This window comes from Rhinolophus hipposideros (genome assembly GCF_964194185.1).
Source record: "Rhinolophus hipposideros genome assembly, chromosome: 3".
NCBI classification, from domain to species: domain Eukaryota; kingdom Metazoa; phylum Chordata; class Mammalia; order Chiroptera; family Rhinolophidae; genus Rhinolophus; species Rhinolophus hipposideros.
This window is the reverse complement of record NC_138049.1, coordinates 36,721,449-36,774,753: the sequence shown is the minus strand read 5'-3', so window position 1 is coordinate 36,774,753 and position 53,305 is coordinate 36,721,449. Positions and strand designations below refer to the sequence as shown.

The window sequence follows — 53,305 nt, the reverse complement described above, 5'->3', positions numbered from 1 at the left end:
TACTATATCCTAGTGAAGGAATGGAACATCTTGCCCAGTAAATGGGGATTCTTTCAGAGTTGTCACAGGGCAGTAATAAAGGTGTAACACTGGCCAAAGATTGACAAATCAGACATAGGACATCAAGACAGAAAATTAATTGAAACATTTAAGGTCTTTTAAAAATTGATGTTGAAGATAATCAAAATTAAACACTTTTGTTTTGCAAAAGATCTTGTTAAGAGAATGGAAAGACAAAGATAGACTGGAAGAAAATACTTGCAAACTATACACTTGATAAAGGACAAGTATCTAAAATATATGAATAACTCAAAAGTCAACAGTAATAAACCAATTGGAAAATGCCCAAAAGACATGAAGAGACATTTCTCTGAAGACATCCAGATCGCAAATATGTACATGAAAAGATAGTCATCATCATTAGCCACTTGCAAAAGGCAAATTAAAAACCACAATGAACGTTGAGGCAGGCTCCACACAGGGACAATGGCTGCTGTCTCTCTAGCCCTCGCCCCATAGCCACACAACTGTCTTTCCCCGTATCTCTGGTGCCTCTTGAGTTGCCACCCCTTCACTGGAGACCAGATTACAACTTCTTGAGCATGGTGTAATGGAGAGAAACCTGACTTTGAATTTCAGAAGTATACAAAAAAGGGAAAGGAGACAGTGTCATGTTGAAAGACAATTGGCATCTGAGATGGGAGAAAAAAATCCGCTGTAATTCCAGTGACCTACTCCAGAAGCTGAAGTGATATTTAATCCCTGTGATTCAAAGCAAATGTCCAAAATAAGTGAAACACAGATATTTGCCACTCCTACTAAAGTTTTCAGGCCATTATCTCCTTGTTAAGGGAAGGCAACCTTTATGTTTGAATCCCATGCCCGAAGTGAGCTGCATCCATAAAATACTTAGTCACCTGTGATTCTGTGTGTCATGATTTGTTACGTGTTGTTTATAAATGGAGCTAATAATCTTTGCTTTCTAGTGCTTTTAGTGAATTGTGATACATGTCATTATCAGTAACATTTATCAAGTGTCCTGAATATCAGCATGATTGCTTGTATCAAAATATACGAATGTTGAAAGAAAAACAACTCGTGACGATGTCCACCAGTGAACATCGTGACAGTGCTCAACTGCTTGAAGTCTATGCTGAGTAGAAACAACAAAGGTTGAGAAATCCCCATTTTGTGTTCTGACAAGACTCACTTCAAAGAACAACCTTCCCATAGGACTTCAGTAAACTCATGTTTACTTTCAACAAGGCCAAACACTCCAGATTTTTTGCCTGGTAAATAGTTGAACTGTTAGTACTCACTGACCAACCTTTACAAAATACTTGTGAATTTGACCAAAGTTTATTTCGGTCAGCAGTGGACTGTGGAGCAACACTTTCTAAACAGCTACTCGAGAAGAGGCTGACCCCAAGGAAAGAAATTTCCTGCTCAACTGCCGATCATCCCACTGGCTCACCCCACTCCCTCACACCAGGTTCTTTTTAGCCTCATTTATACCTCCCTTTAAAATAAAATTCCTTTCTGCCTGACCCTTGAGATTCACAGATCTTATGGTCAGAGCACTCTCCCAATATTGCAAATCTCCCTCCCTGATATTGCTAATTCTTTTGAATAAAGCCTCCCCTTACCTAAAACACACACACACACACAACACAGATACCACATTTCTATCAAAATGACTAAAATAAAAAGGGACATCAAACGCAGGTAAAGATGTAAAGAACTCATACATTGATTGTGTGAATGAAATGCTAGTCACTCTGGAAAAGTTGCAGTTTGTTATAAAACTTATTCAACTCCACAAGGATCCTGTCCATCCATGTCCCTTCCGATTCCAAGGAACCATTAATCTGTTCTCCATTTCGACAATTTTGTCATTACAAGCATATTACATAAATGGAATGATACTCGATGTGACCTTTTGGAATTAGCTTTTTTAACCTAGCAAACTTCCCCTGGAGATTCATTCCAGTTGTGGGTTCCAATATTTTGCTTTTTATTAAGTAGTATTCCATGAAATGATGTACCATTGTGTGTTGAAACCTTCACCCCTTGAAGGGCATCTGACTTGTTCCAGTTTGGGTTGTTACAAATAATGCTGCTATGAACATTCATGTACAGGTTTTTGTGTGAACATTCAATTTCTCTGAGTAAATGCCCAAGAGTTTTATGGACATTGTCTTCTGTATAATATTGGAGAAACTCAGACCATTTTGAATAAGTTATTGAATAAAATGACTAAAACTTGATACTTACATGGGATAGAGCATTTTATTATGTTCTTTTTTATAAGGGATTTTCCCCCCACATACTATCCTAAGTTTCAGAGAAAGAAGCATCAATTGGCAACTTAGGAAAAAAAATGCCTGGAGGACACAGCAGGTGGAAAATATCAAGTGAATTAAAAATACTCTCCAAATTAATTTGTCCACCTAAAGGTTCTGTAGGAGGGGAACGCCACTTTAATTACCTTTGAGATCTAACTTCAGGGGTTCCTTACAAAAGACCCAAAAGATAAAGAATCACCTTTAAAACAATTTTTCAGGACAGAATATGGTCAGTTAACACTCTAGTGCCAGGTTCTTTTATACACAGGACAAAAGTAGTTTGTGTATTACGGCTACCTAAATTTGAGTTGATAAAGAATTATTAGACCATACACTTTCTGAATTCATTTATTGAGAGAAACAACACAGTCATTCATTCAAATCATGGAACACAATTAACACACAAAATAAAGTTGGGGAATTAAGTTGAATTGTTACATTTCATTTACATTAATAAATATTTTAAAAGCAAATGTAGATTTTAAGATTAAGACACTAATGACACAACTAAGAGTTTCTATCTAAGTTAACTGTTGTAGTGCTTGATTTTTAGGTTCAAAGATTTTAACAACCTACATATTTTAGATGGCAGCAAATACAAAAGCATTTTAAACATCTTTTCAACTGTATAATGTACTATAAGCAGGAGTTCACTCTATAGCATTCTATCCTTCTCCTGGCCTGTTTATAGGTAGAAGGCATGCCGGACACCAGCAATCCACATCACATAAATTATCTACTGATACTGGGGTATAAAACCTTATGCATGTATTTTGAATAGAAATTATTTTTGAACATCAGAAAGAATGTCAGCTATTTTTGGCAGACTTGGGACTTCCCAGTTTTGCCACTAATTAGCTATCTGAGCTGTTTAAGTCTGTGCTTAAACAGCTTGTGATAGTTGTTTCATTTTTAAAAAGGGATTAGACTAGTTTTTGTCTAAGTATTTTGCAGTTTCTTCCTGTCCTATAAAGTTTACCACCTTTGATTTTCAACACAAACTTTCAGAGTGATTTTCAACAACTTCCTTCTACTTCATGATTATCCTTTTTAAAACCTTTGTCTAAATTCTTCCAAGTTCCTAACAGCACCACTGAACCCATGCTTCTGCACATGTTAATAGTGACCAAAGCTCACTGCTGGTATGGAAGGCCATCCCTACCCAGGAGAAGATTACCACCTAACTGAGTATTATTCAATTTAGTACCCATCACCACCAATCTGAGTTTTTTTGAAGGCGCTGTCTCAATCTTCATCATAAGCTACACTGTTGTCCATCAAATATTCCCTATCTGTATAAGCTTCCTATCTTCTTATCAAGGGAAAATCCTGACAATATTTTTTAACAACTGGCATTTAAGTGATTTGTTTACACAATTTGAAAATAGCCATGTTCTTTACAGTCTCCTGTAGAGCAAGGCATTAAGTATTTCAAAAGGCAGACATATGCTTCCTTTCATACTTCCTAAGACAGCTTAGGTTCTAACACAATTTAAAAAACTAATAGACAAAGTTTTGTTTTTCACTATTGTTTTCACAGGTACAGAGCAGTGGATATACCTAACAATGTCCACTTTTCCTAACTCACCACCATACTCATAAAGCCTCTGTGATTCACTCTAACACACATTATCAATGCGCAAGAATATAATGAATAAAATGGCAAGCGGTAAAATCTAATTCATGCTAGAACACTGAGAAGTTTCATGGGAAGCACACGCATACACAACTTTACAAAAGTTGGAAATACTGCTAATTTCAAATAAGCAATGATCAAAGTAGGACTTTCATGCCAGAAGTCCCGTTCAGTCAAAATCACGATTTGTAAGAACAAGTGGTGCCACCAGCGTCCAAACATAGAGGACAATGCCAATCCAACTAGAGGAGATTTTCACCCAGACAGCTGTCCACTGACTTTTCATCTCACGAGAAGGCTCATACCTAAAATTTAAGGAAAACAAAAAGGGCAGGATTTGGATTATCAGCCATCAAGCTACTAAACTTCATCACTTCAGCAGTGTTCTTTGTATATAATTTGATAACAGATATACAGCTGCTAACTAGTCTGTTGCCTTGCTTTCTGTATTGCTTTAATAGCTAATGTGAAGATAAAAATCAATTTAAAAGAGTAAAGGACAGAGGCCTCTGAAGTAGCTCTTTTATATAATACTCAGAGGCTCTTTATATATTTCTGGCTTAGTAATTAGGAGCTAGCAGACAAATGGAATGCGACCTCTGGATAAGTAACATGTCAGTCCTATATAAAGAATATAATCTGTTCAAAGCAGATTATATAACCCCACCTCAAATTTAAGAAACTGGGAAGTAAATACATTCCAAATTTAGCTGATTTTTATGTTAATGAAACATACCAAAAATATTTTTTGATCTAAAGTATTAACATTTACTATTACTTGAGAGCCAAAACTGTGGATTATTGAGAACTACCATGTTTCCCCGAAAATAAGACCTAACAGGACCATCAGCTCTAATGAGTTCTTTGGAGAAAAAATTAATACAAGACCCGGTCTTATTTTAATGTAAGACCGGGTCTGATATATGATATAATACCAGGTATTATATATGTAATAAATACAATATATTAAATATAATATCATATAATACCGGGTCTTATATGAATTTTTGCTCCAAAAGATGCATTAGAGCTGATGGTCCAGCTAGGTCTTATTTTGGGGGGAACATGGTATGTGGATTCTTATAGCTTTATATGTTGCAGTGTAGGAATTTTTTTAAATGTGTATTTTTCAATAATAAATATTCAATAAAGGCTGCTCTCGAATGAGGCAAAAGATCTTTTGCAGGTATTCAAAGTCTTCTTACGTATTCAAAGTTGTTAAGGATATTATGCACTAAAACTTATTAATAACAGAACTGCCCAAACCTTGAATCTCAAATCTTTCAGTCATCATTTGGACAAAATTAGAATTTTCAAAAATAAATTATAAATTGCTATCTACCTCCTATCAGAAAAAGATTTATGGATTAGTTTTGAAGAGTTCTAAGGATCCACCTTTATTTATGTATTCATACCTCAATTTTGAAATCTTCAGAACTTTAATGACAAAATTGGAATAAAACAGAAGAGGTATCTTTTACTGTATTTTGTCAGGAATTGGTTGCAGAATTTTAAAAAATGGAAAAATAAACTGTTGGATCAACTATCAACATGTAGTTCTGTAAGAAATGTGAGTTTCATGAAAATTTCTATTTTTAATTTCTTCAAGATTTGGAGATATTTCAATGTTTGTTACTGCAAAAGCAAGGAAGTGAAGTCTGCATTTCTCACACTGATCTCACTATTAATTTAGCTGTAAATTTTGAAATACACTGGAGGATAAAAAGTCACACCATGTTTTATAATGGAATTACGAGAAAGCCATCAGAATTTCCACATGCAAAGTTTTCATAAAATGTAAGTACCTGTACCAGTTGGTAAGGGTCATCATGATATAAAGGGAAGCCAAGAAAAGCATGAAGTGAAAGAAGGAGTAACTGTAAGTGACACCATCTCTTTCATTATCTACAGCTCGGTGGGCATCGTCTCCATCCTCCAGTGATCCATCACTTCTGGCTCCACCATCTTCTATTAATGTTGATTCATCACTTGTTAGAGTCAGTTTATTAACCTGACTGTTGTTCGAAGTACGGATACTGCATGAAGGACAGTTTAAGATGAGAGAAGAAAACAGCATTAAAAAAAAAACAACGATTCATAAATGAATACATGGACTTGTCAAAAAAAAAAAAGGGGGTCATTTTCTTACCTTGAATAAAACACACACAACAAAAAGAGGATTAGTCCTATAATTCCTTGAGCATGCCACCACTGGACGGACTCTCCCTCCTTTGGGACAGTGCTTGTTGTATTGTACCCAATTATGCTTAGCAGACTTGGGTTGCAATTTGTTTCTGTAGTGTAAATTAAAGTCAAATTCAAATGTTAGAACAGTATAAAAACAATTTATTTTTCAGAATGCAACTGTAGTTCTTTTTAACTCTTTATACCCTTAAAATTCAAAAAGTTTTTGCTGGAAAAAAGCACAAGGATAACAAAAACATACTTTAAGACAACTTGTATTTATATTAATAATGAGACCTTTTAAATTTTATAGTGCTAATTTTACAGAAGTGTTTGAAAAAGTTAAATAATATCACTTTCAACCTCGTACAGGAGCTGAGATATTATTAATGACATAATGCTTATTCAGTCTCTTAACTCTTGTAAGAAAGAATTAAAGGGTTGGTAAAGTATTCACTGAAGTGTCCAAAATATGTTTTCTCTTTCCAAACAGCTGGATGTCAGTCACCATCTTATAGTGAAAGTGATTCTTATCTTAAAGCCATTTAGATAAGGATAATCTCTAAATCAAATCGCTAATAATTTTTTTCAAACCACTTACTTGGACAAAATTAATAATCTTTCCCTAACATACTAAAAATAAAAACAAACAAAAAAACCCTTTATATAAAGAACATGGAATTGTAACTCTAAAAAATGAAATTCAGATAACATATTTTGTATTTTGTTTTTAAGGAAAAAATGCCATTTTCTTCCTTTTTTTAAAAAATAGTAATTCCTCAACTAATTTATTTCACCTCAAATGACATACACTGGCTTCTATTTCCATGAAATGCAACATAACTGGCCTATAAAAAGATTTGTTACAAAGCCCAATTACATTCAAGGTAGTTGGGCAAAAATAACAAGTGGAAAAAAATACTGTTTATAACTGAAACACGCATTTGAACAGCTTTTCTTTCTATGTATCATATGCATTATGCAAATTAGGTATATTTCTTATCATTTTCATATAATTTCTTGTAATTTTGTTAGTGAAAAAGCTAAAAAAATATAGCAATACATCAAAGATGACAAAGGTATTTACATACGCCTAATTTTTTTCCTTTTTTAAACTGAGGTAACATTAGTTGTTATAACAAGTTTCAGGTGTACAACATTGTAATCAACACCTCCACATACATGGTGCTCACACCAAAAGCGTAGTGTCCATCTGGCACCACATAATTGACCCCTTTTACCATTTTGACCTTCCTCTACCACCCCTTGCTCTCTGGTAGCCATCAATCTGTTGTCTGCCTTTATGAGTTTGTTGTCTTTTGTTTGATTTTTATATTCCACATGAGTGAAATCATACGGTATTTGTGTTTCTTAATAAATCTGTCTTTTTAAAATAGCTTAATTTCAGAAAATTACCATCTTTGGGGAAAAAAATGAATTGCAGCCCGATTAAAAGGGGAAAAAAACACCTCAAGCAAACAAAACATACCTGGTTCGTTGGTCATAGCAGACCATGTCAAATACATTGTGTAGACTGTAATTACTGAAGATTGTAACAAACCAGATCTTGGTTGTGATTCCTACAAAAAATAATTAAGCAATGGGGATAAATATTCTAATGTCATTCAAGATTTAGGAAAACAAGAAAAATAGAGGCTTCATAAAAACTAATGATTTAAAGAGCATACTTGGATTTTTGGCAGTATAGACATTACAGAAGCACCAAGGCAGAGGAGCAGGTTGACACTGATGAATGCTTTATTTTCTGAACAACTGGCTGGATGAGTATAGTAAACAAAGAATAAGACGATAGCAACTAAAGACAGCAGATAATTCAGAGCTGTAGCTGATAACAAAGCTGTGAAAGAAATATAATTGGACAATTAGATTTTATCACAAATATTAGGAATTAGGCATAGGCCTTGTTTTAAAAATAATCTTATTTTATTAAAAAATATATTCAAGCAACATTGTCAGCATTATGCAGGCTATAAAAGCAGGGAAGAATATTAATTCTGAACTTTACACGTAAGAATTTTACAGTCTTTACACACAGCTCACTATTGTATATTTTCAAGTCAGTGACATACTAGTGTGGTTTTTATCAATAGTAATACCTATATTAAGAGTTTACAAAACACATTCACATGTTACCCACTTTTCAAAATACAGAAAAATAATTACAAGGGGACTATTACTCAAGGTTTTTAAATAACTATAATCATTCAGTTGTAAACAAAGGCATTTGAAAGAAATTTATTTTCATTGTTAATGCTAAATCCATAAAAACTGATGCTTTTCCTCCACTTAAATCTTTAAAACATTTTTGTTATGCAAGAGTTAAGTCATTATTATTTAGTAAGACAACCTAAGTTTCTTTTATGTAAATTTCAATAAACAATGTGTTTTAGTTTTTATACTAATGTGTACTCAATATACATGTATTTATATACATGTGCCTCATTGATGGAATCCATCCAATAAATATTTACTGAGCCTGTAACATTCCTGGCCCAGGGGATATAGCAGTGGACAAAACAGAAACTCTTCCATTAAAGACAGAGGTATTCCACACAAGTGAATTTTCTAAATGGCTACAGCTTCTCTCTTAATACCAAACTCTCCTTATTTTAACCACTGCAATCAAATACCACAAACCAGTTGTGTGAGAGAAGTATCAGGCTAGCAGACATGTTGGATTTAGCTTTCACTGTGATTTATCCTTTTCTTTTTAGCTAAAACGCAGATCATTTCGCATAAAAATCTAGATTTATGGCTTCTTTTGGAAAAAAATCAGAAAAATCAAGCAACACTGGGTTCATATCTGCACAAAGCAACTACTGGATGGAAATGAACAGTAGCTATGCACTTCATAGGGCCTTCATGCTAATTCACCACAGTCCATACAAGGATTAAATATGAACTTAAACCTAGTTCTCTGCCCTCACATTTGTTACCTACTGTAAGCATATGAATTTCCATCTGTTTTACAGTATAACCATAGGACTCAAGCTCATCATTAACAAACATTAATGACATTATAAGAACTCCCTTAGTGTTATATAAACTTATATAAAATGTTCCAGAATTGCTTTCTATACTTTTTCTACTTGCTTATGTTTATGAATTATACCACTGTATATCTATTCCTAGCAGTCTTAGTCCTTTTAGTATTTTACCTTTAACTTGCTTTAGACTAGGAAATTAGTATAAAATGTATATACTTTGAACAATAGGCTTTAGAATATCTATTTTAGCAATGCAGGGTCTTTTGGATTATTTCCTGGTACTTGGGTATGTTCCTCATTTAATCCGCCAAAAGCTCAATCAACAAGTTGCTGATACAATGTGAGACGAAACCACTCAAACTCTTTCAAGTAAAAACATCCTCGAAAATTAACTCCATAAAAATCATTTTCCAATAGACTACATATCCACTTTTATCTTCAAAATTCCACTATCTTGAAGATGTTCTGTAAGACAAAAACTTACCTGCATACCAACATTTTGAGTTCCCCTCTTCCATTTTTTCAACCCATGATTCATTCCATGAATGGGCAAAATCAATAAGTAAGACTAGTTGTATGAGGATGAAGCAAAAGGCACCTGCCATGCCTACATAAAACCACACTGAAAGAAAAAAAAAACGCACAAAACTGAGTGGCTGGTGCAGTGTTTATCATTTCATTTTCAGAATTCTCATACACAAAAGGGAAAATAAAATTTTACATGAATGCTTTGATTTTGCCACCCAGAAGGAATAAATGAAACAATAAGTAAAGTTACAATTCCAGGCAATTCTTTCATTTTCTTTATAAAATATCAACTTCATACAATTAAAAAAAAGATTCTTACCAGTTGTAAAAGTTCCTTCTGGAATGAAGAAAGCCCCAATAATAATTGCAACTGCTACAGCAAATTTAAAGAACCAGAATCTAAAAAAAAAAACCACAAAAAAACCCAAGGTTATGATTTTTTAAATAAACATCCATTCAACAAATAGTTTCATGAATAAAATATTTTAAAAGCATTTAAAGAATAGGTACACTTCATGTGACTTCTATTGTTTCTGATGATAATGAAAATGAGAAGACTACTATGTAAACTGCTTTAGGACAGTATTAAGGAAGATATGTAGGTCACTAATTCATCATAATGAGAATATCAGTTCCATTTCAGAGGTTTATTTTATATAATGAATGCGATAACGTGAAAATGTAAGGTGCACTGTACAACTAAATAGGTTTTAAGAACACATGGTAAATGCTCTATGCAAAACTCTCATAATAATTTACAACAACCAGCTTTTATTTAGGACATCGGCATCAAGGTGGTGTAAGATGTCCCTACTTTTTGTCCCCCTATTTTTAACAACCAGTTAGGCATCCATCCACAAAAGTGTCTCTATGGAACTTGTGGGATCCAACAGCAACAGATGGCATACGACCTGGGAAGAGTCTTGCCCACTGGTGCATTTGGGAACAGAAAAACAGACCTCGGTATGGACGGTAGAACCACAGACCTGTCGGCTGTGGTCGGGGAAAACCTGGAGAGTTGATGCTGAGGGCAAATACCCACAGACAAGAGAGTAATTGTGAAAGTCCAGGCTTCCTGAGGGGAGATTCCAGCACACCATGTGAGAAAAAAAGAACACCAACAAAAACACGAGTTTCAATGGAACAGAGAGGGGAAGAGAAACTCTGCCAGTGCCGCCCCAGCACAAAAGTAACAGTGTAAAGACACTCCGGCAGCACCCTCTCCTGGGGGGAAAGGAGAGCTGGGAGTGACTGGCTCCCCTCTCCTAGCTCAGTAGGGCAATTCTGAAGAAACCCACTTCTCTCCAGCAGCACTCAGAGCACATAGCACCTCCATGACTACGGAGAGAGGAGGTGGGGAAAGAGGCAGATAAGGCTATCAAAGAGTATTAAAGGAACACAGTTCCTGCTGACTGCCCTCAGGACTTAAGCAGGAAGTCTGACCATAAGCCTCTGAGAGAACTGCAGCCGAGTACCTCTCCTTGCTGCCTGCTGTGTGGGACTCCCAACACTCTGAGTACTAAATCCAAACCTCCCCCATCTCTGCGGCAAGTTTCTTGTGTGCACAGATCCGGTAATGGGAGTGCTCTGAGAAAAAAGGGCCACGATTTGTGGGCAAACTAGAAACCACAAACTTGAGCTGTAGTGCCACCTTCTGGAAAATGAAAGAGATTTTCAGTAATCAGCCAGGTGAGTTTTAAGAACCAGAGAAGATATAAAAGCTTAAAAATTCTGCCACAAAAGACAGCAAGAAGCATGGAGCAGGTATATAAATACAAGGTCAGAGAGAACCCCAGATATAACAGGATCAATGAACAGCATACCTCATTTAAAGGCAACTAGTAAAGATTTAAGGTGTCTGCTACTTCAAATGAAAAAAACAGCAATGCAAAACTACAAGGTACATGAAGAATCATGAAAACATTTCATCACCAAAAGATAATAATGTTTTAATAACTGAGCTCAAAGGCATGGAATCTTGCAATCTAGTGGATAAAGAATTCAAAATAGCTGTTTTGAGAAAACTCAACAAGCTACAAGAAAACACAGAAAGATAATTCGTGAAAATCAGAGGAAAAAATCATGGACAAAAATAGAAACCTAGCAAAGAGTCAGAAGTCATAAAAAATAATCAAACAAATTCTGGAGCTGAAGTAATCAATGGAATAAACGAAAATGCAAAAGAAAGCCTCTGCCACAGGGCAGATCATATGGAAGATGAAATAAGCAACCTAGAGGGCAACAAGTTTGAAATAACACAATCAGGATGAACAGAGAAAAAGAGTGAAGAAAGCCTATACAATCAATGGAATTCAAATATTAGAATAATTGGGGTACCAGAGGAGAGGAGAGGAAGAAGAGGGCAGAACGTTTATTTAAAGAAATAATAGCTGAGAACTTCCCAAACCTGACAGAGTCTTAGACACCCAACTTCACAAAGCTAATACATCACATTATTATCTCAAAGCAAAGACTCTTCCCAAGACACATTATATAATAAAACTGTCAAAAATGAAAGATAAAGAGAGAATACCAAAAGCAGCCAGAGGAAAGAAGACTGTAATATACAAAGGAACTCCCAATTAGGTAATCAGAGGATTTCTCAGCAGTCATTTTAACAAAGCTGCTAAAAATTAACATTATCAAGGTTGAGGTATGAGGAAAGACTCCATTCTTGTTCTAACTTACCTAGGAACTTAAACTTTTTTGAACTTTCCAGTCCTGTGTCAATGCCTGGACATACATCTGGACCTCTAAATATCCCTATAATTACATTCTGAAGGACTCACACACATGTCCACCTGGCATCCATTATCCAGATGACCCGAGCATGACCAGACATCCTAGCACCCATCTTCCCCAAAACCTGGCATCCATCATCCTGACTGCCTGACATTTGATTGGAAACCACCCTGGACTCCAGTTTAGTTAATTTTTGTGAGAAGTGTTTAATCATGTTGCAATATAAAAATGTATAAAATCAGCACTCTGTACCCCTTAAACCTATACAATACTATGTATCAATTATATCTCAATTTTTTTAAAAACAGTACATGTAACAAAGATGGCTGTAAGAGTGCTATGTACATGCTACTTTGAGAAGAGTCAGAATGATTGTGATTGCCATTCTGTAATGCATTTTGAAAAATGTTAAAAAATATATTTAATAAAGATGGTTATAAGACGCTAAAAACTAAAACCAATGACTAAGGGGACAAAATAAAGTAGAATCAACCTGTCAGAGCACACCTTTCCATTACTATTCATATTTCATTTGTTCACGCTTCCTGTCTTTGGTAGCATTTATTAATAAATGACCAATAACAAATACCAAATTTGTTTTTTAAATTTATGGGGGAAAAAACCAGAGATAAAATTCAACACATTCAAATAGAGTACCAAAAATGGTGCTCTATATTAAGGGACATTAATAAAAGAGACCCTGATGTTTCTTTTCAGGTTGTCCAGTACAACCAACCATTTAGAAAAGCAATCACCCTGCTTAGGGATAAAGTTTATCATTCTGTGTGCATTGGAGGTTTAAGGAACCAAGTTCTGTTTCTTGTAGTTAGACTGCGCTACCGAGAGCTAAAGATGAGAAAGAGGAAATCAGCTCACATTACTGATGTGGTAGATCCCCTTTTTAGGATGAAAATATAAATTATGCATCAGAGGTTTTATCAATAAACAACCCAAGGTTATTTAACATTTATATTTCAGAAGTCTGACATTCTCATGTAAACACAAGAATTGTTTTTTACTCTGTCATTCAAGAATAACAGAATTCTAAAAATTATGTAAGTTTATTTTGCTTTAATGTTTCTTTAGACAGACTCAAAATTACTGAGAAGAGCCTACCCTGCTTTTATACTGAAGTTTAGTTAGGCCTCACATAACAAAATTCTGGTCAATGACGTGAATGACACTGGTCCCTTAAAATTATAATGGAGCTGAAAAATTCTTATCACCTAGTAGTAGTGACATTGTAGCTGTGGTAATGTCGTAGTGCAATGCATTACTCATGTTTGTGGCGATGCTGGTGTAAACAAACCTGTGCTGTCAATCGTATAAAAGTGGAGCACATACGATATGTATAGTACACATATGGTAATGCTAATAAATGACTGTTAATGATTAATGCATTTACTATACTATACTTTGAAAACAAAGTTTCAATTACAGTTGATATACAGTTATTAATTAGTTTCAGGGTATTCTATACTTTTTATTATTTTAGAGTGTACTGTTTTCTACTTATAAAAAAGTTTCTTTGCTATAAAAAAGTTATGTTGGCAGTAGCCTCATACGGTTCGTTTTTACCATGTTTCTTGATTGCATCATTTTCTTATTGTGTGATTGAATCTTGTGTTGTTTTATGAATTCAGTGTAGCCTAAGTGAACAGCAGTCTGTGAATTCTATACTACACAGTAGTGTACAGTAACGACCTAGGCCTTCATATGCACTCGCTACTCACTCACTGGCTCATCCAGAGCAATCTCCAGTCCTGCACGCTCCGTTAATGGTAACTGCCCTCTAGAGGTGCATCATTTTGCCACCTTTTAGACCATATCTTACTGTACCTTTTCTATGTTTAGATACACAAATACTTAACACTGTGCTAAACAGCCGACAGTGCTCAGAACAGTAACATGCTATACAGGTTTGTAGCCTAAGAGCAACAGGCTATTCCTCCTAGATTTGTGTAAGTGCACTCTATGATGTTGGCACAATGACGACATCATCTAAGGATGCATTTCTCAGAATGTATCCCCATCATTAAGTGGTACATGACTGTACTCAAAAACTTACCCATTGTGCACGGCAGCTCTAGGATCACTGCTGCTCTTCACTTTGATCATCAATAGAGAAAGGAGAAGATAGAACATGGCCAAGCCAAAGCACAAACGGTACACAGCTTTGTAGCCAACCAGAATACTACAAGGGACAACACCTTTCTCATTCTCACAAAACCCAGGAATCTAGAATTAAAAAAAGAGTTTGTGACCTAGAATTTTTTTCAAGTAAAAATGAAAATGCGGTGTAATCAAATAGTTTAAGTAAAGGTTCAGAAAACTAAAGTTTATGCTGAATATATTAGTCAACGTAAGTCTGGAACATTTTTATCAGACAGCAGTTTAATTATTTTTTCACTTTATGTGAGCACATGATAAACTAAAAAATGCCAATCCTAAACTGGATGCTTATTTTTACTTGCAGACTTATGCTAAATTTTTTAAAACTTGAATTCTATTGTGATATACTAAGAGAAAAATACAATCAATAAAAGTTTCAAGAACGATACAGTAACTAAGTCAGTTTTTAAATCCTAAAGAGAACAATAATGGATTTTCAAAACCAATGCTGCTTAAATTAATTTTGAGTTTTGGTCCCTTATTCTACAAGTGTTATCTGTGATAATGAATGGACTTGAATTCAACAGAATAATTGATGGCAGTGATTTTATTTTTTAACTTAGAACCTTGAAAAACACTGATGACCATTTCAGAAAATCATACTAGAATCAGAATACAAAAATATACTTTTAAGTCATGAATGGGAGTGGTCCTCAGAGCTACATACACTATTTGTATGTATGAGAATGAATTATTTCCTCTAGAAAACATTAAAGCAAACCAATATGCCAAAATATGACTGTTAATTTGTGCCTTCAAAACCAAGAACTTAAAATTGTATTTAAGCTAATGAAACACTACTTCCTTTTGCTAGTTCTTACACAGTCAAAAGCCCTTTCTTGGTCTCACTTAAATCCTACCTTCACGACCCAGTTTAAACCTTATGGCAATATGTACTTACCCATAATCACTTGCAACATGTACTGGCTAGCACCCTTAATTATCCAATTCCCTTAGAGCAGCACACCACCTGGCCAATTAACCATAATTAAGTAAATTCAGTCATCTATATTAGGTTAAGCTGGTACAGTAACAACCCCAATATATCAGTGGCTTAAAACAGCACAGGAACTTTTTTTTTTTTTTTTAAATTGGTGAATACTGGGGAACAGTGTGTTTCTCCAGGGCCCATCACCTCCAAGTCGTTGTCCTTCAATCTAATTGTGGAGGGCACAGCTCAGCACCAAGTCCAGTTGCTGTTTTCAATCTAGTTGCAAGGGCGCAGCCCACCATCCCATGCAGGAATTGAACCAGCAACCTCATTACTGAAAGCTCGCGCTCTAAGCAACTGAGCCATCCGGCCGCCCCTCCGGGAGCTCAGAGGCTGCTCATCATCTTCAATCTAGTTGTGGAGGGCGCAGCTCACTGGCCCATGTGGGAATCGAACCAGCAATCCTGTTGCTCAGAGCTTGCGCTCTAACCAACTGAGCCATCCGCCAACCCAAAGGTACATTTCTTGATCATACACTTTTACATAATTGGTCCTGAGTAGTTGACTCAAGAATATAGGTTGCTGGAGAAGCCACCACTTCCAATGATGTACAGGCTGTGACAGAAAAGAAAGGAGGTCTTGCACCAAATAGAGGCTGATGTGGATCACGTCCCCTCACAACTCATTGACCAATACTAGGGACACGGCCCTACATTATCACAAGCACTCTAGGAAATTCAAACCTTTGATGACCTTCAGAAAGCAGAGAAACATAAATACTTGGTGATTAAGAACTAACATTCACCAACTAAACTATTCATAACCATGGTCAACTGGATCCATGACAAAACCGTATGAACATCTCCTGGCATGTCTTTTGCTTATACCCAGGGCTTGAATAACATCAATTGAGCATCCAAGTATGCCACATACAATGCTCGGTACTTTCAAAACCATAATAACCTCATTTCCCAAACTTTCACCATTTTTCCTTAACCCTAAGCCAACTCCAAGCAGACAACTGTGGAGGTTCTCTAGCATAAATACTCTCTCTCAACCTCAATTCTATTATCATTCATCTTGCCTTGGAGGACAGCTATCTTCTATATCCCTTCTCTTGATTACCTTCTTTTCCCACCCCCCACAGATTAGATTTCTTATCTTTGACTGCTCTCAAAATACAAATGAAATATCCCCATTCTAAAAATTCCTTTCCCTAACTCAACTTCCAACTAAGACCACCATCTTCATTACAAAACTCCTGGAAGTGGCCGTTTATACCCATTGGATACATTTCCTCATGTTCATCTGATTCCTGTTCCACTCCCTCTAGCCCCAGCACTTGAAAGAAACTGCTTTTTCAAGACACTAGTGATCTACTGGTTGTCAAATGCTCTTCCTAAGGTCTGCACAATAGTACATTCTCTTGGTTCTCCTTTTTTCATTGCTTCTTCAAAGGTTTTCTTTACCAACCCCCTTCAGTAAGAGCTTTTTGTCTAAGTTCTTGCTCTGCACACTTTTAATGGAGCAGCACATTGCTTCAGCACATGCTGCCATGGTTTCAACTTTAATCTCTATCCCCAAAACATCTCTAGCTCTGATTTCTTTTTGAGTTACACACCCATGTTTTCTACTTCCTGCTGGAGACATAGACACACATTGCAGTCCTAAGTCAATATGTTACAAACTAAATAAATTGTATTTTCCACATTTCCTTTTACAACCTGACTCCCTGAAAAATAATTTTTTTAACTAAAACACATTTTCTTATTTTTTTTTCTGGGTTAGCAAGTTTCCTTCCAGTTGTCTAAGATCAGAACCTTGTTATTACGTATAATTCTATCACTGCCAATATTTAAATCCAGATTCAGTCAATTGTACGTTCAGAAAACCTATTTCAGGCCCTCTATATACTCCTTGATTATACCATTCCAACAGCCTCCACACTTAACTGCTTGACTTCTATCCTAATTATCTTCTTAAAGATGCATAACTGCTCACAAAACTCTTTATCCTCATTCCGCTTTCTATTTTTAAATATCTGAACACAAAATTTCTACTCATCCTTAGAATGTCCCTTTTTCCATGAGACCCACTGAGATTCTGACATTTACTTTTTTAGAATTACTTATTTCTTCTTATTACCGTAGCACATTTTCTGTACCATCACTGAATTTAATAAACTGTCTTATACTGTCTGTCTTTCCTAAAAGATTATGCACCACTAAAACTGGGATTACATATTATCTTCCTTTGTACAATTATTCTGTTTCCAATACACAAAAAACAGTTTCAGGCATATACACACTGTAGGTTCAGTTAATCAATTAAAAAGAAAAGAAAGACTAACCTTGTTCAGTTGTTCTTCCATTCCTGGTATTAACATTACACAAGCTACGCACACTCCAACAAGCAAGAAAAGTGCATAGATCAACCTGGTCACAGTGGAGTTGTTTCCACTAGGACAGCATCGGCACACCAAACACGGGGCACTGCCACACAAACACGGTATCTGCGAAAAGTATTAAAATCAGTATAGTTTAAAACGGTACAGTGAGAATTTACATTCAATTCACTCACAAAAGGAAAGAACTGAAGTTAAAATAATTACCAAGGGATAAAAGGTATTTGGTTCACATACATTATCTATAAATTATAAAACAGATAACTTCTGGGTAAAGATGGGGCAAAGTCAAACATAAAAGTGCTTGCTTCTGTATCAAGCAAAACCAATAAAATCAGTTAAAACAACGAAGGGGGAAAAAAATCACCAGCATCACCCAAAGTTTAGCTGAAATAAAGAAGTGGAATATTCATGATCATAAGCTCATCTCTAGCTTCTGCCTTTTAGCACCCAGAAATCACACTGGTGAATTCACAAAATTCTAAGAATTCTCAAATATTCCAGAAGAAGAAGTGAACTGGTATCCTTATCTTTTTCCTCTTCTGACTTGGTGGTAACGATAACAGTAAAAACTACTACTAGAATTAGGCAAAACAGGATAAGTGAACTGGGGCCAGGTAACTTTCTCCAATGGAACCCCATATAAATTCAGGCCAAAATGGAGTAAGCTACTAGACCCACCCTACTGCCTTAATCAATGGGAAAAAAAATTAATGAAACAATGGTTTTCAGACAATTAACAATAGGCAATATTCGATAGTAATTTCTAAGAGAGGAAACAATGTGAGCTCTATGACTGGCCCATCTTTCTGCCTAGGGAGTTTCTAGCACAGGGAGTGGGATCCAAGTAGAGGCCAGCAGTCTATCTGAGTTGAGACAGAGTTGGGAGTTCAGGGAAGCAAAGATAACTTCACTGGGCAGCATCGTAGAGGAGAAAGCTACACAGAGTGAGCTCTGGAGATCTGCAGAGGCTTCCACTTCAGTCTGCAGGAGACCACTGATCGGTGCATATATTTGAATACATTACCCAGGATGGGGGACGAGCTGGTATTCCGACCAGCCAGAGGGAAAAATCCTTGTAATCCACAAGGCACTGAGCAAAGTTATAAAGCTATTATTCAGTACTAGGGGAAAAAAAAAAATCAGCCATAAGACTAAAGGCCACTCCAGTCTCACTTTATTAAAGCTTAAAAGCAAACACCAAGTAACTCACCTATGTCCAAGAACAAAGTCAAAGAATATTTTTTAAAAATACGAGTATATCCAGCACCCATCAAGGTAAAATTTTCACCTTTGTTAAATGTCAGTTGACTATATTTCTGGGTTCTCTATTCTGTCCACCGATTTATTTGCCTATTCTTCCGCCAATACTACACTGTCTTGATTACTACTGTAGCTTTATGCTAAGTCTTATAGTTGAATAGTGTTAATCCACCAACTTTGTGTTTTTTTTCAATATTGTGTTAGCCATTCTGGGTCTTTCATCTCTCCATATAAACTTTAGAATCAGTTTGTCAATATCCACACAATAACTTGCTGAGATTTTGATTGAGATTGTACTGAACCTATAGATAACATGTTTGAGATCCTGACATCATGACAATATTGAGTTTTAACCCATGAACATAGAATGTGTCCATTTGTTCAAGTCTCTGACTTTGCTCATCAGTTTTGTAATTTTCCTTGTATCGATCTTATACATACTTTGTTAGATTTATACCTAAGTATTTCATTTTTGGGGGATGCTAATGTAAATGGTATTGTATTTTTCATTTCAAATTCCACTTTTTAATTGCTGATATATAGAAAAGTGATTTACTTTTGTATATTAATCTTGTATACTGCAGCCTTCCTATAATTGCTTACTAGCTCTAGTTTTTTTCTCAGATAATATCACCAGTGAATCAAAAACCATTTCATTTCTTCCTTCCCAATTTGTACCTTTTATTTCCTTTTCCTGTCTTATTGCATTAGCTATAATTTCCAGGACAATGTTGAAAAGGAATGGTAAGATGGAACATTCTTGCTTTGTACCTGATTCAAGTGAGAAAGCTTTTGAATTTCTCATCATTAAATATGATGTTATTATAGCTGTAGGTGTTTTGGTGATATTCCTTATCAAGTTCAGGAAGTTCCTTCTATTCCTAGTTTATTACATTTTTATCATGAATGAGTGTTGGTGTCAAATGCATTTTCTGCATCTACTGATGATCTCCTGTGCTTTTTTCAAAAGCCTGCTGATGTAAAGGCTTATATTAATTGATTTTCGATTGTTGAACCAGCCTCGCATACCTATGAATGTTCAGTTTTCTTCATAATTGAAACTTGAAAGCAATCTAGATTTCCTCCAGTAGGTGAATGGACAAATGCTTAAAAAAAACAACACACAAACAAAAAACAGGCACCATCAAGCTATGAAGACATGGAGGAAGCTTAAAAAGATATTACTAAATGAAAGAAGCTGTTCTGAAAAGGCTACATACTATATGATTCCAACTTTATGACATTCTGGAAAAGGCAAAACCATGGAGACATTAAAAAGATCAGGAATTGGGAGTGGGTGGAAGGATGAACGAGCAAGGCAAGGAGAATTTTAGGGCAGTTAACACTATTTTGTATACTACTATAGTTGTGGACACATGCCATTATACATTTGTCCAAACCCATAGAATGTCCAATTCCAAAAGTTAACCCTAATGTAAACCATGGACATTGGATGATAATGATATGTCAATGCAGGTTCATCAATTGTAACAAATGTAGCACCCTGATGGAAAATGCTGATAATCAGGGAGGCTATGCATTGGGGGGAGGAGAAGGGGTAATAAATGGGAAACCTCTGTATCTCTCTCTCAATATATCTGTGAACCTAAAACTACTCTTTAAAAAAGTCCTTAAAAAAAGTATACAAAAAGTGAAAAACAAAGTATATAGAAACACACTGTGATCAGATGGGGCTCAGTAGGGAAAGCAAGGCTGTTAAGTTTTTGAACATCAACTGATGCAATTCACCATATTTACAGACTGAAAAAAATAATGGTCATCTCAATGGAGAAAAATCACTTGACAAAATTCAATTCCCATAATAAAATAAACATGGGGCAGCTGGGTGGCTCAGGTGGTTTGAGAGTGAGCTCTGAACGACAGGGTTGCCTGTTCAATTCCCACGTGGGCCAGTGAGCTGCGCCCTCCACAACAAGATTGAAGGACAAAGACTTGGAGCTGATGGGCCCTGGAGAAACACCTTGTTCCCCAATATAATAAAATCAAAATAAAACAAACAAAAGAAAGGTTTCTACAAACAAGGAACAGAATATACAATGTCCTGATAAAAGGCATTTATAAAAAATCTATAGCTGCCATCAATACTTCATGGTGAAAATCTGAATGATTTACCCTAAGATTCAAAACAAGGCAAGGATATCTGCTCTCACCACTTGTGTTCTATTTCACACTGGAGGTCATAGTCAATATAACAAGGCACGAAAAAGGAAAAAGCAAAAAACAAAACAAAACAAAAAAAAATGATATACACATTGAAAAGAAAAAATAAAACTTCCTCTACTCACACATAATTGTTTACATGGAAAAATCCCAAAGATCTTACAAAATGCTACCATAGCTACAAGTGAGTTTAATAAGGTCACAGGATACAAGGTCAATGTATATATATCAATCACTCCCACAGACTAGCAAAAAACGATTGGAAATTGGAAGTTAAATTAAAAAACACAATTCGGTATAAGTCTAAAATACATACTAGATCCCTAATGATGACAATTAGAAAACACTGATAGAAAAAAAAAAAAAATCAAAGCCCTAACAAATAAATGGCATGATAAACTGGGCTAAAATTGTTAAAATGTCAATTCTTTAAACTAATCTACAGATCCAATCCAATTCCAACCCCAGCAAGAATTCGGTAGAAATAAACCACCTGCTTCTAAAATTGATATAGAAAGGCAAAGAATTTTGTAAAAGAACAAAGTTAGAAGATTCATACATACTACCTGATTTGAAGACTAATTTCAAAGTGATTTTTATAGGGTTGGAGTGGTCAAAAGTATTTACACATAAATAAACAGAACACAGTTCAAAAACAGACTTACACAAACATGGTAAAGAGACTTTTGATAAGTGTCAAAGCAAATCGGTATAGAAAGGAGAATCTTTTTAACAAACAGTGCTGAAATATGTGGATATCCATGTTTTAGAAAAGAACATCACCTTAAGTCATAATGAAACCATGTATCAAAATTAACAGTTCTTAGATACAATATGAAAAGCATAACCCACAAAAGAAAGAAAATTGACCAATTGGGTCTCATCAATATTAAAACCTTCTGCTCTGTGAAAGTGTTAAGAAAATGAAAAAACAAAAGACACAGACTTAAATTATTTGGAAATCAGGTATCCGATAAATCATTTGTATCCAGAATATAAGGAATTTTCAAAACTTAGTAAGAAAACAACCAAAAAAAAAAGGCCAAAATATGTAAACAGACACTTTACAAAAGAAAATATATGGACAGCAAATAAGCACATGAAAAAGTGCTCAATATCATTAGTTATTACGGAAATGTACACTAACACCATATTTATACCACTACCACTACATACATATTGGAATGGCTAAAATTAAAAAAAAATGATAATACTAAGAATGAAGACCAACTAGAACTCTCTTTGCTGGTGAGAAAGAAAAATAGTGTATTATTACTGGAAACCAGTTTGGCAGCTTCTTATAATTCAAACATACACTTACCATATGACTCAGCAATTCCACTGCTAGATATTTACCTAAGCAAAATAATAAAAAATTATGGGAATTCTTATACCTACTTTATCATCAAAATCTAGAAATGCCTTTCAACTGGTGAGTGGATAAACTGTGGTACATCCAAGCAATGGAACACCATGCAACAGCAAAACAAAATAAAGTACAATATGAATGGATCTCAAACGAATTACATTAAGTAAAAGAAGCCAGACTCAAAAGGCTATAGGCTGTATGATTCTACTTATTTACGTGACATTCTGGAAAGGCAGAACTCTGAAGACAGAAAAAATGAGTTGACAAAGATGGGGACGGCAGAATTTATTAAGGTGATAACTGTTTGTAGTGGTCACACAACTACATGATTTGTTAAAACTCACAGAACTGTATACTACAAGAAATGAATTTTATGTAAATTACATCAACTAAGAAATGACAAAAAAAATACAGAAAAACATAACTTGGAAGGAAAACAAAAAGAATAAAGTAACTGGTGTCCTTAAAATAAACAATCCTATAAATAAAACAAGGGAAAAAAAAGACAAAGATGTAATACAATAAAAACTTCCTTAGATGAAGAAACGAATCTGTATTTTCATAAAAATACTATTTTCCAGAAGAAAAAGAAATGATAAAAGTTTTAAAGTCAGACGTACTTGGTTAATTAATTTCAAATATAAGTAAAAACTCTTCAGATACCCAGGCAGAAGAAACAAGTCAACTGGACATATGAGATGTGTTGGAAAGGATAGGATATCGGGGGGTGTAAGACAGAACATATCCATAGAAATAACTACAAAGTTCTGAAGGAAACAGGTAAGAGTTGACCCTTAAACAACACTGGTTTGACTTGCACAGGTCCACTTACATGCAGATTTTTTTTCAATAAATACGTATAGTGTTTCGATCTGCACTTAAGAGTCTGAGAAGGCGAAGGGCTGACTGCACTGATCTACGCCATTTTGTATAAGGGACTTGAGCATCCACGTATATTGGTGTCCATGGGATGCTGGAACCAAACTCCTGTGGAGACTAAAGGTAAAGTTTTTTAGGGGAGCCAAAAGTTATACTTGGATTTTCAACTGCACAGGGGCCAGCACCCCTAACTGCCCCACCACCCTACCCTGTTCGAGGGTCAACCATCCTATTATACCAGTCCACAATATTTCTCAAGAATGTAACAGACATTTTTAAATGTGAAAGAATTCCAGGGATTTCAGCATCCATGAATCCTTTTCGAAAAATTTATTAGATGACAAAATTTGGTCAATTAGGAGATCAATCACATTAAGACTTAAAAATTTGGGAGACACCATGGTAAAAAGGAACTCTTTAGAGTTTTGAATCCACTTAAGTAGAAGGCTTATTAAAACAAAACGTTGGGCCCTCGTCAGTGTTTCCAGTTAAGTTTCATAGTGTGCTGATGCTACTTGGTCCAGGAAATACACTTTAACAATGATTAGTTTAGTTCAAACACTAAGCAGCTGTGGAAATCATGGTTATAAAACAATGGCCACACATGAAAAACAATACAGAGGGATTCTGGTTAAAGATGGCAGACTGAATACATAAATTTACTCATACTCCTTTTAAAAACAGTAATAAAACACAAAAGGGATTTTTAAAAGAAGGAATAAACTTAAAAGGCCAAAAGAAGAGGCGATTAAATCTGGAAGATGGAGTATAACAACTGACTTAATAGAACAAGAAAGCTGAATTATAAGCCATTAAAGGAAAAAATGAAGAAGCAATAAAATTTACAACAGAATCTCCAAATAGATCAGGAAGAAATTGGTGGCACCAGATAAGTGAGGCTTGAAAGGTAGAGGTGAAAATAGAATTGTTTGAACGTCTTTTCAAAGAGCAGTTAAGACCCCAGATTTCATTCCATTTCTTGCTCTGGGCAAATGAAGAAGATAAAGCGGGATTCCTCACCTCCGACAAAATAGATATTTTGAGCCGAATAATTCTTTAGCGTTGGTGGACTGTCTTGTGCACTGTAGAAAGTTTAGCAGTATTTCGGTCCTCTACCACCTACTGGGTGCTATTAGCACCTCTTACCTCAAGTTATGACAATGAAAAAAGACTGCAGTCATTTCCAAATGTCCCTTGAGGGACAAAACCATGCCCAGTTGAGAACCACTGCTTTAGAAACACTTTTAAGAAATTCTCCTAATGAAGAAATGTTCACTTACTATTCAGAAATTCCTTCACTTTCATTGTTGTTAAAGTCAGGAAAGATTAAATTTAATGCTTTGTTTAAAAATACATGTTTAGCATGCTACCATTCCTAAAAAATATATTTTTGTCTATTCACTCATCCACTTGTATAATGAGAGAGAAGGAATATTATTGGTGGTGGGATTTTTTTGTGACACTTTAACTTTGTACTCAGCATTGCCTCACTATTCATAGCAACAATGCTTCATTTCTACAAAAACAAGCCACTACATTAAAAAACATAAAAATCTAGCAAAGGCTGGCACAAATATGCAGTCAGTAATAACTAGCTCTTTATTAACTACTTAACTACATTAAATGTCTTGGGCAAAAAAATGACAGTTATTCTATGCAAAGTCAAGTCATCCAAAAAAATCAATTCTAGTCACTAACACCACTGTTGAGACTAAGATGGGGAAAAGCACCTAAGCAGGAATAAAGTGCTGGCAATGTTGTAGTTACAGGATTAGGCAGGACTTCCAAAGATATTTGATAGTGTTTAAAGTAATTACCAAAGAGACAGTTATGCATGAACCACGAATTATGAATAATCTAATTCTAGGCCACTTAACAGCAAAAAAAGAAAATCAAAATGAAATAAAAATTAACACTTTAATCTCTACACCGTGGTATTACATGTTATTTTTCTCTTTTATACTTTTTCCAGAGTTCAGAAATTGTCTACAGTTGTTTTATAAATTAGAAAAACTTTTACAAAAATTGATCAAGTCTAAAGAAACTTGAGCAAAGGAAGAATGAGGTTTATGTTTTTGTTTTTTAATTTTGGCTTAACTGATCTATTTTAATGACTTGAATACTTTTGAAAATTTGAATAAATTTTACATGTATCAAAACCTCTAAGTTAATGAGCATATTGACTATTAAAACTGAATAAGAAATGGCACCAGGAATGAAAGGGAAAAAGGTGACCTGAATTTCATACTATTAAATCAATTCCTAGACTGGCCACAATAATCTAGAACCCTGAATAACCTTGGCCACCTAGCCTCTCTATCTGCCAGAGATCTAATTACCAGAAGGTAAGAAAACTGCCTCTTTGTTACTATCTTTCCAATGTACCTTGATATTAAGTGACTAAAAAGGCAGTATCAATTGTATCAGTTTTGTAGTCAATAAAGGCGGAGAACTAAGTTGTAAAAACATTAATAGGAATACCACTTTCCCAATATTTTCTAAAGCTATTTTCTTCCTGATAAAACATACACATATAAAAAAACCTTAGCACTTTTTTTTGAACTGTAATTATCCTTGAGGCAAAAAAGTCTGCTTATCAATGATCTGAAGATGAGTACACCCCTCCTTTTGATACGTGTATCTTTACTATGTACAAAAAAATAACATGCCCATATGATAACTGAACAAAATCTGACATTACAAATCAAATTACATGACATCTTCTCCAAAAAACAATGAAAAAAATCTTGTAATAATCATTTATTATTTTGTAATACATTTTACTTCATTAAATATGCCTCTTTTGTATAAAACAGTCAATAGACTCAAGTAGATTCTCTAATTTCTTGAAATAAAAATATGCCAAGTGTCCCTGTTCAACTACAAGAAATATAATCAAGAATATGACCTGGGCTGGAATAACAACCTCCTCATATCATTTTATTAAAATTTAACATTTACAGTTCAAGCAATATCAAGAACTTTTTGAAAAAAGATGAGTTATGTAAAAATAATCAAAATCCTCGTCAATGTATGTAATAGAGTCATCTGGAAAGTCAGACAAGCAATTGGTAGAAGTGGAATTTAGAACTCATGGATTAAAGAAATATCATTTGAATCAAAATATCTTGCCCCAAATTACAAATGTCTTTAGCTGTAATGTCAATGTTTTATCTATTTTTATTTGGGAGGGGGTGTGTGGTTATCTTAAACTAAAGTTTATTTGTACCTTCTGAATCAAAAAATCTTGCCACTATAATGAAAAATTGACAACGGTACATAATCAAAACGCAACGTACAAATAATTAAACATGAAATTTCAGATTACACAAGCATACTTTATGTCAAAAGACACAAGACATGTAATACCGCAGCACTGCCCAGCTCTTCCAAATACATAAATTACTTGGTAAGTACTGTGCAGCAATGAAGTGCGAGGACCCAGTCGCAAAACAGGGCTATTTATTTCAAAACTATATTCCTACATCAATATTACTGCCAGGCTGCCCCAAATAACGGGCACTTAATTGCAGTCTGCGCGACAGAACAAAGAGGCGGACATGCTTCCAGGGATGACAGTGCGGCAATCTGCGGCTGCTGGTGAGGGATGACGAGATGTGCTGTACTCCATAGAAGGAAAGAGTTTAAGACGTTTAATAGAGATGGCCTAAACAACACAAGAAAAAACAACAAAAGGGGGCCTGGAAGAATGGGAAGCGCCTTGCACGAAACACGGGTGGGGGCGAGAGCCTGGCACCAGCGCTCTTCTTCACTCCTCCCATAGGGGTCATCTTCCCATCACCTCTGCTCACCACGGCCTCCCGGTCAGCTCTTAGCAAGACTCAGAGCTCCCTAGCTGAGTCGGAGTGACCAGGGGACATACCGGTAGGGAGAAAATGGGGACGGAAGGCACTTCCCGTTGGGTGGGGTGCCACGTTCCCGCCCAGCCTCACCCATCCCCACTCAAATCTCTTTCTCTTCCGCCTCCCACGCTACCACCCCGAAGTTTGCCAAAAACCACCTTACCCAGCTCGCCATGGAGCACAGCCCCAAGACGCTTCCCATCTCCAAAACGTCGCAAGAACCGAAGATGCCCACAAAATGGAGACAGCGCCTCTCTCCTTTTCCGGGCTTATTTACGAGCTACGAGCCACTTCCGGCGCAGAGCCTACCCCGCCCCTCATCTTTGCGTCACTTCCCCCGAGGCCTGGGTGGAGTGAAGTAGAGAAGGGTCGCGCTGGGATTGCGCATGCGCAGTGGTGGAACTGGCAGCGTTCTCTTTCCAAGTGTTACCTTGTAATCCGAGTCGAAAGCTTCTGGCTAATTCAAGGCTGACTGTAGTTTGCCAAGTTAAGGAGATGATGTGAGAAAACTCACCTTTACTTTTTGCTTGAATTTGAGTGTCAGTAGAGGATAGAGCTGAGGTGGTGTTTGACATTTTGTCTTCCTCCATCAGAGAAACCAGTCTTAACTGCTTCTGGGCGATTGTTTTCTCCGTGTTCATCGGTCCTACCTCCACTTATTTCTCACTTTTCTATGTTTGTGTTTTTTCCCCCCAACACTTAACATTCTTAGTTTATTCCTGCAGCCCCCCTGCCTGGACGTTTTATAGTAATAGTTTTATTCATTTGGGTGCTTCCAGTTCTTTGTATCGCTTGTGTTTTCTATTGACACGCATTTTAATTTCGTGTCCTATTAAGATGTTACAAGAATTTTGCACATCCAAAACATTTAAATTACCAAGATAAGAAGACATACTAATTATGAAAATTGAAACATATTGATTTTATTGAGGAGACATTTGGAACCCTTATTAGGTGATAGTGGATATCTCCAAGGACTTGTGTTCATTTAAAGTTCTAGTTCTTATTTTTAAAGTGATTGCTCCCTTAATATATTCTGGGAGAAGAATTTGGCAAACAGAAATACCTTAAACTTGAAATAGTCATTGTCAATAATAAGAGTCAATAGAATCTACAAAAATTGAATAGATGAAGGGGTCGTGCAGGGTGGCCTGCGGGGTCTCAGCTCCCACTCCCCACATAACAACGCAGGATATGGCTGGGTGAAACAAGAACACCCACAGAGCCATAGATAGGGGAGTCAAACCAATATATTCTCGCTGGTGGCTGGGCTGGAGACACAGGAAGCAGGATCTACATAATCTGCAACCCGCCGGTCCTAACAGCATTCTGCGCTTGTCAACCACCATGTTCTTGCTAGCCCCCATTTTCTGCTAGCGTAGCCATGGCAGTTATATTAGTGGCCAATGGCTCACTGGTTATAGCTGACGGCCAACTAGCCACAGCTGATGGCCATCCAGTCACAGTTGATGGCCATTTACTACCTGAGCCAGCACCTTTCCATGTGAGGCTGAGAGCCTGGAAACTGCTTTCTGGGGTTCTGTCCCCACAGAAGGTGAGGTGACACCTAGGAATCTAGGAGAACTGTGGCAATTCACTGATAGGTAGCAAAAAGGAAGGGATGGGATTGGATAATAGGTAATGGGCTTACTTTGGACACACTGAACTTGAAATCTTTGAAGTGCTACCCCTCAGCACTTGAAAATACAAGCTTAAAAATCAAGGGTTTATGAGATTAACAATTTAAAGTAATTTGCATTGCAGTTATAGTTGAAGATATAGGATTGAGGAAGATAACCAAAGATAAATATTTTAGAGTTACAGAAGGCCTTAAAATGGAACCAAAAAATTTCACACTGGAAGAATTATCAGGTAGGGGGAAGCTATTGACTTAATTTTCACCTTCTCACTGTTGTTAATGGCATCTCCATATATGCCTCCTTCCAAATTCTGCATTTTAAATTCTGCTTTCAGTATAAATTATGAAAATATCTTTAGTAAAATACTTGACTCAAAACCTCAATATCCTCATTAGTATTAATATCAACCCTAAAGAATTGTGAGGATTAAAATGTGGTATTATAAATGATAGCACCATATGTAGCATATTGTGGGCAATCAATACAAGCTAGTTTCCTTTTTTCCTACCAAGATTAACTAGCTTTTGTGGCTTGCCAAGCTACAATAGACATAGTTATTCCTATTGTCTCTAATGCTCAGATTTTATTAAAGTACAAGCTTAAGAAAAACAAGAGTAGCCAGGGCTTCATATTGAATTCACATAGCATAGTCCATGACTGATGTTTTTCCTCCAGAACAAGTATAAATGATGAAATACCTTTCTAAAAGTTGGTTATAAACACCTTGTAATAATGCTCTACTCTTTTTAAGAGTTTATTATTATAGGGTAATAAGGACTAAGTAGTAAGTCCAGCATTCTGGACTTTATGGCATTGTGCCTTTTGGAGCTACCCCACACTTAACTCTGAACTACTCCAGTTTCTGCTCCCTGAAAATTACCACTGTTTAAACTCTACTCTTAGGTTAAGATTTTTCCTTTCTTACTGTCTCTGCAAAGCATAGACTGAGAAGAAATTACTTCCTATTTTGCTCAAGGGCTAGCAATTTTAGGAAGCATCTGGTATGTATAGAGTCCCTGTTGCAAATTGTCAATGATGACCTATAGGAGAATTTTCACTGATATTTTGGCTGGTTTCTGCTGCCATGCTCCTTTTTCTATCGTCTAGTGGCCATCCACAGACAGTTCCTTCCCTACTATTTGTTGCTGGAGACGCCTGTGCCCAGAAGTGAGTAATCTGTAGCCTTTTACCCTCTAAACCAATGAGGAAATCATTTAGAATCTTTCACATCACATTAGAAGTTCTCAGTTTAACCTGGAATCAGTGTCACTCCATCAAGATTAGCTGAAATCAGACTTACTTTGGTCCCAAGTTTTTCCTGTCTTTATACACATCTCTGTATAAACTTTAAAGTCAATTTCTTAATGGACCATATCTATGAAACACTGTGAGAATAGAATAGATTTTGAGGAAAATAATCAGGTCATATTTTGCTGTAAATTAGAAATTATGCTGCTTAGTTCCCCTGTCCTCATAGAACAACACTGAAAGTAATGACTAAAACATCTTGGGCCCCCAAAATAAATTATCTTAAAGGATGACTAAAATTTGTGCATAAAGTTGTATAAGGACAAAAAAGGCTTATGAAAAGTATTTAATGGATTTACTCCTAAAATAACTAAATCCTAAATGTAAACATAGTTAAATATTTCACCAAATGTTTCCTAAGAATAAACCAGAAATAAATTAGGACATAATAACCTATAGGGGTCAGTATAAACTTAGAATTGGAAGAGCATACCCTGAATCAAAGACACGCTTTTTTGTCAGTGAAAACAGATTTATAGATATATATATATTTTTTTTTTAATAAAGAAAAGCAAGATATAATGTTAAAGGTACAAGCACGCTCCTAAATTATTACCTTAATGATTAAAATAGCAAGTGAACAATTTTCTTTCCACACAGATTTTCTTTCTTTCTTTTTTTTTTTTTTTTTGCCCAAATCTAAGCCAGTAATTCCCATGACAACTAAATATGTTTTTACCAGTGAAGTGAATGGCTGCAAAAATATAATATTTGTTTCAAGCAGAACATATATAAATTTAGAGAAAATAAATACCATGTAAGGAATGAAATGGGTAGAGAATTCAAATATTTCTAATGTGTAATCTATTTTATAATCACTGAGAGTGGCTACTTGAAGAAATGCTAATGGAATTTATAAAATATTTTGCAGCACATGGGTAGTTATCTGAAATATGTTTAGGATTTATTGACATCACAAAGGAGTTAATAAAATATAATATATTGAAGAACTTCTATTAAAAACAAGCATTTGTTTACCAAAAATGTTATTTATTATGCTACAGAAAATAGTCAACTTTTTATTTTGCTATTCATCAAGTTTTTGAGTTCTTATATGTTTCCACTGTCTCTATTCCTAATTGTAGCACTTTTTCTAAGATGATTTTGTAGACTTAATTGCCGGACCTAGAGAATATTTTTCTGTATTTCACTCCTACAAAAAGATTGAATTTCCAATTTAAAAAATCAGTTAAAGCTTCCACTGTGACATAAAATTAATGTCTGTATTAAATTGCTCCAACACGTCTATGTTATTTTTAACCAATACCAGTCTACCATTTCTCAAGCAGCTTTCATGAAATAAACCACTTAATTTTAAGTTATCATTTGTGTATGGTGGTAGTTAGTGGTCTTGGCACAATTTTGAAATGGGGGAGAGACAGTGGCAGGAATCACCCAATTCCCAGAAGTGAAACAAATAGAAAAATTAGAAATTGGATACAGCCAACAAGAGTAAACAAAAGCAACTACATATAATTATGAAATTCAAGCAATCATTCAAATCTATAATAGTGTAAACTTATAGAATATTCATCAAGGTACAAAATAAGATTTAAGAAAACTATGAGCACTTGGGTAGAACTTTACAATAAAATTGCTACTAGGTTGGCAGCCTGCTTCAAGTGTGTATATTACCTTGCTTGGTCATGAGGAAATCTAATGATGACTAAGAAGAATTCAGTCTCTTGAGCAAATTGCTGAAATAGTTTTGCCTTAGTTTGTGAAACAGAGCTAATTATTGTATTCACTTTATAGGGTTCTTATGACGATTAAATGATATACACATCTAAAATGTGCAGGGGCACACACTAAATGTTCAAAAAGATGACATATTATTTTCTTATTGCTACTGTAACAAATTACCACAAACTTAGTAATGTAAACCAGTGTAAATTTATCTTACCAGTTTGAAGACCAGCAGTCTAAAGTAGGTCTCATTGGGCTAAAATCCAGGTGTTGGCAAGACTGCGTTCTTTCTGGAACCTTTTGGGAAAACCCATTCCCTGGCCTTTTCTAGCTTCTGGAGGTAGCTCACATCCCTTGGCTTGCAGTCCCTCATCACTTTGACCTCTGCTTGTGTTGTCGTATGTCTTTTTCTGACTCATCTGTCTCCTTCTTTATCTTATAAGGACCCTTGTGATTACATTGGGTCCATTTGGGTAATCCAGGCTAATTTCCCATCTCCAGATCCTTAACTTAATCATACCTGCAAAGTCCACTTTGCCTTGTGAAGGAACGTATCCTGGAAATGAGGATGTGGCCTTCTTTGGAGGAGCCACTAGTCAGCCTACCACTGGTTCTGTGGTTTTGGCATTAACTGCAGACTTTGTCATTGCTTGGGTATTGAGTTTATTATTCTCTTCAATTGTTTTATAATTTTAGTCTGTGGAAAATAACTTAATCTTCTAAGGAAGATTTCTTAATCTTTCCAAGAAAATATTTTAATATTAATAAATAACACATTTGCAAAGTATTTACATGAAAAATTTAATTAAACTTTTGGTTTATTTCCTTAAGGTCTTCTATGGAGAAGCATACTACTGACACATTTATGTGTCATCTTCACCATACCCCACATTTAATCACGATATCTGTGCAGTTTACTATATTTGCAAAATGTAGGTTTTTAAAAATAAATATTTGTTAAATTAATTAATGAATTACGGAGCTAGTATGAAATGAACTTGTCAATTCCTTTTAGTTCTGTTTCCATTAATCATTCCTGCTTCAAGACCCCACTAAAGTACAAGTTTCATTAGGTCATAGATTATTTTATATGCTCTGGTAGTACTGGGCATGCCTTTGCACAGAGTACACATTCAATAAATATTTATAGATGAGTTGAATGTCTGAGTGAACGTGATGGCAGAGGAAATAAGGAGGATTTGGATGTCACTGAGCACTTACATAGGGTCCCTTTTTGCCTTTTCTTGGTCCTGTGATGAAATTATTTCTTTAAGAGACTAAACATTTCTGATGTCTTTCAAAATTATTTTCTTGGAAGTAATGAAAAATACCAAAATCTGGAAATCATGTTTATCTTTTCCCAGGTTGATATATTGTTTTCTTTGGGTGAGGGGAACAACCAAGTATGTTGGCAGTCTAAAAAAATAGCTACTGTTACATCTTATAACATTAACAAATCTAGAGAAAAGCAATCTATGACTTTATTGATTGAGAGAATGTCTTAGAGTTTCCTTCCTACCTCAAATGCTATCACATCCCCCAAATGTTAGTAAAATAGAAGGGTTTTAATGTAAAGCAATATTAAGCTGAACTCTAGGTCACAAATCAAAATTTCAGTTTATATGTTGTTCTTCCTCAGTGATAAAGGAGTAATAATTGTGGAACAGTATGATGAAATATCTCAAGAACATTTCATTTGTCTACTGAATGGAACCAAAAATATTTGATCTCTTTTATACGCGTGTGGGTAGAACTTTCCTGAAAACAAAACTTGAATCTATTGCTTGTCCTAGAATAACTGAGAGCCAGAAATGTGAGTTGCCACAAATTGTAATTTTTAGAAAGCAAGAAATATGATATGCCATGAATTTTCATGAAGAAATACCTTGCAGCCTTGAAGAGTTTAAAAACATTTTTTCCTAACTATTAGAAATATCAAGCCAATTTAATGGTTCCCAGCATTCAAGTCATCCTCGATTCCAGAAGTCTTGATTTAGAAAATTGGGATTAAAGAGATGTGGAGAAGGAAGCAAGTCTTAAAGAAAAACTTTTGACAACAAAACCTATGGGATGCTTTCAGTCTCTGAGGAGAGAAGCAGAGAAAGAAACAACTGAAAGGATAAAGCTTGATTGTGAGTATTATGTATGTGAGTAAAAAATAAAACACTTCACCCACAGTGTAATTGCAAAGAATTTCATCATTGTAGGTACATCTTATGTGTCATTTGTGGTTCCCAAAACTCCCAGGGGATTTTTAATTTGGTATTTACTTACAAGTAAAGTAAGATTTTTCAAGTGCATTTATTCCTTCCAAAAAAGCCTGCAGCCAACATGAGTTGCAAACGGATTGATTTTTGATTCTTTAAGAGCTCTTCAGTGCGTCTTCAATAATACGCTCTTCTGTAGGCCCTGGTAGTGGAACAATGTCATAAATTCTTTTGACTTTCACAGCTTGACCTTCCTTCTGTATTTAAAGCTAGAATGTAGGCTTCATGAAAGGCAGGCATTATAATTTTTGAGAGATTTGTGTAGGCATTATTTATGCCCACCAATAAATATGGTAGCTCTTATATAAATAAAACCAATGTTTTGTGTGAGAAAGTAGAACAGCTGACTATCTCTTTTAAAAATCGGTTGTTGAGTCCGTATATATTTATATTTGAATTAGTATTTCAATTCTAAATAAGAGTTTTATTCTATAGAGGTGTTCAAATTTTATCTTGAAACTACACATTAAAACACTTGAAACTTGGGTCAGAATATTTAAGACTGAGACTCCTGACTTAATTTATAAGGTTATTGATTATGTCCTGGGGTAGGGGAGAAATATGTGCAGATACAAAATGCCTGCAGTTTAAAAGAGGTTATGTATATTGTCTCTCTGTAGTAGTAAGGTTTAGTCCTACCCAAGGCAAGGTAATGGAGTACTCTAGGGTAGATGCACTTTTGAAATCTTACAATTTGACATGAAGCATGATTTTATACTACAACCAGATTTGTTTTCTTCTTAATTCTATCTAGGTAATACTTGAATTATGAGAGGTAATTTTTTGTCCATTTATGACTCTGATAGTTTTGCAATATATATTTACTTTTAAAATAAGAGTATCAAGGGAAGAAGGCCATGTGACCATGGAAGAGGAGACTGAAATGATACAGCCACAAACCAAGGATGGCTGGTCACCACCAGAAGCTGGAAGAAGTGAGAAAGATTCATTTCCTAGAGCCTTCAGAGGGAGCTCAGCCATGCTGGCACCTTGATTCCAGACCTCCAACCTCCAGAACTGTGAGACAATACATTTCTGTTGTTTTAAGACAAACAAACAAACAAACAAAATCAGTCAATCAGTCAATCAATCAATCTAATTAAGAGAGCTAACACACCTGAATGTCATTTATAATACTCTTGTTGGCTTTTGCTTTTAAATATTCCATTGCAAAAGTAAAAACCAACAAGAGTATTTTAGTTGACTATTCATTTTCCAAGTTAGTCCCTTGGTTTTATATTTAACTTGGAGGCACAGTCATTTATTGGGGGGCAGGAGAAGTAATCACATAGCTCCATTTCCTCTGCATGACTCTTACCATCATCACCATTAATAATAATGATAATAGTTCAAAACCTGTACTGTATGCAAGCCACTATTATAAGTATTTACATGTGTTAACTTATTTAATCCTCATCACAACTCTATAAGGAAAATACTAGTATTCTTATTTACAGATGAGGACTCTAAAGCCTAGAGAAATCAAGTGACTTGCCCAAAGCTAGTAAATGACAGAACTTTTAGGTAGCCACTAATAGCTAGTGCCTGTTAATAAACCCTGTGTTATGATTTCAAGAATTAGATCTTAATTTTACTCTGCTAACTATCATTAATGATTCAGTAGTGCTCAATGACTATATTTGTATCAGACTTATATTTATTATTATTATCATTAACATTCATAATAGTAAGGGACCTCTACTCACAGATAAACATTTAAAACATCTATGTAAAGGGCATGTTTTTTTGTTTTGCAAATACAGTAGATGTCATGTAATTAAATGTTGAGTATAGTGTTTGGGGTATGGTGAAGATGACACATTACTTACATGGGTTAGCAATATGTTTGTCTCCTTCCCTCTATATCTCCCTCCTTCCCTTCATCCTTCCTTTTTACTTTCTTCTTTACCTATCTACCTACTGATTTATTATTTTTTCTGAATCAACTGAGAATAAGTTGCTGACATGTGACCTTTTCACATAACTACATCAATATATATTTCTTAAAATATAAAGACAATTTACTATGTAACCACAATACAACCACCAAATCAGAAAATTAGTTGGTATAATACCATTCTCTAGAGCATATTCAAATTTTGCCGATTGTCCCAATGATATTTTTTATAACAGATACATAAATACATATATACATACATAGATTTTTAAAAATCTAGTCCAGGATTCATTGAAGGATTACATGTTGCATTTAGTTGTCATGTGTGTTATTCTGCAATCTGGAACCCATCCTCAGTCTTTCCTTTTCTTTCAGGACTTGTTATTATTTGAAGACTCTAGGCTAATTAATCTGTAAAATGCTTTTCATGTTTGAATTTGTCTGATGTTTTCTTATGATTAGATTCAGCTTGTACATTTGGGACAGGGATCTTATAGAAGTGATGGTGTGTTTTTCTTCTCATTGTACCATATTAGTAAGTAAATTATGTTGATTTGTCCCTTTACCAGTGATAATAACTTTTATCACTTGTTTAAAGTGGTATCTGCCAAGTTTCTCCATTGTAAAGTTTCTACTTTTCTCTTTGTAATTAGTAAATATATTGAAGGGAGATATTTTGAGATTTTATAAATATTCTGTTCCTCAGTAATTGTTTATCCACTCATTTCAACATCCACTAAAGATTCTTTACTTAATATATACTTACTATGAAGATTGCCAAGTTATGATTTTCTAATCACCATTCTTTCTACATTTTATTTGCATTCTGATGGAAGTAATAGCTTTCTCTTCCCTCTTTTATTTATGCGCGCACACACACACACACACACACACACACACTTATAGAATGCTATTTACTTAGTGGGTTGATAATTCATTGCTATAATTATTTATTTTCATGCTCAGTTTCTTACAGATTGGCAAATGGGATGTCCCTCCCCCAAAGTTGGATCCTATGTCTTTTAACATTTCCCCATCATTTTCATTTCAGCTCTTTCTTACTAAGTCTGTTCACTGTTCCTGGGATGCAATTGCTTCTAGGCTTTCAAATCAGGAAGAGAAAATATGTCTGTCTATTTATCTATCTATCTACTCATCCATCCATCAATCCATCCATTCACACTCACACACAAACATTTATATCTATTTCTATATCAATCTTTATATATTAAATACCATGCGTTCACAGTGAGAACTCCAATTACAGTTCAGTACTACAGGGTTAATTCTGGCCTTTGGCTTTTCTACATTTGGAACTCCTTTTTCTAATAGTGAGAAATCTGGTTCTAATTGTTCTAAATTTATTTATTTATTTGCTCATTCTTCCTGTATGTTATCAAACTACAAACCCAGCTGGTTGCCTTCTATGCTCTGCTCACTTCAACAGCCCCAAAAGTCTCCTGGGACCCAAAAGGTTTCACTGGCCTTAGCTTCCTCAAGGGAAAGGAAGTGAATGGAATCCATAAATATTAAAGAATGGAAGGGGAAAGAAGAAGAGACTTTTAAAAAAGGTATTAAAAAATCAATTCTTTCCTTTTAAAATATTACACATTGTCAAATGAGTTAGATTTCTTTTGGTCTGGTCATTTTTAAGGAGTGCCTTTTGGAGGAAGAGGGCAAGGTAAGGTTTCAGGCCAGCTAGTTTTTATAGAGCAAAGGCTTTTTTCTTCTTCTGTTACATAGTCATGTTGCTTCCTGCAAATACGACTTTTCTGTATAACTGTTTTTATAGCTCTACCTGTTCTTAGTAAGAAAGATGTCTCAACTCAGTTTATCTAGTCTTTGCACCAAGGATCTAAAGTAGAAATAGTACTTTTTTGAAGTCAGGATATATAGCCATTTTCAGGAAGTATATTTTTTGCTGGTGCTTTTTGAGATCTGCTTTTACTGGGCCCCTGCTCTTGAGATTTCTTTCTAGGAATTCTTGTCCCCACTGCTTGCTTTGTATTCCCAATGAATGTCGTATGATTTTGGCAGTGTTTGGTATAAAATGGAATGTGGGAGCTACACAGGTCTCCAAGTTCTCCAAAAATGATTTACAAACTTATAAAAGCTTTTCTTGTAGCTTTTGAATGATGCCCATGAGAAGGGGAAAATGCTGCTTTATGTAGTAACATTTGTAGTTACTTTTTGGGTTCCCTAGGAAGGAGACTCTGAGATGAAGTTTAGGCTGAGGATATTTATTCAGTGCCCCTGGTATCAATACCTGTAGCAGGGAGGAGAAGGAAATAGGAATGGGCAGAAAGGGGAGTTGTGCTGTGACACAGCCCCACCTGCAGCCTCAGCAGGCTCCATGGAGAAGCTCTGGAACTAGAATGACCCTTTAGAGTTGCCTGAGTTGGGGTAAGACGGTCAGGCCTGTAGATCCTGGCATCAGTCAGTTGTTGATGTAGGCCTCCAGAAGGGGCATGGTCATCTTGGGCAAGCCAAGCATTCCTGGAGGCGCTGACAGCTGAAGACTGTCTGCAGACAACACTGCACAGCTGGGGCACGTCTTTCCTCGAGAATGGATCATGGAAACACATCTCAGTGTCCTGGTGGATGTCCTCTGAATAGTCACTTTCTGGGACTGTAGTCTTCATCTGATTTCAAAGCTGATTATGACTCAGACATGTGAAAAATCACTGAACTATTGGGAAATTCCATTATGTCTGTATCGTAACTGTTTTTATCTTGAAAAATCAAAGTTAATCTAAAAAGCTGTGAACTAAAGTGAATGTCTGAAGCTACTTCGTAAAAATAAATATTCTGTTTTTACAGTTGGTAGATTTCCTTTAGTTATATGTGAGGATTATGAGTAATGAGAACCCTTTGTAATTTTATCGCATTACTTAAAGTGAAGACCCACCAAGTGTGTTTTGGTTACACAGGTATTTCTGAAACACTTGGAGGTTTTATTCAGAGACTTTCAGCCATCTGTCCCAGTGCCTGAGAGAGTACTGCCTAGAATCAAGAGAGGGCAGCAGGCTACCTGAGCAGTGAGCGAGAGGTGTAGGAAAACATCAGTGAGGATACTGATTCCGGCTTGGTCTTGGAGATCCAGATAGATAAGTAGATTTCTCTGGTGCTTGGGTTTAAGAAGAAACAGTTATAAGCATATTGGGAGAGTTGCCAATTCATCATGTGTAGTGCTTGTGGAACAAAAACTCTGAACACAGGAAAAGCAAATAGAGTCCATGTTATAGGGTGTCTGGAGTGTGTGCTTCTTTTGGATCTATGACCTAGGGCCACTTCTGGACTCTAAATCAGATTACCATTGAATACCCAGGAAACAATATCGGACCAAAGACAGCCTCAGTGACTTCATCAATACATTTATATTTCTTTCCCAGTAACTTCCTAACAAAAATAAGGGATTTCAGAGATATTCTTTCATATAAACTTCAAAAAAATTTCAAATTTCAAAGAAATTCAAATAAATTTTATCCCTAAAGAACAATTTGTGCTTTTACATATCAAATTACCTTTTTTTTTTCAGTTTCCGGTTTGACATTTATTATTTTCATTTCTCTAACATCTTATATTTTATTTTGTTAAAGTGCTTGTTACTTTTATTTATTTTTCTCTATTAAATAATTTAAATATAAGAGGTTATGAGTTAGCTTGCATATAGTTTTGCCATATCTTATACATTTTAATAGAAAAAGTTCTTATTTTTTAAAATGTTTTCAATATTCTTTACCAGTAGCTTTGGTTTCCTTTTAACCAAACAATTATTCAGGACATGTTTTTCATTTCCACAATGATGATCCTTTTTCAGCTATTGCCATTAAATTATACTTTTATTACATTGTAGACAGAGAATAAGGATTTTATCATTTTACTCTGGCATAATTGAAGTTTTGTGTCCTAGTAGTTGATTAGTTTCTGTTTCATGCATTCTTGAAAAGAATATATTTCCTATGATAAGTTATCTTTCTATCTAAACTCAACTTCATTAATTAGATTCTCCAAAATTTTCTGAATTTTTTAAAAATAAATCCTCTGGAACTGTCAAATATGAGAAGTATTAAAATCTATGAAAAATTGTAGGCTTTTTTTCTCAATTTCTGCGCATTTCTAATAGATCTTATTATATATTTTGATGCGAAGCTTTTCAGTACATCAATGTTCAATGTTCTATAACTTTAATATTGATACGTAGTGCTTCATAATAGAACCTTTTTGCCTGAGGTTCTACTTTGTCTTTTTCCATGATATTGAGAACTCGAAGTCATTTTCTGAAATGTTTTTCTGTTTTATTAGTATACAATATTCACAAATCTTATTTTTTTTTCTTCTGACTTTCATACTTGTTTCGCTTGTCCATCAGAATCTTTTTCTAGGCCCTACATTTCCTTAATCATCTTTACTTAAGGAGCAGACTAGCCAGTCCAATATTTGCCGATTTGACTAGCCTTCCTCTGTGTACCCTTTACTTTAGGTATATAGACTTCTCTTCTTGGATCCATAGCTAGGTTGCAGGTTGTTCCCACTAACCCTGTTTTTTCAGTCGTTTATTTACTATGGCTGTGCTGGAAAGAAATGAGATCTTCCCATCCTCATTATTTGCTTTATTTCTTACTTTAAGTTTTTAACTATTTTTTTAAGTTGTCCTTAAGAGTCATGAGGTATATGCTCATGTTAATAGAGAATGAAATAAAAAGAATCTATTAGTAATTAAAAATCAATTATTTAAATCCAATTCCACATAGGCCTTGAGTTTCTTGTTGAACTTGGTTTATTAATTCACACTAGATCCAAATACCAAAAATTCAGAAAACTTGAAAAGAATGCTATAGTATTAAAAAAAAAAATCAGGTATTCTAGGAACATTGATTAAGAAAAGCTAGCCTGCTGGTTTGAACTTTGCTAGCTTTGTGACCTTAAGCCACACAACTTTTCCAGACTTCTATTTACCCCTTTCTAAAAACAGGGATTAGGCTAGTGGTGCCAGATGGTACTTTCCTTGCAGGACTTTTGGTCCTTCCAAAAATGTCCATAGGACATTTGGTCCACACCAAAAGGTCCTTGAAATTTGATGCTTGATATTTGGTCCTATCCAAAACATCCACAGAGACATTTGGTCCACACCAAAATGTAATACTGGAACAGGTATTGTGATTGGGAGTAGCCAAGGAATGACATTAGGGAGATAGGGAATAGTGGAAGAGTTAAATATTGGAGCAGGGGAGACTCTTTCCTGGTCTGTACTTAAAGTTCAGGGGCACTTGAAAGATATGCCATATAAAGAGCTGATTCTGGTTTTCATTTTAGTTTGTGCTGATAAGCTACTCCCACCTATGGCCCCAATAATGCAGGTACCATGGCCATGTATGGATCACTGAATATTTATTTAGTGCATTCTGACTTAGAATTTCAGAATTTTTAGAAGTAAGAGATTTTAGACATACGAGGTCTGACAATTAAGTTCGTGAACTTGTTGCAACGATGTTGCTAACCTTTTTTTTGGTATGAGAGGGATTATTCATTATGAATTTGTACCAACTGGACAAACAGTTAACCAAATTTACTATCTGGAAGTACTGAAAAGGCTGCATGTAAAAGATAGACGACCTGAACTTTTCACCAACAATTCACGGCTCTTGCATCACGACAATGCACCAGGTCACACGGTACTGTCTATGAGGGAGTTTTTAGCCAGTAAACAAATAACTATATTGGAACACCTTCCCTACTCACCCCCCAGTGACTTCTTTCTTTATGCTGAGACAAAGGAAATACTGAAAGGAAGACATTTTGATGACATTCAGGATATCAAGTGCACTACAATGACAGCTCTGATGACTATTCCAAAAAAGAGTTCCAAAATTGCTTTGAAAGGTAGACTAGGTGCTGGCATTGCTAGTTTCTTAAAGGGAGTACTTCAAAGGTAAATGTAACAATATTCAGCAATAAGGTATGTCGCACTTTTTCTCGGATGAGTTCGCAAACTTAATTGTCCTACCTCGTATTCTAATCACTCAAGGGTTTTGTTTTTTTGGTTGACTTTTTATTGATCCATAAATACATTCAGAAAAGCACACTAATAAGTGTACAACTTCTGAATTTTTACAAAGTGAGCACATCCTAATGGCCATCCAAATCAAGTTATAGAATATTTCCAGTACCCCAGAAGCTTATCTTGTCCTCATTTCTAGGCATTATTCAAGCCCTGCTTACTTCCATTAAAGATAATTTTTTGGGGGGGAGGGCTACCAACTCTATGTTTTCTGTTTTAAAATTAAAATGTATTGGGGTGACAATGGTTAGTAAAATTACATAGGTTTCAAGTGCACAATTCTGTATTACATCATCTATATGTCACATTGTGTGTTCACCACCCAGAGTCAGTTCTCCTTCCAACACCATATATTTGACCCCCAATTACCATCATCTAGCCCCCCCATCACCCTCTGGTAACCACTAAACTATTGTCTGTGTCTATTAGTTTTGTTTATTTGTTTGTCTTGGTCCTTTGTTGCTTTCACTTTTATATCCCACATATTAGTGAAATCATATTGTTCTCGACTTTTTCTGTGTGACTTATTTTGCTTAACATAATAATCTCAAGATCCATCCATATTGTTGCAAATAGCACTATTTCATTGTTTCTTATGGCAGAGTAGTATTCCATTGTGTATATATACCACATCTTCTTTATTCAGTCATCTTCAAAGGATGCTTTGGTTGTTTCCATGTCTTGGCCACTGTAAATAAAGCTGCAACAAACATCGTAGCAAATATATCTTTACGGAAAAAATGTTTTCAGATTTGTTGGTTATATAGAGAATTTTTTAAAAAGTGGTTTTCTTTTCTAACACTTCTGGGAAATGTACAAATATTAAACAAATATTCACTAGCTACCTACTATGCATTAAGCAATGGTAATACTATGCATTAAGTACTATGCATTAAGTATAGTACTATGTTAATGGTACTATGCATTAAGCAATGATTTAAAAAGAATAAAATATAATCTTTGCCCTCTAAAAGGGAAGTTGGCAAACTTTTTCTGTAAAGGTCCAAAGAGTAAATATTTTAGACTTTGCAGAATATCGTGTTCACAACTACTCAACTCTATTGCAAAAGCAACCACAATGAACAAGCGTGGTTGTGTTCCAATAAAACTTTATGGATATGGAAATTTGAATTCTATATAATTTGCAGATGTCATGAAATATCCTTATTTTGAGTTTTTTTCCTAACTATTTAAAAATATAAAAACCATTCCTAGCTTGTAGACTATAGAAGCACAAGCTTTGGGCTGAATTTGGATGGTGGGCCTATGTTGCCAACCCTGCTTTAAGAATTCACAATCTAGGAGATAAAAGAAAATAAACAGATACTCTCATTTAAATACTGTATTTTAAGTCTTTTAGAGTGGCATATACACAGTTCTTTGAGAGCCTGCCAAAGAAAAGGACTAGCTGCTAAAATATGTCCGGGAGATTTCATAGAAGAAAAGGAGGGAGCAGGACCCTGCTTTAGCTGAATGTTGTCAGGACCTCTGTGGGGAGGAACCTCTTGAGCTGAGAACTGAAGAATGAGAAGGAGAGGCTGTGGGAGAGCTGCAGGAGGTGTCTTCAAAGCAGAAGGAAAAGCCATGTCTTATACCAACCCTAGGTGGAACAAAAGGCCTTGCATTAGTGTGGCTGATGAGTCCACTGTGGCTCAGGTAGACATTCTAATCTCTTCTGTCTTCACCTTGCACTGAACTGTTTGCATTTCCCCCACTTATCATGTGTTTCCCACCTTCCAAGATTCTCTCTACAGTGCCATTCATTACCAAAGTATCTTAATATTCCCAGCTGTGTCATATTCATCTGTTGTGCCTGAGGTCAGGCATCAAGACTTCTTCCCTAAACGTCTGCTTTCCTGGCACTCTACTCAGACCTTATCACTGCACTTGCAATATCACATTGAATTGATTGATGTATGGGTCAGTTTCTTTAACTGGACTATAAGCTCCTATAGGAAAATAGCTATATCTTTTTATTAATTGTCATGTCCCTGATACTTAGAATAGTTAAATGCTCACTAAATGTTTACTGATGCTTTATAAGCGGGATAAGCCTATTAAATAATGAAACCAAATTATGCAAGCTGACTTCGTGGTTTTCTGATTATCTGACTTGATACAGAAATCTCACCATGAATCATTAATGCATCTCCTTAGACGAGGCCTCCTGAATATCAGTTGTCTCCATTCACCACAGGCCTATTCTGCAGACAGTTTGAAATTGAGATCATTAGCACATACCTAAGTGCACCACGTGGTTTTCCCATCTGGTTTATCCTCCTACACTGATGCTGGATCTCCCACTTCTAGTAGAAATTATTGTTTCTTCTTCATAGACTCTTTAGATATACCATCTCCTTTGTTGCTTTCTCAGCATGATCTGGCCTTTATCATCAGACTGATTCAAATTCATGAAGAAAGTCTCTGTCAAAATCTTCCTGAAATACTGAACGTGCTTATTTCCACAGGAGAAAACAGACAGGATCTACCATTCCCATGACTATGATATCCACTGCCATGCTTCTATATTTAGAGATTTCTTTATTAAGTGCCAACAGTGTTGTTGCACTGGAGTTCTACAAGTGGGTAATAATATCAGAGTTCTTTCCAATGAATTTCATATTCAGTTTTCAAACATTTTTCAAAAGCTAACTCATTGTTAATAAGTTGATACAGTGTGATCACAAGTTTCTTCTCTGTTTCTTGTTTGAATGTGAAATGAGATGTATGCTTGTCTTCAGCACAGGGCTCAAGTTTCCTTCCCATCATCCACTACCTTTAAGGAAGCACTGGAGGTAAGTAAACACATTACTCTTCAGGATAGGAATAAGTGATTTTTTTATTGTTGCAAAAAATTCATAACCTGAAATTTATCATCTCAATCATTTTTAAGTGTACAGTTGAATAATGTTAAGTATATTCACATTGTAGAGCAGATCTCCAGAACTTTTTCATCTTGCAAATCTGAAATTTTATACACATTAAAAAGCAACTCCCTTTTTCCCCTGCCCCCAGCCCCTGGTAACTACCATTCTACTTTCTGTTTCTATGAATTTGTGTACTGTAATTCCTCTTGTAAGTGGGATCACACAATATTTGTCTTTTTGTTACTGGCTTTCTTCACTTAGCATAGTGTCCTCAAGGTTCATCCATGTTTGTACCATATGACAGGATTTGCTTTCTTTTTTTAGGTGGAATAATCCACTACATTTATATATCACATTTTCTTTTCTATCCATTCATCCATCGATGGACATTTAGGTCATTTACCCACATTTTGGTAAGCTATTGTGAATAGCGCTGCATTTGAAAGTGGGTATGAAAATATCTCTTTGAGACCCTGCTTTCAATTATTTTGGAAGTGGGATTGCTGGATCATATGGCAGTTTTATTTTTAATTTTTTGAGGGAACCCCATACTGTTTTCCATAGTGGTTGCACCATTTTATAATCCCACCAACAGTGCACAAGGATGCCAATTTCTCCACATCCTCACCAAGCTTATTTTCTGTTTTTGATAGTAGCCATCCTAATGGGTGTGAAGGAATATCTTATTGTGGTTTTGATTTAAACTTCCCTAATGATTGGTGATGTTGAGCATCTTTTCCTGTGTTTATAGGCCATTTTGTACTTCTTTGGAGAACATGTCTATTCAGGTGGTTTGTTTTTTACTGTTGTTGAGGTGTAGGAGTTCTTTATATATTCTGGATGTTAACTCCTTATCAAATAAATAGTTTGCAAATATATTCTCCCATTTCATGGGTTGCCTTTTCACACTCTTGATAGTGTTCTTTGCTCAGCAGTTTTTAAATTTAATGTAGTCTCATTTGTCTATTTGTGTTTCTGTTGCTATGCTTTTGGTGTCATATCAAATTAATCATTGTCAAATCCAATATCATGAAGCTTTCCCCCTGTATTTTCTTCTAAGAGATTTATGGTTTTAGCTCTTACTTTTAGGTCTTTGATACATTTTGACTTAATTTTTATATATAGCATTGGGTAAAGTTACAACTTCATTTTTTTTTTTTTCATGTGGGTATCCAGTTTTTCCAGCATTACTTGTTGAAAAGACTATGCTTTCCCCATGTAATAGTCTTGTTACCCTTCTCAAAGATCATTTGACCATACCTGTGAGAGTTTACTACTCAGCTCTCTATTCCATTTTACTGGTACTTTATGCCAGTACTACATGTTTTGATGACTATAGCTTTGTAATAAGTTTTGATATAAGGAAGTGCGAGTCCTCCAACTTTGCTCTTCTTTTTCTAGATTGTTTTGACTCTAAAGGATCCCTTGAGATTCCATGTGAATTTTACAATGAATCTTTATATTTCTGCAAAAATGTCATTTGGATTTTGATAGTGATTGCACTGAACCTCTATCATTGTTTCCTTCTTCTCTTTCATATCAGTAAAGTGGATATAATAATACTTATGGTTCTAAAGGAAAATTAATTATGCAGGAACTATATGGCTGGCTGAAATGAACTTTAGAGAGAACAATTTGGTCAGATAACTGGCAAACAGTTATTGCTGCTCATATTTATAGATTCTAGTGTTTTGTTTTCATGTTAATGTAGGTGTGACACTTTGAACTGGACACAGTGATTCTGGTCTTCTGACTCAGCACACCCTTCTTCCTCTTCATTATCATAAATAGTCCTCATTAGGAATGCCATAATCATACTTGTCATGGCACTTCATGGTTTCTAAAGCACTGCCCATGCATCTTTGGATCCTAACAACCCACCAGGTTCAATTATGTTGCGAAAACTGCAACTTTAAACGCTTACTCATGCTGCTTGTGAAAATTATGCAATCATCCATTTTAAGACAGACATTTCTGTTTCCCAAATAATTGTAAGTTTGAATTAGCATTTCTTCTCATTTTCTTAAAGTAAATTAAAGAAATTGGCAAAGCCTCAATTCTGTTTAAATCCAATATTTGCCGATTCCTTAACTACATCTGTGGATTTACTCTCGTGTTTATTTTATGGCCACAAATCTCAAGATTGCCTGTCAATCCCATGGTTATCCCACTTTCCTGAGCTCCTTCCAAATATTCTTTAAATAATGGTTGTTTTAAAGTCTTTGTCTGATAATTTCATCATCTCTATCATTTCTGGATCTTTTTCTTTTTACTTATTTTTATCTTCATATAGCCACATTTTGTTGCTTCTTCACTTGTTTAATAATTTTGATTTGATGCTGATATCACAGGTTATGTTCATTAGTATCTGGACATTTTCCACCCCAGTGAGGGTGTTGCAGCTGGTAGGTAAAATTGTTTATGAGTCAGCTTGAGACTCTTGAGACTTGTTTTTCAGCGTTGGTAATGTGGGTCTTGAGTAGTCTATTCTAGTTCCAGTTTAGCCCTACTATACTATATGATGTTATGCTTCCCGGCTCTACACTGTATACCTTAGTGTTCAGCGGGGTCTCTTTAGTCTGATAGTAGGAACTTGAAATCTGTCAGCTCCATGTGAACTCTAGAAATTGTTTAGCTTACAGGTGACCAATTCTTTTTTGCCTCATAAAGATTTACCTTATTCATTCATAACAGAGAATTCAGCACATCTGCCTAAGACAACCTAAATTCCAATATCTGTTTCACAAGCAGGGAAATCATCAGGCTATATGTGGATCCTCCTCCCCAACCTGTGGTCTAGAAAAAACTTCCAGGGAGATAACCAGGTGATTATAGAGCTGACATCAATTGTCTCCTTTCTTAAAGGGATCGTAGCCCTGTACTACTTGTTAACTGATATTGTGAAGATATTTATATATTTTATCCAGTTTTCTATTTGTTTATTGTGGGAGGCAAGGCCAGTATCAATTTCACTATTATAGTCAGAAGTGGAAATTCTTATTTAGGTTTTAAATACTCACCATCAGTACTGATTTATGATCTAAATAGTATATAAAAATAAGTGGAAAAACAAAACAAAAATGGTTTTCTCTATCCTTTCACATTATAATGCATTTTAATTTCAGAACATAAGAGACTTCATGTACTGTATTATTTGTAGGATTTTTATGCTTGTATTTTAAAATCCTTGGGAGAGTAATAACTGTATTTTAAGTTGAGTTTATTTTGAATTTCATTATCAAGTAACAAGAACAATTTGCAACCATAAAACTAACTCAGGAAACATATCCTGATCATATTAACATGTCTGACTCCTTTTTCTTTCTTGTATATCCATACCTCTTCCTATTACTGTATTTCCATTGGTACGTCTTAAAATCTCATCTCAATCATAATGTATGACCCTCAACCTTCTAGTGCTTACCTCTTATCTTCTACACAGCTTCTTTTTGCTTCCTAATTCTTGTCTTCTCCATAAACTATCTTCTCTACCCTCCTTTTATGCTTGTCGTATCTTGTGTTTTGCAACTCACCTCCTCTCTCCACCAACTGCTAATATATGTGTATTTCACATGTGATATGATTTCTTCTTTTTAAAGATTCTAATTCTTTTCTGTTAACAAAACAACAATAATGTTCACTGATAATCTAATCATTATATATGAATTTCACCTAGGATCTGATTTCTTCTCTTCAAATAATTTCCTTTATGTTACGTATAACAACAATAACAATAATCACTGGTAATCTAATCTATGCCCAGGTTCTGGAATATATATATATATATCTCACAGCTAATCCCCACAGCAACCCTGCCTGATATTTTTTGTAGTCATTTTTAAATGAGGAGAAAAGATTCAAAAAGTGTAACTGTCAACTAAAAATATGGACCTTATTTTTATATATGTGAGATTAATAGAAAGGAATGGCAACAAAAGAGTTCCAGTAAACATTCATTCATAGTTTCTCCAGATAGGCAATATCTTCTCCTTTCAAAACACATGTATTATCTCATCCAGAACTTTCATAGTTGCTGTAGTGCACTCAGGATGGTTAACTCTTCTCTTAGTGAAAATAGATGCATCTTCGGTTTCAGGGATAATTTTAGAATTCTCTCAACAATTTCCTTTTCTTGCCTCTAAATTTTAAAGGCTCCATTAGACCTGTGTTTTTGTTTTTTCCTCAATAAATGGTTTGGAAGATTTAGAGATCTAATTAATCTATGTCTGCAGAACCAGTTTGGTCTTTGTAAAATGAAATTTTAATTAACTTTTATCTTCAGGGACTTTATAATCTAGGTGGGAGACTCACTTATCAGACACTAACTCTTCGAGTAGTTTTGACTACCAGTACCCAGTTTAAAATTTAGTTTTTTAAATCTTCTTTATAAATCATTGACTGCTCCCTTTTTTTTTCCCTAAAAAATGTTCAATTATGAGTTTCTTTTATATAATCACTATTGATTCAAACAATATTTCCTTTGTTTTTTACTAATAAAATTTGATTTGATTATGTAGTTAATTATTAAAATGGCAACTATCAAATTTTCACACACACACACACACACACACACACATCCATTGTCTTACACTACTTAGTTTTGTTCATATAGGGAATGATCATGGAAACTATTCCAACCACAATTTGTGTGGTTGGAAAGTCCACAAACCTTGTAAAATGATCCTTTCTTCCTCCTTTTAGACTCTTAGTCCTGCTTGTACCTGCTGACTATTGTTCTTTTTTTTTTTTCCAAGTTCTTAGTTTATTAGTCCTTTCATGAAAAATCTGCTTAGTCACCACAGATAAAGTCACTGACGAATTTTCATTCCTTCTGTCGTCCAATCTCCACCTCACTTTTTGCCAGCACCAACATTGGCCTTTGCAGTCCCCCTCACTTTCTTCATTCTGTTCTTGGGTTCCTTTCACTGTTTTCTTGAGGGCTTTTTCTTCTCATACAAGCCATGTCTTGCAAGTCTATGTTTGGGTTCATTTTTCTTTGCGTAATCCAAGGAATCATAAATCATGCCAAAGTCAGTTGTCTCCACCTAAATGGGTTCTGAATCCAAATACAAAGATGACATTTGGTGTGGTCTTGTGCATTTTGTCTAGTTTTTCCCGAATTTCTATCTTAGGTACTCTTGTCTTTCCAGGGTGAAGGACGTCGATGACCATTTGTTTCCATTGGATAGTCTATTGGTCATGAACTTCCTGGTCCGCATGGTTACTGTGTCATTCATGATGGCAGCTGAGCCTCAAGCAGCCAGGGAGGGAACATTGTTGTTCTTTTCAAGATAGCTGGACTGTCTGGTCATAGGAGAGGCAAGCTGGCAAGAGGTTAAGCACAATGGCTTTGAAATTAAGGCATGTCTAGGTCTAAGTTCTTGCTATAACCCCGCATTAATGGTTTCACTTTGAGAAATTTTCTTAACTAGTCTAAGCCTTGATTTCCTCATCTCCAGATGAGGAACCATGACATCAGTCAAGTTTTTAACCTGAGGCTTAACTGAACCAATATCTATAAAGCACTAGTTCTGTACTTGGCACTTTGGGTCAATTGACAGGCTTCAGAAGGTTTGTGACCATGATACCTTAATGTTTTGAGCTGTAATTTCCTTCATATTGCCTTAAAAATTATATTTGTGGACAAAATTCAGCAGAAAAATTATGTCATTAGGACATTGCTGTACTTGAAAAAATATGTGAAATGCTTCCACTTAATTATCAGATATAATTGGTAATCAGCTCTAGTATGAATTCTAGAAAATATTCCCATTAATAGGAATTATAAGAAATGCATGGAACATTTTGTATACCTCTGTATACATTTGGCCTACTTTGAGTTGCAGAATGCCAAGAAAACTAACTTTCAAAGAAATTTGCATATTTTGGGGTTTTTGACCATCTATGAGTATGATAAACATATAAATTCCTGAACTTAATGGAAAAGGTTCTTTGGTTTGAATCCACTGATTCCTAAAGGATCCTTTATTTCTGTCTACCCTGAAAATACTTTGGACAGTATGGATTTTCTTCAAGAAAAGTTTGATTTTAACAGAGATTTTCCATAACTTGGACTATATACCAAATAACATAAAGACTAAAGTTAATAGTTATTAATAATAGTAACAATAATAAAGTCCTGGTAAGGTAGTCAAACAATGAAAATAACATAAGAGAAAAATAAAGCAGTAATAAAGATCACACAAATGATAAAAGACATCTAAAGGAACAAAGCAGACATGAAAGATAATATCTGTTGCCTACCCAATATCCTCTCTGCCCTTCTTTTTTAAATAGGACCTTGATTTTTGTTTAGGATGCCAAATGGCCTGCTAAAAGGATCTCCATTTTAGCCTCTTTTGCGTATAGGGGGCCATGTGACAGTTCCATCCCATGTGACATAGTCAGAAGTCTGTGGATTGCTGAAGAATTTTTCTTTTTCTTATCTAGGTGCTGCCAACTTTGAACTTGGTATGTGGGAAAAAGTAAATTCATATTTGGCTAATGCACTGTAAGTCAGATATCTGGTACTTGCCTCTGAAAACAGTCCCAAACAGATGCAGAATATCATTTCACATGACATTTCATTTCCACTTTCTAAAACCACTATTTCATTTCTGTTAAAATAACCATAACAGTAATATTCATAGAGAATTACTCTCTGACAAAGCTGTGGTGAACGTTTTATAAATGCCATAATCAAATCAATATTGAAGACAGCATAATAATACACTGATATCTATGTAAGACAAAAACAATACTTTAAAATACAAAGACCATTTTAAAGTATGTAATTATGACAGGGCAGTAATAATAGATTAATCATTAACAATTTATGTATTAAAGTATTCAAATTAATAAATTTATACAAACTTTTTTACTCTAAGTACGTATATCTCACTTTCTTTTCAAATGTCTAAGGAAACATTAGTAAAAATTCATGGACTTGTCCCTAAAGAAAATAATAAAAATTTAAAAACGGTACTCATAACAATTTGAAAATGTGAAAGTTATCTACCAAATAGTCAGTGTCTGATCTTTTCTCCTACACAGGAAGGTGGTCTAGGGCACCAACCTGGAAGGAACTTTGGAGATGTGGGCCCCAGTGTTGGAATGGAGCATGCCAGAACATGCAGTGTCCATGGCAGAACTTAGGAGGAGATTTCCTACCCCTTTCCAAATAAAAAGTCATCCAACAGGACCATTAGGTTCAAAAGGACCAAGCAGAGAGGTAAATGTATAGCACAGAATAGAGACTAGCCTCCAGAACAGCAGCGTGGTTGTTGGGATTAAGTGTGTAAATAAGAGGCAGATACTGGAGAGATCACTCTGGGTACCCATGTAGTTGTATACAGTCGTATACATATGTTGTTATGGGTTTGGAAGTCCCAGGAACAGGGATCTTCTCTTAAAGGCTCATTTCTCTTTAATTGGAAGCATCCCAGTTACCAGTATAACTATGGGGTGACTTAGTGTCTACTAGGAATAAACTGAGGCATGGAGGGCTTCAAGTGCTATAAACTACAAATTGCTTCCTCTTCTTGAGAAGGTCAGTTGTGTGGGTGGTAAAGGTAGAAAAGCCTGGGAACAAAACTGCCAATAATATCTGATGAAGCGCAGTATCTCACATGTCGGAGCTGTGGATAACACAAAGATCCTTTAGTTGGGTACAGTACATCGTAAAGCCTACCTTTAGAGAGGTGGTCTTATCAAGAATTCACTGACCACACTGCTATCCTCAAAATGACTCACAGCATTTCAAAAACACTGGGGGTTTAGAGGCTCAGCTTAACTAGCAACAACTTTTACACCTCACAACTAAGAATGGTTAATAATTTTATGTTTTAATATCCTCTAAGTGAAATGTCATGTAGCTTTTGACTATTTCTTATAATTTTAAAATGACATGGAGACTTTTCATGTTATAATGTCTAATTTTATATACAAATTATGCATACATTATGCTTATAACTATATAAAAATGGCCACAAACAGGAAAAAAGTAAAGGAGGGGTAATATTTTATTTATTTGTATTTTTTAATATTTTTTTATTTTTTAATTATAGTTGATATA

At 35.2% G+C, this 53,305-nt stretch overlaps 1 protein-coding gene and 1 pseudogene across 2 annotated transcripts; both read right to left on the bottom strand.

The window, feature by feature from the left end:
* Nucleotides 1-2,677: 2,677 nt before the first annotated feature.
* On the bottom strand, nucleotides 2,678-27,835 carry SERINC1 (serine incorporator 1). The gene is made up of 10 exons (XM_081044784.1): nucleotides 27,669-27,835; nucleotides 17,897-18,058; nucleotides 14,512-14,681; nucleotides 10,021-10,100; nucleotides 9,658-9,795; nucleotides 7,854-8,023; nucleotides 7,655-7,745; nucleotides 6,131-6,275; nucleotides 5,787-6,017; nucleotides 2,678-4,286 (listed from the first exon to the last, which is right to left on the bottom strand). The coding sequence occupies exons 1-10, from the start codon at nucleotides 27,705-27,707 to the stop codon at nucleotides 4,151-4,153; spliced, it is 1,362 nt and encodes a 453-aa protein (XP_080900910.1). The 5' UTR covers nucleotides 27,708-27,835; the 3' UTR covers nucleotides 2,678-4,150.
* A 22,246-nt stretch (nucleotides 27,836-50,081) lies between these two features.
* On the bottom strand, nucleotides 50,082-50,468 carry LOC308492102 (small ribosomal subunit protein eS24-like; annotated as a pseudogene). Its single transcript has one exon. The product of its transcript is annotated as a small ribosomal subunit protein eS24-like (transcript).
* Nucleotides 50,469-53,305: the final 2,837 nt, after the last annotated feature.

Excerpts from the sequence above, each read along its gene's own strand:
- SERINC1 (XM_081044784.1), bottom strand. The coding sequence starts at position 27,707 with ATGGGAAGCGTCTTGGGGCTGTGCTCCATGGCGAGCTGG. Across the intron at positions 8,024-9,657 it reads CTCAAAATGTTGGTATGCAG|CTTTGTTATCAGCTACAGCT; the intron begins GTAAGTTTTTGT and ends TTTCTTTCACAG. Across the intron at positions 7,746-7,853 it reads CTATACTGCCAAAAATCCAA|GAATCACAACCAAGATCTGG; the intron begins GTATGCTCTTTA and ends TATTTTTTGTAG.